The sequence below is a fragment of the Sminthopsis crassicaudata genome, chromosome 3, assembly GCF_048593235.1.
Source record: "Sminthopsis crassicaudata isolate SCR6 chromosome 3, ASM4859323v1, whole genome shotgun sequence".
In the NCBI taxonomy this organism is placed as follows: Eukaryota; Metazoa; Chordata; class Mammalia; order Dasyuromorphia; family Dasyuridae; genus Sminthopsis; species Sminthopsis crassicaudata.
The window spans coordinates 12,493,116-12,555,173 of NC_133619.1; the positions used below are offsets into that span (position 1 = coordinate 12,493,116).

The window sequence follows — 62,058 nt, forward strand, 5'->3', positions numbered from 1 at the left end:
TAATGGGAGATCTAACCAATCCACCAGTGGTCGACTCTAAGGGCTCACTGTTACCTCGAAGGTCAAATATAAAATTCTTTGACTTTAAAGCCCATCACCACTTGGACCCTTACCACCTTTCCTACATTCTACTTCACTCCCGTACAGACACACTGCAGTCCAACCAGACTGGCTCATTTGCTGTTCTTTAAGCGTTTTCCATCTATTTCCCTTTCCTTTAACTTCCTTTAACTCTCAACTTTAAAGCAAACTTCAGCAGAAGCCCTGTCTTCTCCTCCATCCATCCTGCAATTCTCTTTTATGTAGTTTTTTGTTTGGTATTGTTATATTCTTATATCCATTAGAATATAAGATTTCTGGGGGCAGGGATCCCAAGTGCTTAGTACAGTGCTTAGCATGTAGTAAGTGCCACATAAATGCTTGTTGACAGACTACACCTCTCTAAATGATCTCCACTTGATGTCTGAGGTGGGGCTATCCCCCCATTTCTGAGCTCTAAATCTCACTATGAAGCTTCAAATAATATTCATGTTTTTTGGCCTCATGAATTAATATCCCATGATTGCTAATGACTTGAAAATGGCAACCTAATGACTTTTTGTTGTTTTTTTTTTTGAGTTAAGGAAACATAGGCAAATGGAGTTAAGTGATTTGGTGGCCAGGGGTCACACAGCTAGTCAGTCAGTCCAGATTTGAGTCTTCCTAACCCCAGGCCCAACATTCTATCCACTGCGCTATCCATCTGCCCACAATAACAACAAATTGCTAAAGGAGTGAGTGACTCCAGGATTTTCCTGCTCTGCCAAATTCTCATTTACGAAACAAAGAATTGTTTGTTTGTTTTATTTTGATAGTTTATTTTTAATGATATTTTATCTTTCCAAATACATGCAAAGATAGTTTTCAACATTCATCTTCGCAATACCTTGTTTCTCAATTTTCTCTGTCTCTCTCCTCCCCATTGATAGCAAGTCATCTAATAGAGGTCAAATATGTGCAATTCTTATTTTTCCATATTTGTCTTGATGAGAAAAAAAAATCAGATTATAAGGGAAAAAACAAAACCAACACAAAAAAGGTGAAAATACTCTGCTTTGATCTACATTCAGTTTCCATAGCTCGAATTTCCCAAGATGCTGATGGCTCTTTCTATCACAAGTCTATTGGAATTCTCAGATTACCTCATTGTTGAAAAGAACCACGTCCATCAGAGTTGATCTCATCACATAACAAAAAATTGCTTTTTAAAAGAACCAAAATCCATCCTTGGAGGAGCTGATCTCTGAACAACATTCTAGTCTTCTCTTTTTCTTTCTCCTCTCCATTCTGGATAAGTGGAATAAACTTGCCATTGATTTTGTAAATATTTATTGGGTGCCAGAGACTGACCAAAACATACAAGACATGGATAAATGGATGAATGAAAAGGAAGAAAAAATATTAAGTGTTTATTACCTACAAAGTATTATGCTAAAAAGCAGGATACAAAAGAGACATTGCTGATATCAAGGATTCACGTTTTAAAAGACACAACACATATAGGATGCTTCTGCTGCATATCAGATAGAAAAGTATACGGATCCTTAGGGTGCATATGTTCATGCATCTCCTTGATAACAAGGAGTTTCTGACTTGGAACCCTTGATGGGGTCACAGCTTTGGGCAGCTAGATCTTCAGAAACTGAAGAGGCAGCAGGGATCTTCCCCGCCATCTTGGGCTAGCATCCGTCACATTCTATATATTCAAAGATGTCACCTCACTTAATTCCCCTCATTTTTTGCCGCCATCCTCTGCCCTATAACCACTGAAGTAACCTTCCTGCATCCTGCTTACTTTTAAATTTCTTTTGTTGCTTAAGTGAAAAAAACAATCACAAAAACTTCTAATGTTTTATCCAAATATAGTGCGCCGTCTCTGTTTATTGGGTAGAGTTTACTCTTTTATTGTGAACAAGACAATAGGATCATCTGGAGGAAAGTGCAGAAGGGCAGCTTTTTTTTAAAGGGAGGATGTTTTACTACGGTCACTTCCTTAGCCCTCCTCCCCACCCTTGTCATCTTCCAGGACTGTTAAGAGCCAGAGGCCTCCTTTGTCTGGGCTCATTAAAGGGAAGCCCAAACAGCTGCAGCTGGCAGAGAGATGGCGGCCTTTGGCACAGGGAATCCGTCTCGGCTTCCTGCATTTACAGTAGAATTCAGAGCTCCATGTCAGTCAGATCAGATCGTTAGATTGATGGAAGCCCCTGGAGGATGAGCCGTGCGCCTCTTTCACTTGGAGCTTTTTGCAGATGGAACATAGGCCTCTCAGCCTGGATCCAGCATCTCCTGCAACCCAAATCATCTTTCCCAACAAAGAGAACCAGAAGAGCGATGAAAGGGAGGCTTGTTGTCACCCGTCCAAAGAACTTGGTCCTGGGCCTCTCAGAGAAAGGGGCTTTGTCTGTCTGGTCTCTTCTGCTTGTTTCCTGCTGCTCTTAATGATTTAATTAACAGGAAGCAAATGGCCATCTCATAAAATTGTAAATGGTGGGATGGATTTGGTGGCCTAAAAATTCAACAACAAACTTAGGAAGAAAAAGTTTGCATGTATATTAGCAGTGGAATTCATTTAATTTTAAGAGTGCAGGATTATTGGATAATAGAATGCAAGGTGGAGGGGCCATAGAGTTCATAGAGTTCAATCCTTTTGTTTACAGATGAGAAAACTGTTATCTGTCATGGTTCAGTGACTTCTTTAAGGTCACACAAATGGGGAGTAGGCAGGATTTGAACTCAAGACTCTAGGCTCCAAATCTAGACCTCTTTTCCCTGCTGTTTCTATTATAAGTACCATCATAATGATGTAGTTATAAAATGCTTTTCAGAATCCTTTAAAACATTATTTTCTTTGTGCTATTCAGACCCAGGGAGGCAAGATAGGCAGGATCCAGTCCCTGAGGGTACCCAGGGAGTCGGTAGCAGAGAGAGGATTTGAACCCAGGCCCTTTGAAGTCAAATCCAGCACTTTTTATGTTAGCCCACATCCCAAGAGAGATGACTTTCTTTTTAATGGAGTTATAATGGGATAGTGCAAACCCAGTATAATGAACAACTCCCATGAAAAGAGCATAAATTAGTTGCTGAATAAAGGCCCAAAGTGAGGTTCTTCTGACTTTCAGGGATCTGTGTGTAGAGGCTTGGCCCTTTTGGGCTATTATGGGACCCCAGATGAAGGCTCCTTTGCGGCAAGTTCTTCACCCGATTAATGATGGATAGAACCGATAAAGCTTATAACTAGAGGCGCTTTTCAGAAGCCAGATTTGTTCAGACAAACTCAAGGACACAGAGCAGCCTCTGGGAAAAGTGGAAAAATGGAGGAGAAGTGGTGTCCAGAGGAGCCCCTGGAGTTTCCAGTCCCCAGAGCTCTCCTCATTCGGGGCAGTGGAAAAGCTGCCATGATGTGGAGCTGGGAAAGACTTGAGACAGCCATCCCAGGCTCCCTTTTATCATCCAGGAGTTCACAGGCTGAGCCACAACTTCTGAGCCATAAGCATGGTGGCCCGTGGACAAAACACTGAGTCTGGAGTCAGGAAAGTGCTGCTGTTGTTGAGTCCTGAGACCCCACCTGGGTTGGTTTTTTTTTTTTTTTTTTGGATAATACTGGATACTGGAGTGGTCAGCCATTGCCTTCTACAGCTCATTTTACAGATGAGAAGACTGAAGTAGACAAGGTAAATGACTTACATAAGGTCACATGGCTAATTGGTATCTGAGGCCAGATTTGAACTCTTGAAGATGAATCAGCCTGACTCCAGGCCCAGCGCTCTCTCCATCATTTCTCAAACAGAACTCATCATCCTTCCTCCCCTCCTGATTCCCACTCCAGGGCTCTACTGCACCACCCAGCTGTCCCAATTGGGAAGACCTGAATTCAAACCCTCCCTCCCTCTGACACATACTCGCTGTGTGAGCCTAGCAATGACTTCACTCTGGGTGCCTCGGTTTCCTCATCTGTAAGATGCAGGTTACAGCACCTACCTGCCAGAGCTGTGAGATCCACGGCAATGTCGGGTACACAGCTGGGCTGTCACATCCCTGACTGCACTCACCGTCTCCTCGCACCACTTCCCACGTCCACTTCTTGGCTGGCCTGGGGACTTGGGATGCACCTGCACCAACTCAAGGTTAAGGGACTTCCATTTTGGACTTGTAATGAGGAGTCTTTTGTCTTATTGGCTGCAAATGACCCCAACAGATCCTCTGTGCATGTGTGCTTGTGTGTTCTGCATGTGTTCTGCAGCTGTAAGGGTTTTTAACTCACAAGAAATGATTAATTCACTAATACTTCTAGTGAAATGGCATTTCCCCCTTGCTGGCCCTTCCACTCCCAGGAGGAGACAAGGAGGCCGCACTCCCAGCCTCAGCTAAACCAGACCTAGAAGGGGCCTCCTAGAGCTTGGGCCAAATCCTGAGACAGCCAAGGCTGGAAGTCCCTAGATCCAGAAGTCCTCCCCGTGTCACAGATGCTCACATGGGGAAAGTAAGAATACATCTGGGCTCGGGTCCGGGGGCTTCATTTTTCCCATTTTCCGAGCTCCTTCTCAGCCACTGCCCTGTTTAGTACAAAGCTCTGAAGGAAGTCTGTGGTGCTCCCCATATTCCAGAGCACAAACTCTCCAGCAGGTTTCTCTCGAACCCTGGGGGGAGTGTTGAGGAGGAGGGAATCTGGCTCCCCGGAGCAGTTCTACCGTTGACAGCCGCAAAGAGAAATGTCCTGTCTGTCCTCTGCCAATCTCGGAGAGGGGCTTGTGTCAGGAAGCTGTTAGCTGCCTCCAGCAAAGCGAATGACTGAACTATCCTGGCGGAAACTGGAGCCACACAACAAGCTGGCGTCAAGGGCACCAGACACAGGCTTGGCTCCAAGTGCTTGTGGCTTAGGTCCTCGTCCAAAGCTGGAAAGAGCCCCGAAAAAAAGGGGAGATGGCCAATGGCTCGTCACAGACCTCGGGTTTTGGGAAAGATGCATGAGCGATGCTTGTTCAGAGCATGTTGTGCCATGTGGCCTCTTCAGAGCACATGGTGGTGCAGAGGAATGATGCTCAAGGACCTGCTTCCTCAGGCTGCTGAGAGGCGCCGAGCAGACTCCTTCAGGCCCCTCTGAACAGAGATCTTTCTCCTTCCTAAATGATTAAACACTAAAAAAAAAAAAAAAAAAAAAAAAAAAAAAAAAAAAAAAGGATGGGGGGGAGGGACACACAAGTATGTATATACATGTATATAGGTATATTTCTATGTGTGTGTGTCTGTCATGTCTCCCTCTTTCTGTCTGTCTCTCTCTCTCCTTAGAAAAGGACTTAACCATGTTTGGGACCTTTGATTAATCAAGACCTCTGACTTTTATCATCTTCATTGAAGCAGTGATGGTGCAGTAGAGGGGGGAGAGTTCTGAGTTCAAGGCTCGCCTCAATTTCCTCATCTGTAAAATAGGCAGAAAATAAGAGCATCTATCTCTCAGAGTTGTCAGGATAATAATGAGGTACTATTTGTAGAGCTCTTTGCCAACTTCACACCGCTATGTAAAAAAGATGGAAAATCGATCGAAATGGGAGGGAATTAGTGGGTGGGCGATCTGGAAAGACTTTCTGAAGAAGAGCAGAGAGGCAGGGGAGTGGGCAAAGCCTTCCAGGCAGGGGGCATGGCTGGCACGGAAGTACGGAGTCGGGATATAGAACTGTTGCAAAAGCAGCAAGGACAACAGTTCTCTGGGCTCGAGGGGGAGGAAGGCTGGAAAGGCAGAGAGCACTAATTAAATGCCTTCCATGTGGCCCCCACTGTGCCAAGAGATACAAAGAAAGGCCAAAGCAAGGTCTCAAAGGTCCAACTGGCGAGATGCCCCGTCTGAGTGGAAGGTGGTTTCAGAGGGAAGGGCTGGGGGGAGATACAAGGGGCAGGCAGAGGGTGTGGGAAGGCTTCTTGCAGAAGCTAAGACTGGAACTCAGTCAGGCTTCTTAGAGGTGGAGGCAGGGAGGAAGGGAATCCCCAACAACACTGGCCAATAAGGCAGTGAGAGGTCTGGAGGACAGGAGGCATCCTCAACTCTGCAGATAAAGGCTGGGAAGGGAGGAAGGGGCCGGGTTATGAAGAGTTGGGATTTGAACTTCACACCAGCCCTGGGCCAGGGGTGCTCTTGTCACCCCCATTTTACAGGGGAATAGGTGGAGGTCTAAGGCTGAAGTGGCTTCCCAAAGTAACACAACGAGTAAGGATCCAGGGCAGGATTCAAAATCGCATCTCCCTGAGTCCAAGTCCTAGGCTCTGAGAGGCAACATCGGAAGCCCGGCCTTCTGGGCTGCACTGAACAGGGTCTAGACTTGTGGCCCTTCTACTGAGATTTCTGTTTCCTCTCTAGGAGTGAGCGGGCGCGCTGGATAACGGCCTTGGGACAGAGCAGCGAGCAGCAGAGCTTGGACAGGACCAGTAAGTAGCAGAGCCCTGCCCCCTGGTGGACCCTGCTGGAGAAGCACTGAAGCACCCTCTGTCCTTCCCCTCCATCCCACAGGCGGCCTTTCCAGCTTCCCATGGGGTTAAGGGGGGGTGCTTTCCCGTCCATGTGGGGCCATACCACGTGGCTGATTGGCTTTTTCCCTATGGGTGCCATGTTCAGGCCTAGCCAGGCTGCCACCCTCAGTCTTGTCCTCCTCTCCCAGCTTAAGCCAGATTTGGCCTTCTCCTGATACTCAGCAGATTTGCTTTTCATTCAAAGTCTCCCTCCCCGGGGGTCACTGAGAGCCTCCCCTCTTCTCTTTAGCGCTGACCCAAGTGGAAATTACACGCACCTTCACGGCCAAGCAGCCCGACGAGCTCTCTCTCCAGGTGTCCGACGTGGTCCTGGTGTACCAGAAAGTCAGCGACGGTGAGTCTGCTGCCATGTGCCCCAAACCACAGGGGCACCCAGTGCCAGAAACAGTCTCAGACCGCCAAGCTGGGGCTCCACAGGCCTCTCTGTCACATCCTCCATGGCCAGTCTACTGCGTGCCTCTTGCCCACCTTGGGGGACAATCGGCTCTAACCGGAGGTTAATCCCTAAAGCTGGGAAAATCTGTCCCAGAGAAGCCGACACGCTGACCCAGCTAGGGGACCCTGGGCACTGTACCTTTTAAATGACCGGACTCTCATGGGTTTGACCAGGAAGGAATTTGCTGATGAATCCAGCGAACTGCATCTTTGTCCCTGAAAACATTAATTTTTAGTCAGGAGCACCATGTAGTGCTTTCACGTGCTGAGTGGAGGGTTAGTGCTGAGTTGAAGGGGTTCTGCTACCTGGTTCTTGTGCTCTGAGGCCAGCTCCCTCAGGCTCCAGGCCTGTGATACTTGAGCTCTGCCAATTCTACAGTTCTGACTCTGAGCAGTCTATCTAAACCTCTGTGCCTCAGTTTCCTGATCTGTAAAAAGAAGCTTTTGCACTAGATCCCTTTCAGCTTGAAATCTATGATGATCAATAAACCAAGTATCATAAGTACTGAGTGCATGTCCATCCTATTTGACTTTACCTGACTCCATTTGAGGTTTTCTTGATAGCCAATTCCTTCTCCAGCTCATTTTTACAGATAAGGAAACTGAGGCAAACCATGTTAAGGGAGTGTCTGAGGCCAGATTTGGCCCTCTACTAACACTCAGCTGCCTGACTAATTGTCGGATTTTCCTCACAGGTTGGTATGAAGGTGAGCGACTGCGGGATGGTGAAAGAGGCTGGTTTCCTATGGAGTGTGCCAAGGAGATAACCTGCCGGGCAACCATAGACAAGAATGTGGAGAGAATGGGTCGGTTACTTGGACTCGAGACTAACGTCTAGCTCCCCTGATGGCTCCCTTTGGGGATGGCAGGATTTGCACTAAATGTTAATGGTGGGCTGGCTGGTTTTTGCTAGTTTTATTATTTTATTTGTATTTTTTAACACAGCCTATTTTGTTAAATGAAAATAAAAATCACTTTTCTTCAAACCTTTGTCTCCTGGGCTTTCTTAGGAGGCACACTCTCTCAAATCCATCTAGTTCACAAAAGCAGATTTGGCCTTTGGCTTCATTTCAGGATGATGGGGTCTAGGACATGGGCAGAATGCTCAAGATGGCGTCTCTTCACTTTGAGAAACCTGGTTTTAGGAGAATCAGGATGACACATCAGAAGTGGTTCTGGTCATCTAGCCACAGGATGAAGGGAGGGCTCTTTGGCCGCTGATCATTCATAAAGAATGGTGGGCCAACTTTAGCCTTGTTCTGTTGATCTCAGTCCAGAATTGGGGTGTCAGTGAGAACTGACACCCCTGAGGCCTGAAGAAAAGGGAGTCTCCCTCCTCACTCCATCTTTTTAGATCTGTCTGGCATCGATGTCTCAAGGAGGCACCTTTGGGCCTCCAGTCCACCCATAGCTGAGAGACAAGGACTCATCTGGTAGTGAGACACCCCTCCCCCCCCGAAGGTGAGCTTGAAAAGGAATCATTATAATAACCATCCTTTATACAACACCTACTATGTGCCAAGCACTAAATAAATAGCCTTTCGATAACACAAAGTGGCCTTTGGGATTCTAGGAATTAATTCAAATGTTATGGAAGTCCCCAATAAGTCAATGCTTTTATTAGCTACCATTCTCTTATTTTAGCAGGTCTTTTTTTTTTTTTTTTACAAAAAGTATAAAATATAAATTAAATTAAAATGAAAAATATAAAAATAAAAATAAAATTTATGGGAACCTACATGTCCTAATGATCCTCTACATATCCTAATATTTCTCCTCCCTCTTCTATCTCTTATAACTAAAGATTTAAAAAGGTGTGCATGGATGGAGGGAAACTGGTCAATTTAACAGTAAAGTCTGATATTTGCAGAATTCCATGCCCATAGTCCCCCACATCTGCAAAGGAAGTATATTTTCACTTCTTTACTTTGGGGCCAAGCTTGTTTTTTGCAATTTCCCAACATTTACTTAATCAACAAGCATCTATTAAGCACCTACTATGGCTAAGCTCTAGGGAAAACCAAAAAGAAGTATAACCGTAAACAGCCCTATCTACCCTCAGTGGGGAGACATACATGACCATCCCTGCCCTCAATAAGCTTATATTCTGTACTTAACAGTTCCTGCCCTCAAAGAGCCTACACTTGAAGGAGATACAGACTTAGAGAAAGGTATCATGCTCAGACAGAAGTTCAGCCTGGCCTAATATGCCCTGGTCTAACAGTATCCCGAGAACAACTGATTTAGCATAACTGGATTGGGAAGGGGGCTGAATAAAAGGGTAAATGAATAGCATCACTGAACATGGGAAACTGAGGAGGATCATTACCTCTCCAGTTGCCAGGGGGCTCCTTAATGAGTATGAACATGCCCACATTTGATGACCTAGAGAGGTCCCAGAAGTACCAGAGGCAGAATCTGAACCCAAGCCATTGGCATTTTCTCACTGGACCATGTACTCTCTCAACATGTGTATTAGCCAGTCTGTTGGAGTTTTACAAATGTGAATGACCATTAGGCACTTTTAGTGCCATTTCTTTATACATTTGACTAAATTTAATTGACTTCAACATAAAATTAACTTAAACCTTGCTTTGTAATTGTAAATGACTAACTCTAAGTTGTTCCCGAGTGTCGGAATGAGGAAGGTAAGTGATACAGTGCACATACAAGCAGGACCCTAGCTTGAACCTTGCCTCAATCATTGCTGTATAACTTTAACATGTCATTTTTTTTTTTAAAATACCTTATTTTCCTCATCTGTAAAGACTGTAAGAACAGTCCCGGTAAGAATGAGGTTACAAGGCAGACAGGGCAGAGCAAATGCATTAACATATGAACAGTGCTTGGCAAACCTTAAAGCACTATATACATGGTACCATTATTACTTAATAGTTTCCTCATGTGTAAAATGAGGAATTACAGTTTCATGTGGATCCCCATTGGCTTAGTGCCCCATAGCTCAAAACTTCTGACCTTAGGAGATTCAGCAGCCTCAGTCTCATCAGTTGAAGGATATTAAAGGTTGTGTACCATCATGGCTGGCCATCTATCTCTGAGAGGGAGGATGGGGAAAGAGGAAGGGTAACAGATATCAGAAAAATGCTATTTAAAAAACAAATGCCTCTTTGAGTTATACCCATTGCTCCAAAAACTACTCACTCACCAGAGGCCTAGCTCTTCCCCACACAGCTGATCTAAGTCTTTAAAGGGCTGTCTTTAGTCCCCTCCTCCTCCTCAGCATTCTCCAGACCCAAATCCTTAAAATATCCAAGCAGATCCAAGTTGACCGGTTGATCTTGGCTCAGGCTGCAGCCCCCACGACAGGGTCCCTGTCCTCCAGAGGGCCTTGTTTGTCCCTTTTCTTCCCACGATGTTGGAGACCAGCACTCCACACAACACTTCCAAGCAGTGGCTTGGTGTTAACCTCTTACAGAAATTGATTTTTGTTTCTTCACGGTGGCTAACTTAGGGGAAAATGGTCACATTGATAAGCATTGAGTCAAGCTCAGATTCCTGCAGATGTTTTAACCCAAACAAACATAAAATTTCAGAAAGTCCAACAAATTATTTGGCAGCCTAGAGCTCTCCATTGTTAAAGGGACAGATTTTCATAATTCCAACTGGATAGGCTCCAAAAGGATGAATACTTAAGAAAAGCACTCTTCTCCCATGGGCCCTCTCTACTGTTTACATTGACAGGAACTTGTGGTAAGATGGATGTAAGATACAGACCCAGGGCCCCGCTCTGGCAAAGGCCACACCAGAAGACCATTTATGGCCGGGCGTTAGCCCTCTGCTTGGGGGAAGTCTCCTCTTCTGGTGGGCTACAGCTTGGCGGGTCGCCCCATAGTGAGAATGATCTACAGCAGATCTGCAGGGTTACTGCCAGCTATCAAGCTATGGTGTCTCCCAAAGGTCTAGCTCAATGTTTATTGTTTTTTGGAACAAAATCATTTCTAAGGTCTGTTTTCATAATGCTTAATGTAAATGCAGTTTTTAAAAATCCTAATTACATACATTTAAAAGTCAAATGCTCAGGGATGGAAAGATGAACTTTAGATCTGGGGCCCAGAATCGAATCCTCCCTCCATCCTTACAGCTACAGGCCTTATTCCAGTTAATCTCTTAGACTCAGTTTCTTCCTTTGAGATCAAAGCTGTAAATACAGCTCAATTTATAGAGTGAACTGTCAATATTACACATGACCAAAGAATGAAGAAATATAGGCAATTTTGTAAAGGGATGTTGTGCTGTGGATTAGATGAGGCAGAAGGAAAGGGCAAATAAAGATGGTTCTAGAGGGATTTGCCTTGTTCAATCAAGGTCAAGTAGGTAATAACAATAGAATAAAACTAGTGACTTGTACCTTAAAAGAACCACATCAAAAGAAATTCTCTATCATAACTGCAATTCTTGGCTTAAATATCAATAGTCAGCCAAATACTCTCTTAGTTAAAAGGTCTTACCTTAACCTGAATTCCTGTAGTGGGTGCCAAGTTTCCATAGACATCTGCCTGGCAGAAACTCAGTCTTAGTTCTGTATGAACTTAGCCAGGAGTAAAGAATTCAATGAATCTCACAGAGGAAGCAAAGACAAGTAAGATTTGGGAGTACTTTGACCCCTTGGAGTAGGAGTTGAATTGAGGGGTGAAAATGTGAAAACCGAGCCAAGTAAGGACCACTACAGAGCTCCTTTACGCCACTGTACACTTTATTATTAAATACTGTGCTAATACACTTGAATTCGATTCCTTCCGTTGGAAGCTGTGTAAAAAAGAGGCAGCACTGTTCAAATGTTCACTGACCCTGCTTCTGACTAACCACTGGAATCCTACTGGCTCTATGATCACAATACACATTTAGGGTTAACAAGAGCCCTTGCACCGGGCAGTACAGGGAATATAAATGTCGTTTTTCAGCAGTACACAATCTCTGTCTTCCTTTAGGGAGAATACCAGTGAAGTTGAGACACGACTAACACACATACATTGATGTGATCAGAGAACGTACTGCATTCCGTGGGATATTTATAAAAGCTACAGCTAACATTAGAAGTCATGCATTCTAGGTCATCACCACTATCTACATACAGGATGCATGGAAATTAGTCAGGCCCCAATAGTCACCACTTAGTCAAAAATCAAACTAAGAGTGAGAAAAGATGGTTAAAAGGTCTTTTGGACTGCCCCGAAAAAGTTGTCAACTGTAGTATCCATCCTGGAATCGTGGGGAAAAGTTCCTGGGTGTCCCATTTTCCTGAGTTTTGATCAAGTCTAGGATAGCGGACAGCACAGCACAATCTCTGGACTGAGTCTCTTTCCAATCCACGGGATGAGGGTTCTCAATCTTTTCTTGCAAAAGGGCATCAAGTTCTTTTCTCAATTCCTAAGATTGAAAAATCATAAAAGCTCACTGAAGTGGCAGAAGGCACCTTCAAACTTGAATTAAAAAAGCAATTTCCTTCGGAAAGAATACTGTTAAAAGAATCTTAGAAACTGAATATCTGGGGCAGCTAGGTGGTGCAGTGGATAAAGCATCAGGCTTGAATTCAGGAGGACCCGAGTTCAAATTTGGTCTCAGACACTTAACACTTCCTAGCTGTGTGACCCTGGGCAAGTCACTTAACCCCAGCCTCAGGAAAAAGGAAAAAAAAAAAAAGGGGAAAAAAAAAAAAAAAGAAATTGAATATCTAAATTTTGTGTCCAAATATAAAGTGTTACAGGAGGAAAATTAATGATTAAGAAGCCATCCTTAAGACACAAATGCTAGCATTAGTTTTAATTTATAGTTTTGATAACAACTCAGAGAAAAATTAAGAGAAGAAACAATAATTATCCCTCAAACACTGACATTCCATTTTACAACATACAAGAAGAAATATTCAGCATTTTCTAGGATGAAACAGAACAAAATCACAACTGTAAACTGTTTATGAAAAAAAATCTTATTTTGAAATCCATGCAGAAAACATGAATTGATCAGTTACCTTAACAAGATGGGCGATTCTTGCTGGAGACTGGAAGACAATCCATTCATCTACAGCAATAGTATCTTGATCTTTATCCTTCTGAATGGAAATATCACCTCCAAAGAATAACAGACAGTAGGGAGACACCTCTGTGCAATCATATAAATATATCTGCAATAAGATCAGAAAATAAATTTACTGTTTAGTCCTTACAACAAGAAAACAACCAGCTCTGCTAGGTTTTTGTTCTCACGCATAATCAGGTGCCAGAAAGCTGAAAAGCATTGGGACTGTTACCTTTCCATCAATGTTACAGTCACTGTTTTAACCCAAGTTGAAAATAATTTAGGTAAGAATGTAACAAGAAAACAAATTCACTTTGTATTTTTTGTGGAGGGGAATCCTTATCTACATGAATACTGAACATAAAAAAAATTACCTTATATTTAAATTCTTAATAAATTTTTGTTGTTAATTTGAGTTCTGGAACACATGATGAAAATATACAATATTTCTCAGTAAAGAATTCAGAGCACTGCCTTTAAAAATGTCAGTCCAAACTGACATTTAAAATGTACATTGATCATATGTCAACAAAATGTTCTGTTGGGTTGGTGCTTAGGAAGAGTTTCCCATAATTACTATACAGCATGAGCCCTTTCTAGCATCCAAAAAAAGATCACCCTGCCAGAAGTTCAGCTATAGAAACCAAATCAGTAATGTGGTTAATTCAACAGGGTAAAAGATTAGGGCTGACGTACACATGATTAGGAAAGAGGTTTTCCAAGGAGAAAATAATTATTTATCTCACATCACATTTGGTTGGAAATTTTAAAGAGATCCTAAGTCTAACATATAATAATAAAATGTAGCACATCATGGACAGGCGTGTCTAGAACAACCTCCAAGTTTACTTACGCTGCTTGTTCTCATCTTCAGGTGGTAGATCAGCCAGTTATAATGGAACTCTGACTCTTCAACATTTACAGATTTAGGATGAATGTTAACTGTTCCATCAGTTTTGGTGCAAACTTTCACCCTTAAAAAAAGGGGTAGGAGGGAGGAGTTTGGAATTAGATAGAACTTGTCAAAAAAAGTGCTTTTAAATGGGGACTTTCTCCCTTTCCTACCTTTTAACTTAGGGAAAGCCCAAAGAGCTTTTTAAAGACTTCATTACAAGTATCTGCATTTTCCCATATCCATATAGCAAGGGGTGTGCCTAGTACAAAATGAGCGCTTATCTATATGAGTAATGGGTACAACAGATCAACTTTCCAGAAAACACCAAAGTAACCAATAACTTTCAACATTGCTAGCGACCTCTCCACTTACAACCACAATTACTCAAATCACTCATTACATTTTTTAAAGCTAACTGAAGTCCATGTAATTTATTGGAAAATTAAATGTTATTTAAAATCAATGCCTATTAACACACACCACAAAGCCAAGCTTGAATTCAAACTAAAAGTTTGCTTTATTCCTCCTGAACAATAATAGAAAAAGAATAAATTCTAAATTCAATGTTATTATTTATGACAGGAAATTTCTAATAGAAATCAACAAGGAAATTCTCCTTAAGCAATATTCCAATGCGTAGTCAGTTCTCACAATTTTTATAGGAAATAATTTTAGATGGATTCACAAATTCTCCCAAAAATCATCACCAATCTCCTTTTAATTATTTGTAAGAAATGTAAAACTTTAATATATGCCTCTGTCTACAATTACTGAATAGAAAAACTTTAAACCAATTCAACTAAGTTATTACATTTTCTTTTCCTCCAACTTTTACAGGAAATACTTAATTTTAGATGGATTAACAAATTCTTTCAAAACTCACTAATCTCCTTTTAATTATTTGTAGGAAATGTAAAACTTTAATATGTGCTTCTGTCTATAACTACTGAATAGGAAAAACTTTGAAACAATTCAATGATTACATTTTCTTTACCTCCTTTTGGGATCCATTTTTGCTTTGCCTCCAAAACTGATTTACAAAAATTTTTTTCAATTCATATTAATGAGCTATACTTATAGAACTAAGTGAACTTCCATACTAAAGAAGAAAAATATGACTAATCAACAGATCATTTATAGATGCAACAGGAAATCTTTGTAGTCATACCCATATACATGCTTCTCTGATATACTAGGAACTTAGAACATTTCAATCCAAACATGAAAAGACACTGACATCTTTACTCAGGAGTTAAGAAGTAGCAGAATGCCCCCTATTATTACTGAGGTGCATTAATATATACTCTAATGAGCTTGCCCTCTCTGGAAAATTCCAAGAAATGGAGGAGGGAATTCATTTCCCCCCCCCTTTTTCTTTTTCTAAAGAAGCCCTTGAGTGGACTCCTAGGTAGCAAGAAAAGGAAATACTCAAAAAAGCTACCAAATGAGAACCTGAAATATGTTATGAACAAATTAGGATGTAGACGGTCTGTCCACAAAAAAACTAAAGATAAATTGTATTCTCTGTGAACTAGGTTGCAGTTTTAGATAGTTGGGGTAAGGCATAGTCAGAAAAATAAGTGGTAGCAAAAATCAACCCATAGCATAATAAACCTTTTTTGGGGGGGGAGGGAGGAGGGAAAAAGCAAAAGAGGATTAAAAGGCCTTAATCTTAAAATACTTACATTTTCCTTTTTTTACTAAAACTTGGCCGTATTTTAGCAACTTTGGGATATAAGCCAGCGCAGATAACCGCTTTGATTATCTTTTCATTATCTATAATAAACAAACAATACAGATAAATGGGATATAGATGAAAATATTGCTGAGCTATTATAGGTTTTGTCTTTAGACTTACCCGAATTAATATTTGATTTGGGATCTTTTGGGTTCTTGCTGCTCACAAATCCAGCAGCAAGAAGGTGCTCGGCAAACTGTCCCTTCATGTTGTGCAGCATCTGGGAGGCGTGGCAGCAAGAAATGGAAGGAGCAGAATAACTTTCAAGCACATGAGTAATCAATTAAAAGCAGTGCTGGCTGAGATTTGAATAGGGCCTGGCACATTGCAGGTATTAAATAAATCTTTGCTGAGTCTGATGCACAAGAAAGGCTAAACCAGACAGCCCAGTGGCCACAGGAATAGGCTTTTCTTTCCCAGCTGTGATTATTGAAATTTCTATTCCCATTTCTTTGAAGTTATAGGCAACGGAATGTTCCCAAACCCACCTTTGAATCATCTCAAAAGCAATATGAGGTAGTAGTAGGCCCAGCCTTGCTAGAATCCTGGCCCAAGTTACAAACTACAACTTGAAGCTTAAAACTCAGGAATTTTTCCAGGAACGCTGGGCAGGAGGGAAGCACTGGGTCCCTTCCTATTAAACTGGAATGCTACACAACATTTCTTACAAAAATATTGCCAAAAATGGAAGTTCTTCTATGACTGTAAACTTACTATAGTACCATCAACTCACTGATGTAAACAATTATTAACAGGTTGGGCACTAAGAGAGACATAGACAAATTTCAACAAGATCTAGACCCTATCCTTAGAGTACTCAGGTTGAGATACTTCACTATATACATCAAGCTCCTCTCTAGAGAAACCACATACAGTGTTTCAATGGCAGATGAGAGAAGAATCCCTTCCAGATGGGAGGATTTAGAGAGGCAGGGAGCAGTGATGTGAGGGAAGGTGGGATTCTGGGTAGGAAGCAACATGGGCAAAAGCACAGGTTCTAAGGGGAATTCAGGAGAGAGTGTCTATGGCCTATAACAAGCACCTGAGTACAATTATTTACATTATATCATTTCTCAATTCTTAGTAACTAACTTAGAAACTCACTTTGAGGGTAAAGCCCACCCAATCTGGGGTGTATTTTCCCTATACTGTGCTCTGTATACGATCAAAATCTTGCTACTCTGAAAGTTGAAGGCTTTAGAAACCCCTACGTTACTAAAGATCAATTTATAAAACCAAGAAATTAAGGGCACTTGAAAAGGCTTGTTCATTCACAAAAGAAGACCTGTGGGACTCCACTCCATGATGATTCTAAGTGCTGCATGTTAAATGGCAAATTAGAAAATTGATGTAAGTTCTCGGGACAATGGACATCGAGACTAGGAGCTGAAATAGGCCTCAATACCTGCAGTGTGTTTGAAGAGAGGAAATACTCCCAGCAATAGTCCTTTTCAAACCGGAAACCACGTCTTCTTGCCTCTTCCCATCCCTGAGAAGAGGGAAAAAAAGGGGATGGGGAAGAAGGATCCAGAGCATTGTATAATTTCAAAGAGGTACAGTGGTTTAATTCCAACTCAGAGACAGTCTAAGGCACTGCTGTGAATAATATACCACAAAAGCATCTTTCTTTAGATAAAGATCATTCAACATGAACCATACTTCAATAAATGAGGGTTCACTCTTACAGAAACCATTAAGAGAATAAAGTTAATAAGTGATTGGTAATTGGCAGACGCCAGTTTCAAATAGTAGAGGTGTTCCAACAGGCTTCAATTCTGGGAAAGATTCACAATGTTCCTCAAATAACAGGATTACAGGCCAAAAATTTAAAAATAAAAGGGACCTGGTCCAAGTGTTCATTTCATAAGTAAAGAAACCAAGGGTTTGAGAGGTTTAATGGCTTTCCAAGGTCAATGATAGATTTTGGTAACTTAAGAATAGGGGCTTTTGTAACATAAGGGCATAAGTAGCTTTTTGCACAGGGTTTTACCTCGAAAGCATTCACGACTGTCAAGTGGTCACTTTTTGTGTTCTTTGACAATTCTTTCCTCCTGGCATCGGCCAATTTTTCTTTGCCCTAAAACCACAAAAAGGAGATGGAGCCTGCTTTTACAGTTCAGCTGCCCAAGAGCTGATGGAAAGCCCTCTTCTCTGGGCATAGAAGTCATGTGTCAGTGAAGGTGATCACACATTCTGGATGAAAGTTCTTACCAGTGGAATGACAAAGGGATCTTTGAAGCTGAGACTAGCTGCAATAGTAAGGACTGGGTCTAAGCAGCAGAAAAGGGCTCCAAAGAGAATCATTTTCCCAATATGTGGCTCAACTGGCAATCGTGCTAAATGAACGCCAAGAGGGGTCAATTCTTCTTGCTTATCCAAAGCATTCTGTTTAGAGGAAAAAAAAAAAAAAAAAGGCAAAAACAAACTTTAAAGCAGTCATTACACAATAAACTATTTGGAATTCAAATATACACATATCTCTAGAGGTAACCAACTTATTCCTGATTTTTCCTCCAAATGCATTGGATCAATATGACTTTAATCTCAAAGAGTTCCTTCTCTGGGGTGATAAATCCTATTTTGGTGGGGCAATACAAATTTATTAAAACCACCTGAAAACACCCCCAAATACCACCAAGTCCACAATCTGGATCTCACCCAAATTAGGAGCAAACTAAATTACTCCAGGCAAAGTCAACTTGACAAATTCATGATACATCGCTCAGCAGAAGAATCATGCTGTGAGCCAATAAGGCTCTAGTACTTTCTATAATTTTAGATTTATATAAGAATTTCACATTTTGAAAATTGTTGAACAAAATTTAAAAAATAATTTAATAAGGATAAGTCTGGAATTTTCATACATAAATGAGATACAAAATATGGAAAGGAAAAAAACCTAAACTTAAAGTAGTTTTTAACATATCACTGTCTATTACTGACATTTAAGTTATGATTACCAAATGAATCAAATGTTTCTATTATATGACAAAAATTAAAGCAAGAAAATGCTGTTTAAGTATCAAATTTACCAATTCCATTAGATGATTTATAGACAGTAAAACGGCATCATGAGATGGTGGGTCCATTAACCTGCTTAGGAAATAAGCAATTCCGCCTAATCTTAAAATCTAGGGAAAAGAACAAATTATTACATTATTAAAAATAGATAAAACATTAAGAAAAATGCTAAAATTAAGCTAGATTTTAAAGATCTCATAAATCTTGGAAAATTAACTGGAAATACATACAAGTTTACTGTCTATTTTTAAATAAAATAATTTACAATGACTAAATATGGTAAAAGGACATGTAAGTACTCAAAAAAAAAGGTACTGAAAATATGAATTAATAAATACTCAGGAAGAAATATAAGATTACTTTATTGACACTGGATTAGGAAATATTTATGACTGACTTCTCCAACCTACAATGATGTGTCTAAGAAATTGTTTTTTATTAAGATGCAGGCATACAGTGGTATTTTTTGTTTCAGATATATTTAGAAATAGGATAAGTAAATGACTTCCTTTTTAATTTCAGAACAAAAATTATTACCCTTTAAGAAAACAAACCATTCCATATGAGACTTTTACCTTTATTTGTAAACACAGTTCTTCTAATGGTGTTCTCAAAATTTCTGGTAACTGATAGTCGTCCAGAAGGCTGGCTCGAAGACCATTATACAGATGATAGCAGTGACCTGGTTGAACTCTAAAAAGAGATTTGAAAAAGAAAACTATAGAACAATATTTCCTTAGAAATGTGTAATAAGTAGAGAGAGCTCTTTGGAGATAGCAGATGCCATTCTCCTGACCACATTAGTTTCCCAGGATCACAAAGGGCCCTTTCCCAGTTCTGGCTCACCTCCATGTTCCATGTCTCTGCTACCATTGTTTGAAAGGGCCCTGCCTTCTCCACCTCCCATTCATAAACACACACACACACACACACACACACACACACACACACACACACACGCACGCATGCACAAAATCTGAGATGGAATGAATATCTGTTTAACTGACCTATAATGCAATATACTAATACTGAATCAAAAGCAATAATTTTGTGGCAGAAAACATATATACATATTCATACACTCATGTACCCATCTCACACACTCACAGACTTAAAAATAAGCCTCTTGAAAATCAATGCACTGATGGTTTATGCAAGACTTATACACTATTCAATCGTAAAGCAGTGAGGAACTTTCTCTGATTTCTAACACATCTATTCCCTTCTTGTTCCCTGAGCTCGGCTCTGCTAAAAGGTCTCTGGCAGAAGTGGGGTTCCTGGCTGGCCATGCTGTCCTGTGAGGTCCCATCTACCTCCTAGCTTCTGAAATTCCCAAGTGATTGGATTGCCATTAGCTTCCAAAGCAGCTATGAGTTTCTGAAGACACAGTAAGATTACAGCATACAACCACAAGGCCTTGAAACTTGACCCAATCTCTCCCATCCTGTTGTTATTGTTTGGTTCTTGTTTTGAAATTTTGAAAGATAAGTGATTTCTCATTCAAATGCAGGATTCCTGAGATGATAAAACCATGCCTCAACATAAACAGTCTATGATTTCTAATTAACATATATGTATATAAAAATCAGCTCTTTTTGGAAAAAAATAGTGCATTCTGTTAATCCCCATAATCAAAATGATAAATTGTCATGTGATTTAAATTATTCAATTGAATAAAAATTAACCTGATTTGATTCCATTGAGCTTTGTTAAGTAAGGGTTTATTATTATTTATAAAGTCCTGTGTTTGGACTAAGGAAAGAAAAGTGCCTATTCTTAAGGAGTTTATAATCCACTGTAGGGAGAACAGAAGATGCAAAGTTTAATAAAAGGAAAATTATAAAAGGAACAGAAAGACTTTGTTTTCCAGAAAAAGCTAAAAAGGAAGAGCACGATTTTAATGGTGATATCAGTGAAGACTATATGGAAGAAGAAAAAAATCTTGAAGGAAAATGTAGCCACTTTAGAGCCAGAACCAGAACCAAATTTGGCAAGAAGAGCCCCTGGCCATGGAGTTCTCTGTCCTGGTTTGTGCTGAAAGCACAACCATGCTGATTTCTGCATGTTTCTAAACTAGATTAGGATGGAGTTTAGGCATTTCTCCGAGTTCTTGTTCCTACTGTAACACAGGGCTTGAGGAGATGTGAGGGCTGACTTTTTGCAAAAATGAAATATTCAAATCTTATCTATTTCTGATAGAAATTCAGACTAGTCTTGTAGTGCTGATAATCTGGGTAAAACTTTAAAAGTGACAGGGTCTCTATTGTAGCTATCAGGCAATATAATCCAATTCCTTTTTATAGCTACAAAATCACAATGTTCACAACTCTCTTTGAAGGGTGTGGAGATTCTGATATCATGTGGGCCTCTATAAAAACAGGCTCTGGTTTTGTCAGAACCATATCACTCACAAAAAATGCCACGTAAGAGTAATATTTACGCCCCAAATCACCACTAAACACTACGTTTTCATGATTTGTTAATTTAGTGCAAGACAATAACATGCCATCTTGTATCTTAAGTTACTATAGGCCCATTATTTTTATGGAGTACTTTTTTCATGGCAAATATACTAGAGTGTTTTGCTATTTCCTTCTCTAGTTCGTATGACAGATGGGGAATCAGATGGGGAATCTGAGGTAAAACAGGGTTAAGAGACTTACCCAAGATCACACAGCCAGTGAGTATCTAAGGGTGGATTTGAACCAGAAAGACTCATCTTCCTGACATTAGGCCTAGTACTCTATCCATGGAGTCCCCTAGATGCCCAGACCCATTATTAGCATCTTTAAAAAAATTTTTTTTGTGGTGTTAGGTTTTCCAGAAGTATTCAGACTCTTGCCTCACCACAGAAGGATCAAGTCTCTCTACCTTCTAGTGAATTAAGCACTGAAACCTATCCCTTCTTAAAAAGTATTAGATAATGACTTTTTCCATTTTGCATCTACATGAGCAACATACTATTAAGGAGGAAAGACGTAAACTCACTCACTGTATCCTTATGGATGATCCTAGCAACTAATAATAGAAGGTGAAAGCCTAAAAAGATGGAATCATGTAAACACCTAAAGAAAACAATTAAATATCATTTTCAGGGAATTAAGTTAATTAGTTAGATACAGAGCATTATTAGAAGAGCACTGAGTTTCAAAGATGAGCTTTTGAGGTATCATGCAGCTTGAAGTCTAAGATCACTTACTGCAAAATTAACATCAGCCAATCTCGCTTATTTAATTCTGGCCCACTTTATTCTTTATCTTGTCCAAAAGATACACATTAATTTCAAAGGATAGCCATATAAATATGTTATAATTTGGTGATAGCACTTTGCAGATGTCATCTGGCTACAAATTCTGCATTATCACCTTCTCAGAAGAATTTAAAATCCAGACAATCCCCATAAGGACTAACTATGATCCTTGTGCAAGAAATGTAAAGAATATTCTCAAGAACATAAATGATTGGAAAAGAAATGAGCTAGTTAGTCATGTAACAAGAATAAAAGTAACATCTGAGAGGCTCAAGGGGATTTTTCGGTGCTAGAAATAACAGTAAAAGCAAGAAAGCTTTTTCACAGCATAGGTAGTTATTCTATTAAAGAATGAGAGGAAAATATAGATAAGAATTACATATGTTGAGAAATCACGAAGGAATTATAACTAACATCAGTAGAGAGCAGGGAATCTATATAGCTGAAATCACAGATCTTTCAAAACAAATTATTACCATAGGAAGAACTGCAATGAAAAATCTCATAAAAACTGGGAAATGATCAACAAATTTAAACAAAGGGATAATTTCAAATAATTAGTTAAAACAATTTTTCCCATGAAAAAAGCTTTGACAAGTTACATGGAATTGAAAGGTCATCACCCAAGTCAAGAATTCAAATAATTTATTGAATATCAACAAGCAGGCAATGGACCCTGCAAACAAAATACCAAAATGATAGTAAAAGGGTTTGTGATTACAGTCTGTCTTACCTCCCAGCACGTCCTTTCCTCTGCTTGGCATTTGCCTTACTAACCCACTCTGCTGCCATTGTACTGATGTTATTCTGGGTGTCAAAATGGGTTTCTTTTATTTTTCCACCATCAATCACATGAACGACATCATCTATGGTGATACTGTTAGAGGTGAAAGTGGAAAACACTAAGTCAATTATTTATTCAAAAATTGTAAAACATACAAAGAAATAATTTCTTAATGGCACTGGACCAAACTCATTTCCAGCTGCTCAATTTCCTCAGATAGGCACGTCAGCACTATTTTCATTCACACTTGCTGACCACCAAACTTTTTAGCTGATCTATCACCATCTTTGGTTGCAGATATCTGTGAGATCCCCCACATTGTCACACTTGATATGAAGGCTATTTCAGTCACTTTAGTGACTTACACTTAGTGTGTAAGAAAGATATAATAATGAAGCAAAAAAGTTTAAAGTAGTTTACAACTCACGCAAGGAAATATTTGGGACTTTACCTAGTTTCTGCAATATTCGTAGCAATGACTATTTTCCGAACACCAGGCGGGGTCCTTTTAAATACCTGTAAGAATACATACATCAAAATTCTAAGAAATATTTATTTTAAAAACACAGTATTCTTGCAATCAGACTACTTTTTACTCTCATAAGAGCCAAAGATTTTTGTATTGTGTTTATATGAAATATTTTTAGATGTCTTCTTTAAAGTGACGATTGAAGAGATATATTTTTTAATGACTACAATTTCTCAATGGTGCTGCAACAGCCACAGACTTTTAGATGAGGAAAGGGTCTATAGGCTGGGCCAAAATCACCCAGTGTGTCTCCAGATTCCAAGTCCAGTGTACTTTCTATCATCCAATATGGCTTCTTCATATCACAAACAAAATTAAACAAATGATACAGTCTTTTCTTTCACATTTAATGCCTAAGGAAGTATGTCCCTGAACTTGACAAAACATCTCCTAAATCCATGGATTTGCCAGGAGTTTTGAAATGTCCTTTCACTCCATTCAGATTATTTACCTTTCTTTAAGGCCGAGTTCAGATGCTCCCTCAACCACATATACTAGTTTTCATGATTCTCTCAATCTGGTTGTGAGTTCAAGGTTTAGCTTTGTGGGTGGTAGCAGTGGGACTTTAAGAAATGTCTTTTTTATTTTTTATTTTTTGGCCTCAGTTTTCCTCTTTGCCAATGGGAGCTGTACTAGATGATCTCTAAAGTCTTTCCTAGTTCAAAATTCCATGAACCAGTGACTAAAATGCCAGTTAAAGTGTTCTTTTCATCATGCTAGCCTGCCTCCCCAAGGAAGGAAGATATATATAGATAGATAGATAGATATTTTCAATTAACAAGCATTTAATTAAATGCTTACTCCATGCCAGGCATTGGGCTAAATCCTGAGGATACAAGCAAAGGCAAACATAACAAGCTGTCTATAAAGTAAATGTCAACTTTTATTGTAAAATGGGAATCAAGTCCCATCTACCTGATGAGCAGATTACATCTGGCAAAACTCCAAGGATCCTGCCCACAAAATATTCCACTTTCTCAAATGAGATCCCTCCTACAAGCCCTAGTACCGATTATACCTATAAGACACAAGAGTAGAAGCTGTCAGGAAATGGGTCTGAGCCTAAGGAGAGAAATCTTTGCTACTTCTCAATAAAGTTAAATGTAGTAAAGGTACACTAACCCAGCCACTCTCTCCTCATTCTTTTATCTTAGCCTTATAGACAAATATGTAACTATCAAATCAAGACAAGAATATACTATTTTTAGAAGCACTATATTCCCTGCAAGTAAGGGACTTGTATCAGGCTGTGCCCAATTAGACACGCTTCAAACACATATTAATGATAAATCAGGAGACTGAAAATGTTTTACCTCTAAGTCAATAATGCTTATTTATCAAATTTATCAGCTACTTTAAAATCATGATTTCACACACTGAGATGCCATATATCCTTATAATTCCAGGCAGATTAAATTTACGTTTTCTTTTCTTAAATCTAAGGAATTCAAACCTGTAATAGTAACTGTGATTTGACACTTGTTTTTATTAGAAAAATCCCTTAAATCTAGTCTCAGCAATAGAGGAAGATTATTCGGTTATACCTAAAATGTGTGACACCATGACCAGTTCACAAAGATTCACATTTGTCAGATTATCTGACTCCATATTGTGTTTCAAACTCTATATGATCCAAGAAGTACTAAAGGTGTAAGAGGACAGACAATAAAGAAATCTGACAACATACCTGTGTCTGGTTAACAGTAGGCATCAATGAGTGCAAAGGTATTATAATGAACCTATCTGAAAATTAAAGAGTAAAAATATGCATTAGGAAAATGCTCACACAGAAATTCGATCTGACATTTCAGAAACAGTGACCCTTTTCAAAAGGTTCAGTCATAAGCATGCATGACTATATTCTGGATTTGTGGAATATAACCTTGTAAATAACATTTCCACTGTCTGAAACCGTCATAAACAATGAGTGTCATCAAAGAAATATTAAAATAAAAGAATTTATGCCAAGATTGGAATATCCAATTTTTAAAGACTCCGTCTGCTGTACAAAAATCACATCCATATAAGGAAGTACAATGATACATCGTATATTTTTTTCTATAATGACAAAAAACTAAAAGAATGAAGAATCCACATTTTAATAACCTAAATGTAATTCTAAATAGCAAAATAGCTGATATTTATATAGTATTTGAAGGTCTGAATTTTCTTATTTGAAAGAACAATTCTCAGTAGAGAGTATCTCTACTGTTTTAATTATATGTTGACCAAATTAGAGTATGTGAATATATTCACATCATTTGTTCAGTCATCTCCTGCAAAAACCTCTTGGAAACAGGTAGTACTGATCAAATCCTATTATAGAAAGCTACAAGGAAAAGTATCTTTTAAAGTTTAACTCAATTTTATATCATTAAAAATAAGAAACTCTACACAAGCCATAGAATAATATGGTCTGACACATGGGCACCTACCTCTCTAGGCTAAAACACAAAGCAGAGCTGATGCTGTCTCTCTGATTACTAGCAGATGAGAAAAAGTCACTCTCAACTTAAAAAGACAGCGCATGTCAATCTTAACCTTTCTTCCAACAAGGTTATAAAATTTTGTGGGTTATTTAACTGTGGATGTCTCCAGCCTATCTTTTTGATGCAAACAGTAAAAGACATTGCCACCATCATGCAACAAGATGGTCCTTTTAGATATACAAAAGCCTCTTATGTAGAGCAAGACCACTTCAACTATTTAGTACCCACCAAATACCTTGGAGTATTTGACTCCACCGTGAATGTACAAGTGAATGGAAAAGCCTCCAAGAGTAAATGACACAGAGAATGCTTGCAGGAAGTTGCAAAAATGCCATTAGCAATCCTAGTTCAAGGATACAAAAGGACAGAGTCTCCCCTATGGAACATGGACTCTCTTCACTCGCCAGAGTCAATCATAGCCTCTCCAAGGTCTCCCACAACTCTGAGACAATGACTGCATGGCAAAGAGTCTGATGTCATCCCTGAATGTTACCAAGAAAGAATGAATGAATTCTTGCTGGAAAAATTGAAAGAATCTGCCAATGGGAATGAAAATGATTTTATTTAAGAAAAAATGTGGCCCCTTTTGTCTGTCTGAAATCTCGAATCTATCTGCAGAAAAGGCCAACCTGTTACACTTCAGGTCTTTATGCAATCACATACACAATGACGTCTAGAACAAGTAGCAAAAGGAAAGCAGAGTACAAAGAGAGTATTTATGAAAATGTTTCCAAGGACACTCTTGTCTGTCTGAAATCTTCTGAAAGATTAACCTGTTACACTGTTTAGGTTTTTATGTAATCACATACACAGTGAAGTCTAGAACAAGTGGCAGAAAGAAAGCAAAGAGTACAAAGACAGTATTTATGAAAATGTTTCCAAGGACACTCTCTGAAGAGGAAGCCACATTCCTGGGCCTCCCAGGCCTTTATGATGATGATGAACCATCAAGCAAATTATCAAGGATGTTCTGCAAACTCTTTAAAAACAGAAGTAAAGTTTTATAAAGATTTTTGAGGGGAAATAAAAAGACTAAAACAATAGTCTTGATGCTTTTCCTGTAAGTTTTCCCTAAGATTTGAGCCACATAAAGTACCATATTTACAAAATGACCTAATAAATCACTTTCAGCTTTTTTTCATAGGTCTAAAAAATGTTTCAAGAATATTCTTGAAGTGGTTTCTTAAAAACAAAATGATCTCATAATTCTTTAAAAAACATAGACCCATACAATTCTGACTTTGGTATATGAGCCACCATCTACAGCTTCCCTGTATCAAGACTATAAAAGCCTCAAAGTCATCACTCATTGTCTCTCAGAAAGATAGGTAACACATTCACTGCTTTTCTACCACAAAGGACAATTCTTCCATCCCATTCTTTTTCCAGAAGTGTGAAATTTCCAGTTAAGTGAGTGATGTCAATATGCTACTCACATATTATTCTCTGCAAGCTCTAATACAACAAAAATATAATACCTGATTTAAACATGACTTGTGACATCAAGAGGTCATGCAAAGTGCTGATGTTGTCCCAGCCTGGGAGGAATACCAAGATCGCACCATCCTGCAGACAAAGGGTCAAATTAATTACAAAAGGGACAAAAAAACAAACACCACACTTAGATTACTACATGTTCTCATGGCAATATAAGGCTCTTAAGGATAAGAGCTTAATGTTTCCTGACTGTGAAGAGATCACAGTTGAGATTTCTTTGTTTTTTACTAACAAGTCACCACCTTCCAGTATCACAAATAAAAAAAGGGCTGGACACTTCTTGAGTTCTCCTGCTGCTGAAATCAGGGAAAACTCTTCAGAGTTCTAAGTGATCTAAGCTGTATTTCTATTGAGGAAAGTGATCTTTTCCCCCTTCCCTCTACCTCCCAAGTCTCTGGGAGCTTTACACACAAGAGCAACTTAGGCAATTATATTTTCCCTTGGACTACATCCAAACAACTCTCCAAATTTTGGCATCATTTCTTCCTGAGCTTTCTTTACCCTCAAGTGACTATACTATGCTTCCTTCCCTCTTTCCTGGACTGTGCTAAACTCATCCTTTAGATCAGCTCCTTTTTTTTTTTTCTTTCTGAGGCTGGGGTTAAGTGACTTGCACAGGGTCACACAGCTAGGAAATGTCAAGTGTCTGAGACCAGATTTGAACTCGGGTCCTCCTGAATTCAAGGCTGGTGCTCTATCCACTGTACCACCTAGCTGCCCCTAGATCAGCTCTTAATGGAAACTAACACATCAGGGAGTGATGAAGTATGATTTTCCTAATTTGTCTACAAATTCTTCCTAATGAGATAGAATTTTTACATTTAGTAACACCTGAAATCAAGCAATTAAAAAATTTTCTCTACAACTATGACTTTCTGGTAATTAATTTTCTCTCTTATACATAACACAAGTATTACTTCCAGAAATATGAATTTCCAAAGGATAGTTATAAGAGAAAAGTTAGAGTGAAATTGTAAAAACAGGGCTGCTAATGAAAGTTCTCTACATATCTTTTAAGATACACAAAATATTACAAAAACGAATGTTGAAAACTATCTTTACATGTATGAGAAAAGAAATACTAATAAGGAAAAAAAAACTTCATGTACATTATCACTAGTTTTTAAATACTTCTTTAAGGAAGAAGAAAAAAAAATTTATATTTTACAATGGGAGAAAATTAAGCCAGTAAGAAGTGACTTTACAATGTTCAGCTGCCCATAAATCAATTCATTCCTGCAGAAGAGCAGATGAAGCTTGTACTTCCTAGAAGCACAGCATATGGTCTTGTGCCCCCATTATCAGTTCTTCTAATTTACTTATTCCCCTTTCCTGTAATGCATCCCTTTCACACACAAAATAAATTAATTAAAGCAGTCTTTACAGCTAACACTATAATCTTGCCACCTGAATATAATAAAATGATTAGCTGAAAACTCCAATTAACCAAACTTTTCTTCCTGCCCACAAATTTAGGAGAAAGGAGCAACTGGGGAGAAAAAAACAAAAAAGAAACAAAAAGAGAGAAATCAAAGAGGTTCATTGAAGCAGCTTAAAAAACACATCTAGTTCAGAGGGAAACACAAGCAAGACAGCTCTAGAAGTAACACTGAATTTTATCATTTACAAGATCAAGTTATACCACACACACACACACTACACACCACACACACACTTAGATTCATGTAAAATCCTACTTTTTTATACATAAATGTCTTCTTCCCTTCCCCCCATTCTATTCTTCCTTCTCCTCCCCTCTTTTGCTCCTTGTATTGTTAGTGAACAAGGTACCTGGATAACCAAACTGAGCTACCAGGAATTTCTTTTTCTTTCTTTCGTTTTTTTTTTTTTTTTTTTTTTTTTTGCTGAAACAATTGGGGTTAAGTGACTTGCCCAGGGTTAAACAGCTAGGAAGTGGTAAGTGTATGAGGCCAGATTTGAACTTAAGTCTTCCTGACTTCAGGGCTGTTGCTTTATCCACTGCACCACTAAGTTGTCCCCAAGAATTTAAAAAAAAAAAAAAAAAAAAAAAAAAAAAAAAAAATCAAAAGACCAACCCATTTTCCTTAGTGTACAATTAGCTCAACCCCCTAGATCGTACACATTATACAATGAAAATCAATGAACAACATATACAGAGTAGTTACCTTATAAGTATTTATAAAAACTAACATTGATTTTATAAGTATTTTAATATTTAAGCATATAGAATGACATATCCTTTCCAGGACACTTTAAAAGTATTTACTTTATAAGTATTTGTAAAAACCAATATTAATTCATGCAAAACATTCTCATGTAATATTCAATCATTTCTGGTATACTTACTAAGCCATAAAAAAAAGGGTTGTCATGTGTGCGTGTGGGTGTGTGAGGGTGTATTAGAAGGCTCTTCAACATATTTCAGATGGCTCTTCGGTAGAAGCAGTACCATCACTAACAAGGCCTCCCCTGAAGTCCAACTCAGAAGTTGCCCCATGATTCTTAAAGGCCATGGCCAAGGTACTGTTAGGCCTGACAGATCCTGCCCCAAAGCAGGAAAGGGCCAACAGGACAGATAGGAGTCTATTCTATAAAAGTTAGCCTGCTTAGATGTGGAGAAACTCATCCCCCCAAGGGTGACATGGCTGTATTGTTAATAACGAAGGGCATATACAGAACCCTAAAATCATGGATCTGAATGATCACAGAACTCTTCCCCACAAAGAGTTTTCTGTTAACCTAGCAATTTCTTATTCATCAATCAAGAGGTTTGCACTAGATAATCTCTAAGCATTAACAGCACTAGCACAAAGGTTACTCTACCAAAAAGGTTCTCATACAGATGACTCTTGAGCAGATGGGGCTAAGCTTCTGCTAGGAGAATTTCTCATTCTGAGAAGACAGCTTCAGAAGAAGAGCTTGACTTTTAACTCTGCTGTCCTTACCTCTTCCTTATGTCCAAAGTGACTTTTTTCCCCATCCCTCCCTCCCCAATCCCCTCAAACCATCCTGTAACCAAGAGTCATGGTCAGAACAGCACTGCCCATTTGTCCTGGAAAGGGCTTAAAGCCCAGTTAATCAGTTATTCCACCCTAGCTAACTTTCCAGACCCAAGTGCTCCTGCTTGATCACTACTTTCCTTTTTATACAGTTTCTGCATACAGTTTCTTCCTATTAAATTAAAGCCCTTGAGAGTAGAATAGTCTTTGCTTTTGTATTTGTTAAAGGGCAGGTCAATTCTCTGAGAGCCTTCACAGCTGTGGATCATAGCTTCTGAAGGAGTTGCAGGGCAGCCTTTGCTGACACAGGTGACTGGGAATGAGATAAATTGGAGGCAGAGGGAAGAGGAGAGAAGTCCGAGAATTCAATGGCTTCTCAGTGTCCTTGTATCATCCTCTTACATGAGGAGATCCATTCTGCAGGTCTGGGTTGGATCTCCAGCAGACCTGTCAGATGGCTCCCATGTCACAACAGTATTGGTAACGTCAATGTTCCATACAATACAGGCATTTAAGAAATGTTTCTTCAACCATTCACTCATAAAATCTCACAAGAAATTTACCACATTTTAAATTTGCAATAATTTGGAAGGAGCCAGCTTGAAGTTACCAATTTCTGCAGAGTCTGCTAAACAAGAGCCATTCAAATAAGATTAAAAGAAAAAAATGCTTAAACTACTTAAAAAATTCAAGTTTCCTGGATCATAATCACAAAAACATCTAATGTACAGATCACCTTCACTCACTTATTCTTGTATTTCTGACATCACAGTGCAGAGGTTACCTGACATCCAACACTCTGCCAGCAGCAGATCTCACCATACTGCCACATTCTCTCAGTTACACCAGAATCACATACACATTCTACTAGTCTCTCTTTCCCCTCCCCTAACTCCCCTGGGGACTCCATGGTGTTCTTGTCCATGGTGCCTTCCTCCATCAGAATGAAAATTCCCAGAGGACAGATAGTCTTTTTTTTTATTTGTGTCTATTTTCAGCAATTAATACAATACCCAGCATACAGTATGTACTGAATAGATGTTATATCTACATAAATCTCTTGGAATATTGAAACAATATGTGACTAAAAGAAATATTTTAGAGAGAAGAAAGCAAAACCAAAAGAATAAACTTCACAGTGCTACAATAACTAAATACATGACAAAGCAATGATTCAGACACAACATGAGAATCAGTGCTGGCTCCAGAATACCGAGGTTAAACTAGATGGCAAACTGATAAAAGTGTAAAAAGTTCGGTTACAATCACTATTACAATTTTTTTTTTCTTAATTTTAAAGGGAAGCTACTATGAGAATCACTTATTGGAAAACAAATGTCAAAACAAAATATATTGGTAATATTTAAAAATAATGATGATATGCTGAGCAAAAGTTTGTTTATCTCTTCATTAAAGTAGGTATCTGTCATACTCTATTAGTAAAAACTTTGGAAAGCCCAGTTCTAATTGCATACTTAAAATCATTAATATTCTAGGTTTCTAAAAATACTTTTCATTTATTTGAACACATCTTCAATTTCCAAAGTCTATATTACTGATGTTTTCCATTTTTAAGGAAACATGCTTGGATTACAAAATTACTTCCTTCCTTAGTTAGATATACATTTTAGAAATGCTTCAAATCCAAGAGGATTTTCACAAGAACTTTATCAATAAGCAACAAAGCTGAAATGAGGCTACAAAAGAACAAACTTACCTCTTCTTCCAAAACAATGTGTCGGATAAGTGCAGCAACTAAATTCAGATCAACTTTATCATCATCCATCATTTCTAAAACATCTATGGTATTTGCTGAATACCTGTTTAGTGTTCAAAAGAATGTTAAATTGTTTGAAATACACAAAAGAAACTTCTACAACAATGACATTTGAAGGACCACTGTCATAAAAACAAAATTTATCACCAGAATAACTTTCCCACTCCAACAGCACGGACCCACTGTACATTAGTGTTTAGGAAACACAAGTAAGTTTTGAGGGAACATGACATGATGTCCTGAAAGCTGGATCAAAGGCATTCAGTTCAAATCATGACTCCATCCATCTTTGCTTCTTGTGAGAGAAAGCCCAGCTAAATCCGAAAAGGACTCTTTGAAGGTCCTGCACAGGGAGCCCCGGAAGGATATAATATACAGAGGTAGAGAGGGTGTGTGTGTGTGTGTGTGTGTGTGTGTGTGTGTGTGTGTGTGTGTGTGTGTGTGTGTGTGTGTGTGTGTGTGTGTGTGTGTGTGTGAGAGAGAGAGAGAGAGAGAGACACAGACAGACAGACAGACAGACACACACACACACACACATACACACACACTGGCCAAGTTTCCCTAGAAATCAGCAGTGAGGCCTAAGAGAATGGCCTATGGAGGCTTGATTCCTTCCTTGGGTTAAGTGGACCCTTCTGGTCTTCCCAAGTCTCTGCCCTATGCACTAGCCTAAAGGATTCCTTAGGGTTTCTGGGTTTTGTGGGAAGCTGAAACAAAGCAGACCAACGTAGCCCCACCAACCAAAATGTCTGGGAGTAATTCCATCTCTACATACATTATGAATAGGCCCCAAATCCTCCTATTTCCTTTAAGCCATTAGTCAAGGCTACAGCTTCACAGCCTATAAGGACTGATGATCCAGATGGCCAAATCTATTTATGAACCAGCTGAGACACAACGTAACTACTGTCCCTGCTGAGAAATAGGGACTGGGAAAACACCCATCTTTCCTCTGGGGCCCGGTAAAACGACCAACAAATAAAACTCACCTTCCTCGCAGCTGCCTTACATAGTCTGGCCAGCGTTCTTTATAAATTGCTTCCTTCTCTTCTTTTTCTGGTCTATTTACATGACCTTGCATAAAACCCCTCTTAAACTGGGGTTTGCGATCTGTACTTTCTGGTGTATACCTAAAAGATAAAACAAGACATTTTAAATATTCAGATTTAAAAATTTTCCTTTTTGCTTTGCTTCATCCTTAATGCCCAATAGTGGCCCAGAAGTGATCCTGGGTCATGGAGTCTTCCCTGAAGAAGGCCAAACTCTGACTGGTTCTATAGGCCTCAGTTAGTTTGGTATAGAAGGCAGTCATCTACTTTGGTTCAAATCCCACACTCCAAGTACTTAAGTTAGGAGCTAATTTAACTTCTTTTGGTCTCACTTTCCTCATCTTTAAAAGGAGAAGGGGTGGGCCTCAATGGTCCTTTTTTCTAGGTCTCAATCTGTGACCCTACTAGTATATCAGCCCAAGTCATTCCAAATGAGGAGCCAGTGCACAAGCATGTGGCCAACATCAGCGAAGCTGGTATCCACACCGACAAAACCAGAGCTTTGCGATGCTGAATTTAAAGTAGCAATATGAAAATCTGAGGATTATTTCAAGCTTCATATCCAAGGTTCATCTACGGGATACTGAAAGATACATAATTATACAGGGCTACTGAAATTACATTATTATAATTTTTATTGAATGTCTAAGTAGAAAATAAAAACAAGCTATCATTTCCAAGCTCCCAAAATGCTAATTTTACATACAAACATCTGATGTGCTCATTAGACACATTCTTATAAGGTCCCTGAAGAGCATGAAAGGAGCTTTCATAATAATGAAAGAGTATCCCATTTAAAGCTAGAATCTCTCCCAGATGAAAAGCTTAGTATAGATAGATGATAACAAAAACTCAACAACTCCTCCCTTCCTCCCCACACAGCACAAGAGCATTGATAGAATCTTTTACAAAACATCTGCTGTTGTTTCCTTTAGAATCATATTAAGACTCCTCTCCCCAGCCCTGACAGCTGTTTAGTAAAATCACTTACTTTAGTAAGTAAAGAGGGCAGAGAATGGGAGAATTTTCTCTTTTTTTGGCAGGCAGGAGAATCCAAGACATAATTCTTTCATCTGTCACCTATTTATCTTTTCAAATAATATCCCTCACACGTCTCCTGCCACCTCTACTTACAACACAGAATATTTAAGGCAAAGCATTTAGGCCAACGTTAAGGAGTGTTTTAGTTTTTAACTGAGTAGTAAATCTGCTGCTACTTTGGTCTCCTTGAAATCTACTCACCTTATCTTTTCAATCACATCTTCTAAAAGATATTCAGCAACAGGGAATGTGAAACCAGGTATGTGAATCATTGGACTATGATCTGTTAAAGGGAAAAAAAAAAATGACAAAATACATGCTGAACTTAAAAAAAAACCCTCGCTATAAATGGGGTACAAAAGCAGATGAAAGGATCTTCATTCTTTTCTCATGTTCCAAGGCACATCTGATAGATTGAAAAAGAGCAATCATATTTTATTGATAACTATCGCTTCCTATAGTGCTTACTGGGTGCCAGGCACTGGGCTACATGCTTTACCAAGAGCCCATATTAGATGCTTCCTCACAACAGTCCTGGAAAGGAGCTGCTGTTGTTATCAGAATTTTACAGTGAAATTTACAGTTGGTACTGAGGCAAACACAGGTGAATGGAACTAGCCTGTCGTCTCCCAGCTACTGAGTGATTGTGGCTGGATTTGAACTCACTGTCAGACTCCAGGCCCAGGGATCTGTGGTTGGTGCCACCTCAGAAGACATTTCCCCCCAATGATCTTGCTGTCATTTTCCTACTTCCAGGAGGAAATACTCGGAAGTATCAGAAGATAAAGAATTTGGCCTCTTGGTAGCTGAGCTGAAATACTGCTTTACTGCTATTAAGGTTGTCTTATCCTATACCACTTCATGTAAGACAAAATACTGGGACAACAACTAAAAAAGACTTCCCCTCACCAGCTTTCAGATGTTTCCGATCCCATCTCCCCTGAGAGCATTGAACCTTATTATCTTCCATGACAGACAAAAGAGACTTTTAGGTTCAATGCTTTGGTGAAGAATTCTACCCACAAGATGCCCTTTCCTTCTGAGCAGCCCAAACCTGCCAGTGACACAAAAGAACTAGCAATGAGAAAATCAATGAACCCAGTGTCCTCAGGTATGGGTGTGTCTCTGAATCCATTTAGGGCCTGGGAAGAGGGAGGCCCATTTTTCACCACTTACAGACCAAGACTAGGACGACACAATCCATGACCATTTGGTCACTCCCAAAGGCTGCCTCTGTGCCCAGCACTGCGCTGTAGGAGACCCAGGGAGGACCCACCCCCAAACTAGGGCTGGAGCCTATACCAGAGGCATTCTTCTAAGCTAGAGCCTTTAGCAGGGTGGCCTAGCAAGGCTTTCCTCCATGATGCTCTTGGGCATATGAGCACATGCCTCAGGGTTGCAGGAGAGCCCTCACCATGACAGACACACATTTCAGAATGTTTTGGAATAGAGCTCTTTTTCTAAATTTGAGGATACTTGCCCCAATTTTACTATGGATATTCCTGAACAATCATCATGATCTCTGCCATGCCTATGTGAGGTTCTTTCCCATGGCACTAAGAGACAGAACTGATATGACACACATGTATAACTATCTAAAGGGGAAAGGATTGAAGAAAGGACGGATGGGAAATTTCTATCCCATCGGGATATTAGAAAAACCCTTTCATGTGAGGTGATGAGAAAATATTTATAAAATTCAAATTCAGACATTCAATGATATAAAACTTTTTCAGGCTCCCTCCTCCCCCAAGGTTCTACTAGGAGTTTCTAATGTCCTTTTATTCATTATTAATAGCAAATTTTAAAACTTTGTTTTCTAGGTTGTTTAAATGAGAAAATGTATTTCTTTCTACCTTATAACAAATCTAAACCTTGAAAAAAAGCACTTTTGGAAGTAACCCCACTTAAAAAAAAAAAAATCACAATGTTGCTGTTGTGTGTATGCAAAATAAAACATTTAATCAAACTCTGTTAGTAAAAAACTAAAAACTTCAGTATTGAAAATAAGCCTTTAAACATTTTAAACCCTTTCCACAGAAATAAATTGGAAATATCACACCCACCAAAATATTCCGAAAACTTCTCAGCATTCAAAGTTGCACTCATCAGAATTACTTTCAGGTCAGGTCGAAAGTTTAGGAGATCTTTAATAACAGTCATTAAAACATCTGACTGCAGATTCCTTTCATGGATTTCATCAAGTACAATGTGACTAACACTGGATAATTGCCTAAAACAGAAGTGCAAAGTGTATAACTCATCTTCCACAGAACATTTTATAACAACATAGGCACTGGAAATAAGTGCAATAATTAGTACTACCCAATTCAACAATTAAGTCTTTGAGAAACAACAGTCACTACTCAGTCTTAAGAGAAACATACTTACGGATCTGACTGGAGCCACTGAAGAATGATTCCTGTTGTACAGTACAAAATGGAGCCTTGTTTCCTTGGCAACCGGCTGGCAATGAGAGAAAGGGGGATGCATTAGACATTGCAAATTGTCTCTTCCAACCTGTACTAGGTTGGCTAAGCAATAGAACATAGAGGCCAGAATATTTCTATGGCAAAACTAAATCTCTAAACACATTTTTTTGTCAAATACAGAATATCTCTTTGATTTCTTTCAAGGAGACACACTTTTTATTTAGGGCTACATCCACATCCATCAAGTACCTGAATTATTTTTGTTAATTTTGGCTACATACATTGTTCAAAACCAAAACAATCCTTTTCTTTCAGGAGTTAAAAATTTCTCTTATTCCTTCTCTAATAACTAAAGTGAACACAACCATGTTGAGGTTAACATTATTCCTAAGATACATGAAACAACACTTAAAAGACTTTCCTTGGTGTCTAATTTATTAACTATAGAATGTCAATGACAAATTACTCTCAAATTACATAAATGCCCCTGGGCTAAGTGGCTGGATGGTGACTTCATGTCACTCAAGACCAATATTGAAATATCAAGTATTTTCAGAGTTTGACACAAGGTAACTTGGGTTTTCTCTACATTTGGGACAATGTGGCAAGATGAAAACACTGCACTTTCTGGGAAAACAAGTTATTTGGATCCAACACTACTTCCTAGAAGGGCAAAGGCTACTCTGGAAGCAGAGACTGGCATGAAAACATGAGCTGGACAAAGCACAAAATACAGAATCGCTGCTTAGGAGTTGTGCTGAGGAAGCCCTGGAGCCTCCTGAGGTTTATGTGTCAGTAGGGGTCAGTATCATAGCTAGCCTCCTCTTCTTCCTCCTCCTCCTCTCCCCCTCCCCACCATCCCATTGGAGTGAAGAAGATTCTTAGAGCCTGCGTGCTCTATATGTTTGGGATCACAAGTGGTCTTTCCCTGGAAATCAAATGAGAAAGTCCCTTTACCTCTGGAGGCGAATCTGGTATCCGGTACTGTGGCCGCTGCCACATGATTCGGCTCTCTCTGTGGCCACTCTTTCTGCAACCTTAAATCCAAACAAAAATGTTGGTGACATACAGTGACCTCTAGAGGGAGGTCAATGATAATATGGGACTTCGAGGAAAAGTACACATATTGAGTCAGACTTTCAGATAAATCTGAATTTTTTAAAACAAGTTCTCAAAAATTCACAAACGCTATCATGAACACTTCCCACTTTAATTAATGTAGCTGATGACAATAGGCATTAGGGGATACAAATATTACAGGCCAAAAAGCTAATTTTTATGAAAAATCTAACCTTGCCTATGAATTGATTTCTTAAGTCTGCAAAAAAATTTTATCCCTTGATCTACAAACCCACACTAATTTTCTGAGGTAGTCCATGGACAACCATAAAATATAGGGTTGATAAGAAACCCCAATCTAAAGCTATTAACAAATATCAGGGTTAAAAACATATTTACCTAGAGAAAGGGTTCTTGCGCACATCAAGTCATCATGATAGCTTCATGGATTTGATGAAGAATGAAACCCAAATTTCAATAGATATGCTGCAATTTGTTTAAAAAATTAGAAGTTTTTGTAGTGAATGGTGGTCTACTTTTTAAATTAAAATTATACACGTATATGTACATACATATGTGTATAAAATGGGTGTGTTTGAAGGAAATAAGAACAGAAAATCCTGTAAGAGAGAGGTTCTGAACCCAGGGTCTGAACTTTTTAAAAGGATATTGTGATATTTTTATTTCAATATAACTTGTTTCCTTTGTAATCTTATAGCTTTTATTTTATGGATGTAAAGATATGATATCCCAAGGAGGGATCCCTAGCCGGCCCCAATAAGACGGTCTATTTTCAAAGGAGACTTGGAGACTGTCAGCTTGACTCTCTGTGGAGACAAAGGAGAGCAGGACGCTGCCTACAGAGTGAGCTTTCCAGCCAAGGAAAGTCCTCTGCTCTCCAGGACTAATACAACAGCCAGTCATAGGTCAGGCAAGCAGATATTTCCCGATTTGTTCTGTTGGACCATAGCTGAGAGAAGCTAAATAAAACCTTGGCTGCCACGAACTGTTCTAAAAAGCTCACTGTCAAGCTAGCCAAGGACTTACCTTTTATGGTTGTCAAGCCTGACTTTTTAGCAGTTTTCAAAAAAACTTAGTCAAAATGATTATATATATTCACACCTTCTGAAATTAAGTACCCCAGTCAAAAATTAACTATTTCTCAATGACTATTGGTTATAATCAAGAACAGTAACACAGTTGGGAGATTCTGTCAGGATCTACTGAGATAGGCAGGAATGTATGTCCCTTGGCAAAGTGGACCCACATGGCTGTGGTTTTAGAATTCTTTTCCTTTTATAGTTTTTCTGTCTCTTTTTACTTTAAAATGTACATTTTTATTACTCTAATTTGTGTACAAATCTCTAACAGCCCCCTCCCTTCTCACCGGCACCAGATACCCAAGTTGGACATGACGAATTATTGATACTTGGGTTCTCAACTTGTTTCCTCATTCTCAGCTGTGTGAAAAGGTGAAATTAGCAGATGGCCAAGTGATAGAATTATTCATCATTAAACAGAAAGACTTGACTGCTCCTGACATTAGTATTAGCAGCAAATTGAAGGATTTGTCATATCCCAAGAGAATAGTAGTAGTCAGGGTTTAAAACTTAAAGCCACTTTGAATGGAACTCAGGACATACATGGGTAATTAAACCCCCTCCCCTTCCTTGTGCTATTTCACATGGCACTGATCTGCTCAAACACCATAACCTCAAAAAGGCCTGCCTCACCGTGGCCACTTTTACATTACAAGATGGAAGGAAGAAGATAGAAAATGCAAGATTTTGGTTTTTTTTGTTATTTTAATCTGCATAAATCTAACTATATTAAAGAGGGGAAATGATCACTTTGCTTCTAGCCTTGCAGTATAGCACTTCTGATTTTTGCTACAAACACACCTTAGAGCAGAATGTCCCAAAGTCAAATAGAGCAGACAGGTTTGGAGACAGAGGGCAGGTGGCAATCTGGGCTCTGCTCTTCATTAGTTGTATGACCTCACATGTCAACCTGACATCTCTATTTTCTAGCTCTGTAATCTGAACATTAGGCGGATAAGATGGTCTCTAAGGCTGTTTTCAACAACAATAAAATACTACAAGTCTATAATTAGTTAGGTAAATAACATAAAGAAATATATAAAACCCAACTATAAGTGGGTCTAAAACTAAGCCTAAAACTAGGCCTAAAACTAAGAGGATAATAATAAGATATATAAACCATTCAATTAATAATATTAATGTTTGCATTCTCTTTTATAAAGGCTCTTGGAAATATCTTTTAAAAGATTTTTTTTTTTTTTTAAAGAGATTTCCTGTTAAGTTTTTAGTAAGGATCCCTTTTCAAAAGAACTATGTGGATCATGGTTTAGATATGGGCAGAATTTGCAAAGAGGAAATGTGGTTCAATGTCTAAAGAAAATGAATGAGCTGCCCTGGAAGAGAAGCAGAGCCCATCTCCTGGGGGGCTTCAAGGAGAGGGCAGATGAGTACTTATGTAGTAATTGTAGGAAAAATTTTTTAGGTACGCACTAGGTCAGACAGTTGCTGAGCACACATCCAAATGTAAAATTCTGGGATTCTAAGCCATGCTACTCAATATCCCTCTTCATTACAACTAATTGGGGTGCTTGTGAGTCAACTACCAAGTACACAAGCAATGTCAACTGAATGGAGCACTAGCAAAAAGCAGGGGCTGCTTATAGTTTATGATGAATTTCACAAAATGTATGTTACAGGCACATCATAAATTTAATAAATACATAATCTGCTATTTGTTTACAAACAAAAAGATTTATCTTTTGTTCCAAAATATTAAAGCAGAGTGATTCTTTGTGGTCTTTATCACCAAATATAATAAATATCTTAGTTTTTATGGCAGCAAAATCTAAGGATGAAGTTCAAATTCTTAGAGGGTTTGGGGGAAGTAAGAGGCTCCAGATTTGTGATTTCATTGCTAGATCTGACAGATTAGTGTCTGTTCCACACATTCTGATCTCAGGATCTGCCTTAATCACTAAGAAGCATCAGCCAAGACTTACACCCAAGGCATTCTGACTGAAAGTGGCTCTCTGCCTGCTATACCACATGGTACCTTCTTAATCTCACATACAGTTAAGTGTTTTTGGAGACCTTTTCACAAGAAGAACAGAAGTATCTTGCTGTAAGATATTTTAAAATGGGACATCACTTACCGAAATTGCACTGATTCTTCTGGGCTGTGTACACACTATCCGGCAGGCGGATCCTTTTCCTCTTTCGATATAGTCATCTAGGATGAACTGGGTAACTTGGGTGGTTTTCCCACAACCAGTCTCACCACTTATGACAGTAACCTGATTGTTATTTATCAAATTTACCAATTCCTATTTGAAACAGAGGTAGGAAAAAGAGAAAACAGTAAAGATCTCCACTCTGAGGAAGAGCACAATCCAGCAATTAAAATGCTATCATCATTTGAAGCTAATGTAATTTCAGTTGAACCATTAGCACAGAAATATGGAAAACTGCTTCCCTTATGTCAAAGACAACTTCTCCTGTTGCCAACACAGGATGCACAGTCAGAGCAATCACGTGCATTAGAGTCCTAAGTCCTAAGAGTTTCTCTGGCCCTCATTTGGTCACTCAGTGAACAAGCATTTTGGAAGCTCCTGCATTGTGCCCACACTGGAGAACTCAGCTCCCAAGACAGGACAGATTAGAAGTCACCAATTTAAAAAGAAGCTTGCTAGCAGAAGCCAGGAAGGCTGACAGGGATAAGAAGTGATGGCTGCAAATGAATGAAAATCCAGAAAACCCAGATAACATAAAACTCAGCATCAAAAAAAAAAAAAAAAAAAGAAAAAAAAAAACATCAGTGGCTTCTTATTTAGAAAAATTTCCTCATAGAATAAGTTTTTCAAAAATGCTTAGAATAATTGACATAGGAAATTTACTTCATAAACTTAATAACTGCTGTGAAAATTTGGCTAGAGAAGATCCTGAAAACAATTTACTGTTTCTACATCAAACTTTTCACCCTCTTAATAACCAATTGTTCAATGTTAAATAAAAGTATAGCTCTCAGAGTATTTGTGAAAATTAGTTTTTTAAAAAGCCTTAAGACTAGATTCAATAATTATGGAATAAAAGTCATTACAGGAGAAGTAAAGTAAGAAGAATCATTCATTTAGGCTCCTATTTGTCCCTGGGGAGATAACAAAACAGAGACTGGCATCCAAGATTGGGAGATAGTCTCATTAATAACCAAGAAAAGGAAGGATATTTAGAAAACCTGAATCACTGTGTTTGTTTCCCTAAAATAAGTGAGTGAGAGAGTCCATGTGTGTGTGCGCATGTGTTTATCTCTCTCTTTCTCCCTTTTGCTCTCACTCTTTTACAAAGGAAAGGGAGCCAACATTCATGAAGCACCTGTTATATGCTAGACACTTGCTACTGAGCACTTTCCAGGCATTATCTCATTGGATTCTCACAGCAACCTTGTAAGGTTAGTGCTCTTCGTAATCTGTGATCACTTTCTTTACTGTGTTGGGGTTCAGTCATGTCCAACTCTTGGTGGCCCCATTTGGGGTTTTCATGGCAAAGACCCTGGATTGGTTTTACCCTTTCCTTCTCTAGCCCAATTTACAGATAAGGAAACAGAGGCAAACAGGTTAAGTGACTTGCCCAAAATCACACAGCAAGAAAGTGCCTGAGGCAAATTTGAACTCTAGTCTAAGTTAATCATTCTATCCACTGAACCACCCAGCTGCTCTGATTATTTTCTTTACATGTATGTTTGTGACAAAGGAAAAAAGAGAGCATGTACACAATCACAAAAGCACACATGGAGGCACAAAAGATCAGGAAAAATGCCAGAGACAGAAGCTTCCTGCTACTTCCTGGGGTCTGGAAGAACATCTCCAAACCCCAGGACACTTCCTAAAAGTTGGTGCTGCCATCTTCATAGTTCCTGCCTGATATTTGTTCATCCTACTGCCAGAGCTGCTGCACATGGTAGGATCTGGGTGCTGGCAGTCCCTTCAACATTATCTGACTTCCTGGCTCTGGAATTCTGTCCAGTGACAACCAGTTATCAGTATTTCAAAACATTTGTTTAGGAAAAAGTCAATGTTGGAGAGCTGAGTGTTCTGTTTTTCTAAAACTACAACTATTTCATTATTTATGTGAAAGAGAAAATGTTTTGACAAATTTTTTCCAGATAACACTGTCTTTCCAATGTTTGTTATCAAGTGCTAATTGACCCACTTCTTTAATGGATTGAGCCATACCTGTATTTGGCATTCATGTCATTTGTCTTCAAATTAAAGTTTATACTCTTTGTTTAAAATCAATCAATTTAGTATCTCAAGTAATGCTAGAAACCAATGTATCTACCTTGTTGATTGGAATCACTATCACAAAATCTACCAGCTTGATACTGGCAAACCCCTTTGTATACAATACTAAACAACAGTAAATGTTTTTATCTGTGTTTTAAAATAAGTGCAGTTCACATTGGGGGGAGGAAGGGAGGGAAAAAGAGGGGAACAGGGAGGGAGGGAGGGAGAGAGAGAGAGAGAGAAATGGAGGGTGGGGAGAGGGAGACAGAGAAGCAGAGAGAAAGATTCTATATTACTGATTTGAAATTCCTCCCAAAATAATTATAGTTAAAAGTTAATTTTTAAAAAGTTAATTATTGAGCTCTAATATAATTGCTCATTTAGAATCGAATATTTTGCTATTTTATAAGAAAGTCAGTAGTTAAATCTCAATGTCTGGGATAAAACAAGAATTGTACATAGAACTCAAAGCAAATTAAATAGCTCTACTTGGATTTAACATTACTTTAACAAATAAATGTATTTATTGAAAAAGAATTCTAGATCCCTAGAAATCTTATTAACAAAAGCTCCATAATCTCTTATCAATTCTTGTGGATCACTATCAATTTTTTTTAAAAGACTTTGTAAATTAAATGCATAGTAAATAATTTACCTTTTGCATTCCATATGAGGGCAGCTTCTCCCGGAAATGCTGAAATGAAAACATGAAACATATGTAGTTTTAAAACCACAAGCAAAGCAACATAAATATAATGTGAAAACAGCAAGACAGAAAACACAGGAAAATTTAAATGGCAGAACTTTTGTTTAAGTGGCCAAGTCTCACATAGTAGTCCCTAAGGAAAAAAGCAGTCTCATTAAGACAAACAGTAATTACCGTTAGTACATGCCAGTATGGCAAAGATGTGGCCAGGTCCTTAAGGTTAATGGTATTTGACCTGTTTTCAATACTATACCCACCCTCCCCAGTTTCTATTTCACCCTAAATGAGCCGCAGTGCAAAGGAAAGACCCCAGAATCTGAATCAGTTTGATAGGCATGAACCTCAAATCTGCCTTTGTGACCTGGGCCAAGCCCTTTAATCTCTTTGAACCTATTTCTTTATCTGTAAAATGAGGCAGTGGGATGGAAAAGAGCTCTTATGCCCCCTCCCCCAGCTCAAAATCTAGGTTTAACATTTTCTATTGATTTACTCTCCAATTATCACCTATTATCCAATAATTCTATAATCAACTTCTAATTCTGAGATGTACTTTAGGACATGATTTATGATCCAAATTCTCACTCTACAGTGACATATAATCAGCATTGCGATGGTTAGATTTTTCAAAAGCATTTACATGTGTACACACACACACACACACACACACACACACACACACTTCTCAAGCTATTTTTAAAAATTCTAACTCTATATAGTGAATGTGTGTGTACACATATATGTATAAATGCATATGCACAGCTATAACTATTTAAATACAGCTACATATAGGGGTGTGTGTGTGTATCTTCTTACATACACGTGAAGACTGTATTAGAACATTGAGTTGTAGGTCCCACTCTAGCACTTACTAGTTATGAGCCTTTGGGCAAATCCTATACCTTTCTGGGCCTCAGTTTCCTCATCTGTAAAATGAACAAGCTAAACTAGATGATTTCTGAGGGTCTTTTTAATCCCTCTAACATTGTGTTCTGATGATACTTTGTTACTTTTATTAATAAGAAAAAACAAGAACCAATCTTATGTTGCTTCCCATAAACTGGGACAGCTTCCGAACAGTCCAACAGTCATCTTCCCTTGGCAGCCTTGGGGAGACACGGCTTGGCTTGTATGATTTTTTACCACCAATGCTTGCAATAGACAAAATATCTGAGAATGGTTCTTTGAATGTCTAAGTTATGACTTAAATAAAAACTGAAATTCCTAACCACGCTTTGAGAATTGATTCAAGAGTGTTAAAGTGAAAAAGGGAGGGATAGCAATTTACATTCTATACATTGCACATAAAGTGGGTACCATAGGGAATATCTGCAATGTAGAAATAATTATATATGTAGTACACTTAGCCACTCATAAAATACAATATCTAAGAAAAAAGTAAATTAATTACCAATCCTTCACTGACTGCCATTCTGGTCTCATAACTCTCTACACAGAAATGCACAAGTTTAGGTAACAAAGAACATAAACTAGAAAGCCTCATGTCATCACACAAATTCAACTTCATGGGAATCAAAGAGATTTGGGAGGATAAAAGCAGTGACTGAATGATGACTTTGGAGAGACACTTTTCCCCAAAGAAAAACATTAGGAAAATTGGTGAGTAGAGAATCATCTATATATAAAACAGGTGTGAAGAAACATGGCAGCCAGAAAGGAAGAACATGGCACAATGAAGGATGTGAAGAATATTATCATCTAAATGTATTACACAGGACCTAGGAATGACATAAAAGATCTCCTTTCAAATGGCTCTTCCGAATCTCTCTGCCAAATGTAGAGGAGCCCATGATCATTTATTTGATAATTTCATCCTTCAAGAAGTAGAAGCAATGGAAATTCTATATTGGATCCAATTCTCAAGAACAAGATGAAACCTCTACTGAAGGAGAAAATAAATGCAGTAGTCTTGGGGAAGAATACATACTCCATCCGGGAATTTTTGATAAGGAAGGAAAAGGAAACTAGAATAGTCTGACATAGACCTCAGATTTTGTGAAAAGAGATTACAAAAGGTTCAGAAGAAAAGATACATGAGAAACTATAGACAAAATGCTACAGAATATATTGAAATCAGTTCAGGAAGAATAGAAGTTCTCAAAAACTTTGTGATCAAAAACCCCCCAAAAACCCAATTTTGATGAAAAAAGAAAGAAGCTGAACACAAAAACCAAGAACTCACAAAAAAAGCCAACTTCAGTATTTAAAAAACATATGAAAACATGGCATTATCCTGTAAGAACAATGAAAGAATTCTCAAGTTACAAATAAAATAGGGCTTTGAAGGAAACAAATGATAAAAAAGGTTTTTTTTGTGTGTTTTTTTTTTAATTACTGGAGGATGACCAAAGAAAGGAAGTAAATAAGGTGCAATGACAACAGACAACAGAGAAAAAAGGAGTTTGTGCTTATTCTCTCTGCCAAACAGAATGATTTTTGGAGAAGAAATGACAAGCTACCAATAAGGAAGACTATAGTAGCCAAGTTTCTGAAAGTGCTTGATGATCTTAAATCAATTGATCCAAATGAAGTACCTTCAAGGGGCCTGAAAAACCAGAGAGATGCCAGCTGAGCAACTGACCATGGTTTCTGCAAAATACTCTGAAAACTGGAAAGCAGCAGAGGTACAGCAAGATTATATGGAACAATGCCATCTGTTTTCCGAAAAAGAGGGGAGAAGAGGAAGTATGGAACCAACAAATCTGCTCATCTTAAGGCAGGGAGCCAGTTTTCTGTTGCTGGCAAAATTCTAAAATATATTATTAAAGAGAGAGCTGGTAAATATTTAAAGAGAGGAGTGATGACAAGAGCCAGCTAAATCACAAATAGCTCACCTGTTTTCTTTTCTTTTTCTTTTTTATTTTTTGACAGCTTCTAGACTAGCAGATACAAGGAAAGCTGGGTCTTATCTATTATTTCAGCAAAAGGACATGACAAAATCTCATGTCACTGTGGAAATATATGATCTAGATCAAGGCTTCCTAAAGTTTTTCCACTTGTTTCTACCCAAGACATTTTCATGCTACTCTGTGCATATAGGTAAGATAAGTACACAAGTCAATTTACTGATAATAAATCATAATTTTGCAACCCCCACATTCAATTATGAGATTCCACATAGGATTACAACTGACAGTTTAAGAAGTTGGATGTTTTTGAAAGCAGTGTGGAAATGGAAAGTGTATTAGATTTGGAAACAAGAAAACCTGAGTTTAAATCCTACTTTGCTTAACACCTGTGTCACCTTGGTGAAGTCCTACTGTCCACCCTGGGCTTCAGCATCCTTCTCTCTAAAAAAAAGGCAGTAAAGGGGTCTTTTCTTGCTCTAGAACTATGGCCCCAGGGGTTCTACATGAACAGTCTGTCCCCCCAGAGTTCATGATTCAGCATCAGCACAAGAGGAAATCTCAGAATCGAGCTGTGCCTGACATGGGCAGTTTCAGACTCTTCAATGATGTGGATCCTGGGAGAGACGAAATCCTTATCAACTGAGGAAATAACTCAAAGTTGGGGTCAACTAACATACACACTGAGTAAAGAAATTAGGATCCATAAACAAAAATCCCTGCAAGCTTTGATAACAGGTTCAAAATGATTAAGTGGAAATGAAAAAAACAAACAAACAAACAAACAAAAAAAAACAAGCTGTATGATTGGTTTTAGAAATCAATTTCCCAAGTACAAGATGGGGAAAGTCTACCTGGGGGAGGGAGGGAAAGTCTAGAGATTTTAATGGTCAGGATAGAGGCAGAAGTGTGATACGATCTCTGCTTTGGCTGCTCCCCATACCCCCCATGCTCTCCCTCCTCAAATCTGCCTCTTGACTTCCTTCAAGCCTTAGCAAAAGCCCCAGTTCGATTGTTACAGTGCCTTTTCTCTCTTGCCTATGTTCCCTCCATTTAACTATGAGCTCCTCCAAAGGCAGACTGTCTTTTACCTTCCTTTCTATCTCCAGTGCCTGATGACACATAGTAGGTGCTCATTAAATGCTGACATAACAGGGAGAGCTAATGAAGTCTGGGCCTTCATTCTGGGGAATAAGCAGATTCTAGTCCTCCTTTTCTGACCATGGTGGGAGGATAGTCCATTCTCTCTACCCAAACATTAGGTCACTAACAAGCGGCAGTGTTCAAAGGCAGGTTAATCAAGATGACGAGAGATCACATCATGCTTTACAATGGAAAAAGGAGGCACTTGTATCTGGATGATCAAAGACTTAATGGTAACAAATAGCTGTTGCCAAGGACAAGAAGGGCCAGGACAGCGTGTTTTAAGAGCAAAACTAAAGAAAGAAAAACTTGTACAACAATTAGAGCTAGTCCAAAGTGGAAGGACTCAGAAATCAGAAAGGCCCTTCCTTCACTGGCTAAATAGATTGTAATGATAATTATTGCTTAGATAATAGGCTGATTTGAGTTAAATTTCTGAAACTCCTTTCAAGTCTGATTCTGTGATATCAAAATCTAATATTAAATGCATGTGTGATTCAAATGACTGAGGGCCAATAGCTTTTTCCAGCCCACGCAAGCACCTCTTTTGATCTGAGCTCTAGCAGCTACACGTGAGCATCCTCAATAAGAAATGATGTAGATGGTTTGCAAGCTGGAGCCTCTTTTCTTAGGGAGCAGCCATTCTAGAAGGCTCTCCCAGCTGGATCCATTGATGACAGAATGACTTTCTACCACCACTTAAGAGTTAAATGGGGGAAATTTCTCCTCTAAATACTAAGTATCTCTTTTTTGGTTTGCTCACTATTCTCTCTCATTCTCCAGTTCTTCCACTCTTTTTTCCAAACCCAGAGCTTGTTTCTATGTCTTGATCCTCTGACCCATTATTGCTAATGCCACTAAATTCTAGCTTGTCTTTTTTTTTTTTTTTGCTGAGGCAATTAAGTGACTTGCCACAGCTAGGAAGTATTAAGTGTCTGAGGTCACATTTGAACTCAGGCCCTCCTGACTTCAGGGCTGGTGCTCTATCCACTGCACCACCTTGATGCCCCTAGCTTATCTTTTCAACTCATGCTTTGTTGCTTCAGCACCAAGTTAAATGAGAACCATGTTTATACATATTGGATTTTACATATACTTTAACATGTAAAATATATATTGGATTGCTTGGCATTTAGAGGAGGGGGTAGAGGGAAGGAGGAAAAAAGTCTGAAATACAAAGCTATGCAAAGGTCAATGGTAAAAAAAAAATTATCTATATCTATGTTTTGAAAATAAAAAGCTTAAAAAAAGACTTTCTATCCTGGTTCTAGGAAATGAGTTCAGGACTGATGTCCTGCTGTGTATCTTGGTTGCCTAGGCTCCTTTATGCTCAAGATTCTGTCTTGCTTACTTCCTCCAGGACTGAGATTCTATGCCTTTTACCCATAGTCCTTTCAGTCCTTAACTATGAAACTTAGTCTCCAAGACAAGAGACCTTGGTTACTTCTGGTCATTTTAAAGAATTCCAGACTTGGAGTTAAAACAATTGAAGTCAAAGAGAAACACCATCTGCCAACTGGGACAAATTATTTCACCTCTCTCTCTGAATCTATTCCTTAACTGGTAAAATAAAGGGTTGGAGGAGATGACAATCAAATTCCTTTCTAGCTCTAACTTTACCACCTTAAGGCCCCAGATGCCTCCTGCCTGATGTATAGAGCCCCACTGATTCAGGCTGCCTCTTCTAAAGGCTTTAATGGTATCTCCTGATCACGACCTCTCCTAGACTGAGACCAAATCAGGTCCCTTAGGGTCACTGACTATGCAGTCCATTTGTTCCCCCCTCCAATTCCTCAGCTGAATTCTTTCTTCCAAAGTCCTAGATATCCCTGGAGAAACCAATGGATTTTCCTGTTTGGGTCTCAAGACTCATTACTCTTCTACCCTCCGATTCAGCAGCCTCAGTAGGGTTTTCTCCCCCCTCCCCTCCCAGGGAATCTATGAAAAAGTCAACTGCCCTTAGCAAAACTCCCTGACCTGCCTCCCTCAATGGGCAAAGGAGCTCTTGGCTTCATTTCCCCCCAGGGCTTTGTTGTACCTATTTCTTTTCTATCTTCTTCCCGAGCTCTTCAGATTCTTCTTAGCAGATTATTCTTCCCAGAAAACCAATGCTCACTATTAACAATCTGAATTCTTTGACCCATCCCTGCTAGTGACACTAAATTCTAGCCTGTCTTTTACTGTTATTAACTTGGGAGTTATTAAACACCACCATTATATTTTATCACATCTATATCACCTCCCTACCTAGTGGCATAGACTTGAGGAAAAACTCTTATCCCTAAATCTCAACCCCCAGATAAAGGCCTTAGGAGATCCATTAAGATAAAAACACTCGTTCAAAATGTTTCTGTGTTCTTTACAAAGTATCTTGCTGCCAAACTTAATCACAAAGTGTTCTTGTCTCTCTTTTTTGGTGGAGGTAGGGAGAAGAGAGTCAAGCCTATAATATAAAAGGAAACTTAAGGTTAAAAAACAGAAAAAGGTCACATTCTCCATTACCTGCATTTCAATATAGCGGGGATCAGACTTCTTTCTTTTCAGATCTTCCTTAAGTAGCTGGTCTAAATCCACATCTGGTTCATTCTCTTGCAAGAGATATTCAGAATCTCTATCTACAAATGATTTTCCCCTTTCAATCAATTTCTTGCCTCGGTCTACAAACTTCTTTTCTTGGTCCAAAGGTTTCTTTTCCTTTTCCAAAAATTTCTTTTCTGGAGGTGGTCTGTTCTGGACAGGAATTTCAGTGCCATATCTGTTTTGAGATAAATTTCAGAGTTCAATGAGTCATTTTAAGCCTTGGGAGAAAAAAAAAAAAAGAAGCAACAAATAAAAACTAACTTCTTTTAAAACACAATTAAGACATACACTTTTGCAACATCAAATGCAAAAGCAAGGGGAGTTTTGAACATCAAATGACTTATTCTTGGTCAGGAAGACTGATAGTCCTTTGCCTCCTCTCTATCCAATCCACAAAGAATAGCAATGCCCTCCTTAAAATTAAGGTGCATATTTTTAAGCTGCCCTGTTTGGAGTATTTATTGTAGAATACAGGCAAAATGTTGCAAGAATGAAAAAGTGTAATGGAATTATGAACCTATATTCTCTATGGACTGTGAAAAGATAATTTACAAAGTCAAAAGTAACTCATTACATTACATACTCACATTCTCTTTCTCATATGTATGTATGGTGAGTATATGCCCATGTATGCATACACTTACACTCAGCTTATACAACAATGGTGCCCTAAAATGTGTTCCTAGAGAATCTATCTCTGAAGCTAACTTTTCCTTTAAAAATCATGCACTGAGTGTAAATCTAAAAAGTCCTTAGGAATATTCAAAGAACACTCCATCAGAAAAATTCTGAAATAAAAAGGATACTTTTAAAAACCCAAACCATATAGCTCATTTATTAAAAAATTAAGAAAAGTCCTCACCAGCTATAGTCCCTGACCTATGCAAGAAAAATGATGAACACTGTTAAGAACTGGTCTTTGAAGGAAAAAGGGAGTATTTATCTTCCCTGAACCATATATGATAATAAAAATTAGCATTTTTAAACTGTAATTCTTGTCAGGCCACTGCTACTAAAGACCTGTTGTTTTCTATCCATTTTTCAAAAGAATATTTTTTTTTACCCATGATCCTCAGGAGAAAACCAGGATATCTGCGGCTGAGAATCTTTATCATTCTTAGTTTGGACAGAATTCAACAGCTGTACAATTTGTTCTTCTCGACGTTCATCCATACGCACTACAGCTCTCTTTGTTATCAGAAAAAAAAAAAAAGTTTGTCACCGACATTTATGCAAAATGAACAAATTTCAACAACTAATAGACTTTTTTCTCTTCAATTATAGTTATGAATTGAAACAAATAAAACACTCCCTCCCCAAAGCCCTTTCCCCTCCTCCTTCAATTCCTTTTCCATCTTAGATTTTCACAAATCTCAATAATTAAGTAAATTTATAAGATTTACTTTATTTTTTCTATTAAAAACAAAGAAAAATCTTACTAAATCTCTCTTCCTTGTCTACCATAAGGAGACCTTACCCAAGTACATGGTCCAAAATGGAGAAGTATCATTTCCCAAGGTTAGAAAGTTTTCTCCCAAGTTTCACTGAAGCAAAAACCTTTATTGTGAGTGAATAGCAAAATTCACTTCTTTTCAACTAACTTGGAGAATTCCAACAATCCAATCTTAGAGAATCAGAGAAAAGAAAATTTCTGGTTAAGGAATTGCATCTGGTTCTACTGGAAACTCTACAGGTGGCATATCTAAACAACTGGAAAAGTAGGAGTTAAGGGGAGGAATAACTCCAGGAAGAATATCAAGAAAGGTGGAGTAGAGTACAAGAGTGCAGAAATGTCTGATGATTGAAAAACACCAAAATATCTGGCAAGTAGGATCCAGACACAGGAGGCTCAAAGGGTATGCAGTTTGATAGTTTTTTGGGCATAGTTTCAAATTGCTTTCAAGAATGGTTGGATCAGTTCACAATTCCACCAACAATGCATTATTGACTCATGAGAATATAAACAGAGTGAGGACAACAGGCAAAAAGAAAAAACAGTATGAAAAGCAGACAAAAGTTACACTGTTGCTTCTAGAAACAAAAGAACAGTTCAGCATCCCTTGTCCCTCTTGGAAGCATTCCCTGTATTCTCTCTCCTCTGATCGCTCATAGTAATTTGTAAATCTCAGGATGCCATATTTGATATTGATTGATAAGCACGATATCCACGAATACAATTAGGAAGGTGAAAGGCTTTCAGTCTATGTCATGAGTTATCTATTGAAGAAACTGGGCATTTTATAACCTGATAGTATCTTCCAGTATTTAAAGAGCTTTTACTTGACAAATGGAATAGATCCAGGAGGGCAGAACCAGAAGCAAACATGGAATTTGAAAAGAAGCCAATTTTGCCTTAATGCCAGGAAAAACTTCCTGGCAATGAAGCCAAAAGAGGCTAAATGTCTAGAGAGGTAGGAGGTTTTCCCTACTGAAGGTCTTCAAACAAAGGCCAGAAGACTACTTGTCAAGAATGTTACTGTAAATACTAGTTTTGTGTATGGTTTGGATGAGATGGTGTGAAGGATCAATATCTAGCAGGGTCTCTCTCTCTCTACTTCACTTCTACCTCTTGCCCAAGAGCTTCATTTTTGTCACTGTGATTGGTTCAGAAGGAGGCAAGGCTCAGGCCGCACTATCCTTGAGGCAGCTTCCTGGTCTATTGACTTTGGCCAGGTCTGCTCACCCAGGGTCAGCTTCGGTCAGCCTTGAGGGAAGACCACATATGAGTCACTGTTCCAGAGCAAGAAAGGAGAGGGGCAGCTTCCAAAGTTTTATGCTCCAGTAGTCTTTCTGCACTGGGGCTAAATAAATCTCTATTTGAAGACCCTCGAGGGCTTCCTTCCCTCCCAACATCTAATCTGAACAACAATAGGCTGTCAGGCCTGCCCATCTTCAAACTCTGAGAACAGTACAACTATAATCAGGACATCTAGATTTTTGAATGTGGACAAGTCATAACCTCTTAGAGGCCGTTTCCTCATTTACAAAATGGTGATGATGATACTCATTTAATTCCCAGTTAAGAGCAAAGTACTTTATGACTCTTCAAGTCCTATGTAACTAGGAGTTTTTCCTATTATCTTAAATGAAAGATGTGCAGTGGGACGTTGCTCAGGTTTTTGAAGGCTTAAGGTTTCTTTTTCATGTTTGCAACATCCCTTCCAGCCACCAATTCTCATGAAAAATTAACATTCTTAGACTGTCAGATTAATTGCATAATTAAAATATTCCAGGGAAGACTGCACTGATAATGTGGGAGAATTCTAGAAGCTTTTTAGCTGATAATTCTTTTATAGTCATCTTAAGGTTCAACTGAGGTAACGCAAATGAATCACAACAAAGTAAAATCCCAATCTATTTGGGAGAATGAGTCATTTTGAATAGACGATGCTTTAAGCACAACTTTAGAAGAAATCTCATCCGTCTGGATTTAGGATACTCCTAAAACACATTCCACAGGTCTGTCTTTTTGATTACCTGGTTCCTAATTATGAATTTTAATTACAACAAAATGTCAGTGAGGCTCTCAAGCTGTATGGAGATGCTGAGAATTACTTCTCCCTACACTACACTACAGACCTCTGGGACATCTCTTGTTATCAGAGTTGTTCTTATCACTACTCCTGAGAGCTGTCACACACCCATGTATAAGCACTTTCTAATTTTGTTTTTAATCTATTTTGGGTTGGAAAATTCATGAACCAAGTTTCCTAATGAAATAAGAATAAACTATCTTGAGAAGCTGTCTCAGGAAGAATACAACGTTTAGGATGGAGCGAATGGACTTGGTGCCATTTGTCCGTCTGCTCAGACATTCTGCTTGCTTACTTCCTACTTTTTGAACATGTCCTAGCATAGGAGGGTCACTAAAGGTCCTATGCAGATAATGCCGCATCCCTTCATCATAAAAACCATGCAAGCGGGCATGGGGCTGTGGATCGCTTGGTTCCAGTTCTAAGTTGCAGGAGGATCCTTCCCGAATCCGGGAGTCAGCCCACGAGTTCGTGCCGCTGAAAGGATGATCAAGAGTACCGAGAAGAGCGCCCAGGACAAAACTTACGCGCACAGTGCGAGAATGCTAGCCAGCAAAGGAGACTGGGGAGACGAGGCAGCATCTTTTAATAATAAAAACTGGACTAAACCTTTGCCGTTTTCCAACTTCTAAGGCTTTATTCATGTTGCTATCTTTGATCTTCAGGAGCTTCTCCACCCACAAAAAGTCTGTCTACCAGCCAATTCATCAGCATGTATTTCGTACCAACTGTGGGTCAAGAAAGCCTCTCCTTTCTATGAACTGTTCTCCAATACGAGGCACCCCATCGACCTTCTTCCCCCTCCAATCCAGGCTCCCCTCACTCAACTGCCAAGGGGCAGGTTTAACCAGATCACTGCGCTAATCAACAGCATCTTTATTAATGCTAAGGTTACACACCCCCTTGGATGGCACTGAAAGCCTCTCCCTATTGTTCCCCTCTGGGCACCCCGAGGTCCGGCTCCCTGGCACACACGGATCCGTCCCCCCTCCTGCAGGAGGTACACCCCCGCTGCGCCCACAAAGGCAGACCCTGAGGGGCACGACTGCACTGGGAGAGCTCAGCCGCATGCGGGGGCTTCAGGCTTCTCCAAAAACCAGGCCCCGGACCCGACCCTCTGCAAGGCCTGCCCACCACTGAGAGAAGGCCGGCAGTGAGTGCCCAGCATCGAGGGGCTCACAAAGGACAGCCAGGAGGAGGACTGGGGTGACAATCTCCGGGCCAAGGCCAGGTCTAAACTTGGAAGAGGGACCAGGGAGACAAGAGGTTAAGACGGCCAGGCCCTGCCAGCTGGGGGGAGGGGATCTGCCCAGAGGTAGCTGTGGGTTCAGCCCCAAGGCTGGACTCTCCCTGGTCCGAGGGGGAAGAACAACGACAGGACAAGCGGAGGAGGAACCCCCAATTACTTCCATGGCTACACCTCCCCCTCTCTGAGTGAAAACTGGGGGTGCTTCTACACTGGGGCCTGCATGGGATGCAAAGGGGGTTCCCCCACTGACCTGGCTATACCCTCCCCCCCCCCCCCCGGGGCTGGTAATGAGGAGGGCGTTTCTACAATGGGAACTCCCGAGAAGGCCCCGTGGGGTGTGAGGGATGCTTTGACACCGGCTGGTCCAGGCGCAGCACCCTCTCCCCTACGTGGGGCTGACGGAGCGGAGAAAGGTTGAGGGAGGGGAAGGGTGCTTTGACAATGGGCTGGGGCGCAAGTGCAGGACCCTCCGCGGAGACGCCATCGGGAGCAGGCCGGGCCGGGCCGGGACTCTCACCTCCTGGCGCTCGGCGTCCTTGCTCTTCTGGCCCTGCTTCCTTGCGTACCAAAGGCCGATTTCGCGGCCCTTCAGGTGTCCGGGATGCCGGCCCCGGCCTCCTCCGCCGCCGCCGCCTCCGCCACCGCCCCGGCTTCCGCCCCCGCCGCGGTTTCCCCCGTACCCGCCGTTGCTAGAGCCGCGGGGCCCGCCACCATCGCGGCTCCAGTTCTGGCGGTGCTCGTAGCTCATAGTTTAGACAGAGAAAAGGCCCTGAGGCAGGGACCGGCAACGGCTACAAATGGCGCCGGCGCCCGGAAGCAGGTCTCGCGTGCACTTCCGTTCCGCTTCCGGCGCCCAGCGCGAGGCGAGCGCCGACGTCGCGTCACAAGAAGCGGTCTTCGGTGACGCAACAGCGGCGACGAGGAAGGGAGGAGGCGGGGCTTAGGGAGAGCCCTTCGGCGCCTGCCCAGGAGCGTGAGCGTGGGCGGGGCGGGAGCGCGGCGCGGGCTGCGCGCGCACCTCTGGGAGCTCCGCGGCTTCTACGCCCCGGCTCTCGGCTTGCAAACTACGTAGGGAGGCCGAGAGAGCCTTCAGTTTGTATTTTTTGTGCCCTGACCCCTTGGCATTAAGTTGCACAGGACTATGCACCCTTCTCCAAAGGCATAAAACAAAACACATTTATGTGGAAATGAAGATGATTCCCTAAAGGAGGGTCCGTAAGGTCCCGGGTGAAACTGACTATTTAAAACGGATTCTCTCAGTCAAGTGACGTCACCCTCCATCAGTGTACCCTCCATCAGTTCTTTCTTCTCTCCTTTCAGAGAAGGAACCCCAAAAGTGCCAGGGGCAGATCCAAATTCTACAATTCTACAAAGTAATTACCTGTCTTCCTTTAATTGCAATATGATTAAAGGATGTCTTTAACGCTGGTTGCCTGCTGTCAGTGATGGCCTGGCACCTAATGTACGCCCCGCCCTCCGAAAAGAAGGGCCGGAGTGGGTCCCGGAGCGGCCGCTGAGCGTGGTGCTGAACTGGCTCCGGCTGAGAACTGTATCCCACCACCCAGAACATCCCTTAGAAGCCACGACTGGTTATATTGTTCATCAAATGCTTTTGCCTCCTAGACAAAAAAAAAAAAAAACCCAAGATGCGACAATTCTGATAGAATCCTAATTAGAAGGAGCAGGAATTCTAAACAGTAAAAAAATAAAAACTCTGGAGATTCGCAGTGACTTCGGTGCAGAAAGCTAGAAACCTTCCCTGACCGCCAGAGAGAATAGAGAGCTGCTTCTCCATTTTAATTCATTAAAAAAAAAATGCTCTAAAGCCCATTCTGCACCATTAGGAAGTCAGTTAATGAGTGAACTCGCGTTAGGCCAGAGTTTGCTGTGTGGCGGCGCTGGGCTAAGCGCGAGGATACAAAGAAAGACCCCCCCCCTCCAAGGAATCTGCTGAGGGAGACAGCCCCGAGATACCTGGCCAAGCTAACCTTCACGAAGGCAGAAGAAGCTGCGGGACCTACGTGAGCCTCGGCCAGGAGAGGGCTTCAACTATCCTGGCTCCGTAGAGACGGATGGAAGAGACTGTGTAGGGAAAGGGGATGACACTTGGCCCCTAACGGAAATGAGGAGCGCGAAAAAGGGAAAATTCAGATTAATTTCTAGGTTCTGAAAATGGTGCCTGGAAAAAATGGTGACACGCCTAGAAGCAGGAGTGAAAAGAGCTCCAGCAACGGCATCAGGAAGACCCGGACACCAGCTGTGTGACCCTGGCCAGCCCTGTGCGCCCCTGTCTCCCCCTGTGTAAAACGAGCTGGGGAAGGAAAGGGCGAACACTTCGGTATCTCTGCCAAGAAAACCCCAAAGTGGGCCATCCAGAGTCCAACAGGAGGGAACGGCAACAACAGAAAGGAAAAAAAAGGGGGGGGGGCTTAAGGAGGAAGCATGAGTTTCCAGGGAAAGATAATTCGGTTCGGCTTTGGCTAGTTTGAGTTTGTGATGTTTCCGAGAAATCCACACAAATATTAGCATTTCTAGTGGTAACAAAATCAAGCAGAAAAAGATAGAAATAAAAATTCCATTGAAAATACTTACAGACAGCAAAATAACGGTTTGGACATGGATACATATATTGTATTTAATTTATACTCTAACATATTTAACATGCATTGGTCATCTGGGGGAGAGGATAAGGGAAAGGAGGGAAAAATTAGAGCAAAATGTTTGGCAATTGTCAATGCTGTAAAATTACCCGTGCATATATCAGGTAAATAAAAACTATTATAAAAAATAAAATACGTACAGAATTTATGAAAATGCTTGGGAGTTTACCTATCAACATACACATATGTTCCTATGTATAGAAATATAACTATTAAATATTCAGCAGAAATGAAGATACCCTTAAATATTTGAAGAAATAATATTCCTAGATATCCCAAGCTAATAAAAAATATAGCACTATCAAAAGTAGTTTACTTTTTCTGTGCCATACCAATCAAAAGATCAAAGAATTACGTTAGAGAGCTAGGAAAAAATAATGAAATTCATGTAGAGGAACAAAACAGGATGAATTTCAAAAGAAATAATGGAGGGGAAGGGAAGGAAAAGAGCCTAGAAATGCCAAATCTTAAATTAAAAAGCAGTAATTATCAAAACATCTTGGTACTGGTTTTAAAAAAGGAATACATTAATAGAACATATTAGGGATACAATGTATAGACACAAATGAATCTAGTAGTCAAGTTTCAGAAAAATCCAAAGACCTCTACTACTGTGCTAAGGGCTCAATAGTTAGACAAAAATCTTTGTGAAAACTGTACATCATTCCTTTAATTTTTTTTTTTAATTTTTAAATTTTTAAAAATAGTTTTTATTTACCAGATATCTGCATGGGTAATTTTACAACATTGACAATTGCCAAACCCTTTGTTCCATTTTTCCCCCTCTTTCCCCTCCCCCCAGATGGCAAGTTGACCAATACATGTTAAATATGTTAGAGTATAAATTAATTAAATACAATATATATACACACATGCCCAAACAGTTGTTTTGCTGTACAAAAAGAATCAGACTTGAAGCTGTACATCATTCTGACAGAAAGTAGATACAGGCTGACATCTTCATATCACTTGCTAGGATAGTTTTTTTTTTTTTTTAAATGCATGCGTGACAGATATAAATAGATATATGATAAGCAAATTAAAGGTATAGGGAAAAAATAATGTAGTGGAACTATGGATAAGGGAAGAATTCATGACCAAATAAGGGATGGAGAAGATTACAGAAAAGAAAATACACAATATTGACTTATCCATAAACAAAATCAATAAACTTATTTTTTCATGTTATTTATATTAAACATTATTTTCTTTTAAAATTTTGAGTTCCAGATTCTCTCCCTTCCTTGCAATTCTCCTCATCCATGGAAAAGACCTAGTGGGAGTATTGCTGGATTAAAGTTTTGTAGCCCTTAAGGCACAGACAGAAATTGTTCTCCAGAATGATGGGTCAAAGTTACTACTTTACCAACAATTCATTAATGTACCTCTTTTCCTTCATTCTCTTCAGTATTTGTCATTTCTGGTTTTCTGATAAGTATGAGATGATAGCTCAGAGTTGTTTTACTTTACTTTTCGCTAATCAATAGTGATTCACGTCCTCTTTTCATTAAACTATAAATAGCTTTGATTTCTTCTGGAAATTGAGTTTGACCATTTATCAACTGGAGAATGGCTTTTATATTTATAATTTTGACTTACTTCCTTATATATTTGCGAAATGAGGCCTTTCTTTATCAGAGAAAGTTTCTTTATCAGAGAAACTTGTATTTTTTTAAAATGATACTTTGTTATCTATAGGAACTCTTATCAAAATGTTTTCTTGATTATCTCTTTCAATTAAGTCTAATTTTGCTTTTGCTTGTCTGAAATCATGATTGCCACCTTTGTCTTCTTTTCTTCATCCGAAGCTTAATAGACTTTGTTCCAGCCTTTCACTTCAACTCCATTTTTTCTGTCCCAAATGTGTTTTGTATACAACATATTGTTGGATTGTCCAATCCGCTTTGCTAGCCACTTCCATTCTTTGGGTTAATTTATGCCATTCACATTCTCAATTAAAATCACCAACCACACATTTCCCTCTGTCCCATTTTCCTCTTTTATCCTTCTTTTTCTCTCTTTATTTTTCTCTCTCATGCTTCCAATCACTGCTTCCCCCAGTATTCCATTCCTCTTAACATTTTCTCCTATATTTTATCTATCATCCTCTTTCCCTATTGGATAACAGGGGATAGTGAGTAAGATAGATTTCTGTACTCAACAGAATATATTCTTGTTCTCACTCCAATGAGAGTGAGATTCAAAAGCTGGCTGTCAGGCTTTTCCTCCTGTTTCCCCTCCATTTTAAGAGCTTTTTTTGAGCATCAACTTTATGTTAAAAAAAAATCCAAAACTTTCCTCATTCCATTTCTCCTTCCCAGTGCATCCTTCTTTTCCCCCCTACATTATTATTAATTTTTTTTGAAGATCATTCCAGCATATTCTATCCACATCCATGCCTTCTTTTTATGCAGATTCTTTCTAAGTATCTAATAATGATGAAGTTCTTTGGAGTTTCATTTATCATCTTCCCATTTAGGAATATAAACAGCTTAAGGACTCCATTGAGTCCCTTGTTTTACTCTTTCATATTTACCTTTTTATGCTTCTCTTGAGTCTCCCATTTAATGTCAAATCTATTTGGCTCTGGTCTTTTCATCAAGCAAGACTGAAAGTCTTGTATTTCATTATATATCCATTTTTCTCTCTAAAGATTATACTCAGTTTTTCTGAGAAGATGATTTTTGGTTAAAATTGAATTGATTTAGCTTTATGCTTTAACTTCCCAAATTATTCCAGAACTTTTGCTCTTGTGCCTGCATAACTGCCTTTCCACTCTAAAGCAAAGTTTCATACATCATTAGGAATGTACACCCTCATCTTTGAGGATTTCACAACTGAAACACAGACATTCACAGCCCTTGATAATAATTATGTTCAACAGAAGTTACAACCCACTCAACTTTCTTAGATCTGCCAAGCATATTGTTTTCTTGAGAATCATTTCTAGTTGCACAACTATAAGCTGAGATGGTTCAGTGGATAGGGATTAAGAATTGGAGTCAGAAAAGCTCGAGTTCAAAGTTTGCTGCCAATACTTACTGGCAATGTGAGATTCTGAGAAAGTCATATAATAAAAATAACTAGCATATATGTAGTTCTTTAAGGTTTGAAAAGATCTTTACAAACACAATCTTGCTTATAATCACAAAGTACAATCTTGCTTATAATCACAAAGTACAATCACAAAGTACAATCTTGCTTATAATCACAAAGTTTCCATTTTGTAATTGAGAAAATTGAGGCAGAGATAGGTTAAATGATTTACCCATTCATAAAATGAAGTTAATAATAGTGCTTACCTCCCAGGGTTATTGTGACGGTCAAAAGTACTTTGCAAATCTTAAAGCACTAAATAAAATGTTAGTTATCATTATTATTATTATCATGTTGTTGATTTTGTTGTCATGACAAGTCATATAAGTGCTCTGTGACTCAGTTTGCTGATCTAGAAACTGATCTGTTTGTATAGCACTGCCCTCTAAGATCTATTTAATCTTATCATTTTACAAATAAGGAGCCTGAATCCCCAAGATCAAAATAACTTATTCAGGATCTCTGAACTAGTAAGTAATAGAGACAGGAAAATCCAGACTATTGGGGCCAGACTACTTAACAGTACAAAGATAGACACCACAAAGGCCCTGCTTTCAAATAATTAACAATGGGAGAAGGGAATAGAGAGCCAGCATCTAACCACCTAGTTTACAAAGGTCAAAAGAACTATGGAAAATTTGTAGAAGGAAATCAAGCAACTAAGTGAAGGAAACAAGTCTCTTAAGTTGACTTCAATTTGTCTCTCAATCAACAAGCATTTATTAGGCATCTCCTACACAGAAGGCTCTCCTCTAGAAACCAAGGATACAAAGAATGTCAAAAAGCAATCCATGATCTAGAGAGACTCCCAATCTAATGGTGGAGACAAGCTGCAAACATGATACTGACTTAGATATACTAGACTTCCATTAGAACATCCTTTGGCATGGTTACTTATTATCCTTAGTGAACAAGAGAGGAATTGAACTTCAGATTTCAGTGATATTGGGAATTCCCACATAAGGAAACTTCCTTGGCCAATGGAGGTGGACCTTTTCTCTTCCCCTCACAATCTTAGACAACTATGTAGAGCACTGGGAAATTGTGACTTGCTCTCAGCCACATAACCAGTGTTTTCAAAACTCAAGTTCAAAAGGAGCTTTCTAGCCAATGGAACATTGAGAAAACCCTATTATTGTTATAGTACACTTCTTTAAGATTCTTATCATTATGGATTCTCACTAAAATGTAAGTCTTTAAAATTAGAAAAAAAATTTTAAAAGACTTAAAATTAAATCTTTAAAATGACATGAAATAGTTTAAATGTCAGCAATACAAGGTAGTTGAATGATGTCTTATTCTGTGAACATTATGCATCGTGAAAGGTGAGGGAGTA

General features: G+C 39.2%; 2 protein-coding genes across 2 annotated transcripts in view; one reads left to right on the top strand and one right to left on the bottom strand.

Moving 5' to 3' along the window:
* ARHGEF26 (Rho guanine nucleotide exchange factor 26) overlaps positions 1 to 7,979 on the top strand; it is a 129,212-nt gene extending 121,233 nt beyond the window's left edge. Inside the window, exons 13-15 of the mRNA XM_074298043.1 lie at positions 6,389 to 6,456; positions 6,788 to 6,892; positions 7,689 to 7,979. Coding sequence (XP_074154144.1) covers positions 6,389 to 6,456; positions 6,788 to 6,892; positions 7,689 to 7,831 — 316 coding nt within the window. The 3' untranslated portion in view covers positions 7,832 to 7,979. The remainder of the gene's footprint in view (positions 1 to 6,388; positions 6,457 to 6,787; positions 6,893 to 7,688) is intronic.
* A 3,707-nt stretch (positions 7,980 to 11,686) lies between these two features.
* On the bottom strand, positions 11,687 to 55,801 carry DHX36 (DEAH-box helicase 36). The gene is made up of 25 exons (XM_074298041.1): positions 55,484 to 55,801; positions 51,248 to 51,372; positions 50,107 to 50,359; positions 43,547 to 43,585; positions 40,765 to 40,935; positions 37,470 to 37,549; positions 36,472 to 36,546; positions 36,147 to 36,313; positions 34,282 to 34,363; positions 32,980 to 33,120; positions 31,931 to 32,033; positions 27,214 to 27,301; positions 24,934 to 24,989; positions 23,169 to 23,233; positions 22,667 to 22,810; positions 19,259 to 19,376; positions 18,695 to 18,793; positions 17,874 to 18,047; positions 17,653 to 17,739; positions 17,068 to 17,151; positions 15,783 to 15,882; positions 15,610 to 15,700; positions 13,883 to 14,003; positions 12,983 to 13,135; positions 11,687 to 12,381 (listed from the first exon to the last, which is right to left on the bottom strand). Exons 1-25 carry the CDS (start codon positions 55,712 to 55,714, stop codon positions 12,196 to 12,198), a joined length of 3,033 nt encoding a protein of 1,010 aa, XP_074154142.1. The 5' UTR covers positions 55,715 to 55,801; the 3' UTR covers positions 11,687 to 12,195.
* Between the last annotated feature and the right edge of the window lie 6,257 nt (positions 55,802 to 62,058).

Bases quoted from the DNA above. Each gene is read 5' to 3' on its own strand.
- DHX36 (XM_074298041.1), bottom strand. From the start codon at position 55,714: ATGAGCTACGAGCACCGCCAGAACTGGAGCCGCGATGGTGGCGGGCCC. The intron at 40,936-43,546 runs GTAAATTATTTA...TGTTTCAAATAG, and splicing joins CCTCATATGGAATGCAAAAG to GAATTGGTAAATTTGATAAA. The intron at 19,377-22,666 runs GTAAGACAGACT...ATCTCTTTTTAG, and splicing joins AGGAAAGGACGTGCTGGGAG to AGTTCAACCAGGTCACTGCT.